Source organism: Lolium perenne, chromosome 3 (assembly GCF_019359855.2).
Source record: "Lolium perenne isolate Kyuss_39 chromosome 3, Kyuss_2.0, whole genome shotgun sequence".
NCBI classification, from domain to species: Eukaryota; Viridiplantae; Streptophyta; class Magnoliopsida; order Poales; family Poaceae; genus Lolium; species Lolium perenne.
In genome coordinates, this window is record NC_067246.2 from 269,530,674 (window position 1) to 269,602,762 (window position 72,089).

The 72,089-nt window shown below is 44.7% G+C and overlaps 1 protein-coding gene and 1 long non-coding RNA gene across 4 annotated transcripts; one reads left to right on the forward strand and one right to left on the reverse strand.

Moving 5' to 3' along the window:
- Positions 1 to 33,586: 33,586 nt before the first annotated feature.
- LOC127343997 (uncharacterized) lies at positions 33,587 to 37,211 on the forward strand. 3 transcript variants are annotated; one of them, XR_007877656.2, is made up of 4 exons: positions 33,587 to 34,081; positions 34,240 to 34,387; positions 34,904 to 35,574; positions 35,925 to 37,211. It is a non-coding gene; the product is annotated as an uncharacterized lncRNA (long non-coding RNA). The 3 variants fall into 3 exon arrangements; XR_007877655.2 differs by having other exon boundaries at positions 34,904 to 34,972; XR_007877653.2 differs by having other exon boundaries at positions 34,904 to 37,211.
- A 4,775-nt stretch (positions 37,212 to 41,986) lies between these two features.
- LOC127338618 (tyrosine N-monooxygenase-like) lies at positions 41,987 to 43,732 on the reverse strand. Its single transcript, XM_051364661.2, has 2 exons — positions 42,752 to 43,732; positions 41,987 to 42,661 (listed from the first exon to the last, which is right to left on the reverse strand). The coding sequence occupies exons 1-2, from the start codon at positions 43,730 to 43,732 to the stop codon at positions 42,029 to 42,031; spliced, it is 1,614 nt and encodes a 537-aa protein (XP_051220621.1). The 3' UTR covers positions 41,987 to 42,028.
- Between the last annotated feature and the right edge of the window lie 28,357 nt (positions 43,733 to 72,089).

A 72,089-nucleotide genomic window follows, 5' to 3' on the forward strand; every position in this document is an offset into this window, starting at 1 on the left:
TTATCAAAAATTTGGTTTTGGGAGACATAAAATTTTCTTTTTGGTACTTTGTGCCATCATAAAAAGTGTTGAGGGTTTGATTTATTTGTTGGAACCTTGCTCTCTTGGGAGTTGGTTATCTAATTCCATGTGTTTAGGTTTAATTAGCTTCTTATAATGAGATAAGTATTTGGAGTAAATCTTGTGTTGATTTGATTCCTTGATATAATTTGGACAACCATTGTCTCTTGATTTATTTTGTGTTTTGTCCAAATTGTATCTCCATTTGGTCCTTGAAAGTATTGTGCATGCATATTTAATATATGTATATCTTATGTCATGTGTCACTTTCTTTGATCCAATATATAGGGTAAACTCCATCAAATCCTAATTTGTCTAAGATGTGCATGAAATTCAATTTCATATCTATATGCACATAGAATTGTGGAGTTTGTCCTATATGTTGTAGTGTGTCTAACTACATCGGACCCAATTAGTTTGGGGACCATTTTGTACTTACCTTTGTGTTAGGTACAATGGATATGCATTGAATGCTTGTCTCACTCTTGGAAAGAAGTGGTGACTCAATGGTAACTTGAGGCAAGCTAGGATGGTCAACGAACACATATCTACTACATCCACACCAATGCTATCTTGGTAACAAGTATCTTCTCATGCATACTTTTCTTGTATCCAACCTTATGGTTGCATCTTGGCATGAATCTCTTGATTTGCAAATGTTGTGCTTCTTGCAAAAGTCTTAATGAAACCTCTTTATTGTGAATGTGAGTAATTTGAGATGAGTGCATTTATTGGGAAGTATTTTAAATCATGATCATGATTCATCCATCCCAACTATGCCTATCTAGCAATTTTATTGCATATCAATTCCTCAAGGCTCTCACATGTGCAATATAGATGAAAGTGCAAATTTAGTTACTTCTTTTGGTATCCTCGTTTGTGATACTTGTTGCCTTTCTCAAATGCATCCTAACTATCTTCTATCCCTTGTTGATATTTGTGATGTATTTTAGTTGTTTGTGGTTGAAGTTCATGAATGTACAATAAGATAAAATTGAGCCTTTGGCCATGCTATTAAGCAAAAATTCTTATTGGTATATTGCATGACATCGTCTTGGATATCATACTATTTTTCTTGCGTATCTATTTTGTGTGTGCATGTTTCTTTGTGGATAAATATCTTTGTGATATTGCCCACTTAGAGAAACTTATACACATAAGAGATGATACATCTCCTTTTGATATCTTATTTATTTATTGCATGTTGATTGGTCATGCTAAGCAATATAATTCATTGAATACTATGATGATGTTTTTTGCTCATCCTTGTAATAGTCTTATAATATGTTTTATCATGCCTTTCACATATCCTCTTGGTTGAGCCTTTTATTATGGTGCCTCTTAATTGTTGATCAACTATTTGTTTGTTGCAAGTGGTTAGCTTATTTTTCTATCTATGATCTATTACAAATGTTTGTGTTTTAAATGAGGGAGTGAGGATTCCATGTTATGCATATTGTATTCAAATGCAACATTTTATTTTATGCATGTACCTTGGGGAGCTTCCTCAATTGATTTAGAGCACTATCTTGTGGTGATCATTAGAGTTTGATTCACTTGGTATCTTTTGTTTTTGAATGATATTATGGGAGTGATGATTCCATGTTTGTGCACTTTATACTCCAATGCAAATTGTCCTGTTTTGTGCACAAACCTTGGGGAGCTTCCTCATATTATTTAGAGCAATCTTCTTGATCTTATCATAATATCTATCTTTCTTTTGGTATCTTCTTTGTGGTTCATTTGGTTGCTTGCTTCATTTGTTGAAGCTTCTTGACTTTGTTATCTTTTTGCAATATTTGATCCTTTCTATAGTGTGATTCCTTCCGAATATTCGTCATTGGATACGTGCATTTGGTTCCACTCAAATTATGAGAAATGCACACGCTATGGAGGAACTCTCACTATATTGGGCTTCTAAATTTTTCACCCATTTCGGCAATTGGTGCCAATGGGGGAGAAGTTTGTAGGGTTTAAGGGAATTTGGTTATGTGTTTGCTTTGTGCTTAAGCATGTGCCTTTATTGCATTGCATCTTGTTGCTTTGCATAGTTGAATAGTTAGAGGAAACTCCACTAGGCTTTGAATGCCAATATATGCAATGAAAGTCAAGATCATTCACACATGCATATATTATGGGGGAGTTTGCTCTATATATTCAACTTGTTTGTTACTTCAATTCCTTATATAAACCCTCTCAAAGAGATTGTCATCAATTACCAAATTGGGGGAGATTGAAAGTGCATGGAGCCCCCATGTGTGGTTTTGGTAATTAATGACAATCCCTATGGACTAATGTTTGCATTCAGTTATATTTGTAGGAGTTGTCCATAGGCAATTCTTGAACCATATGTTGGCTTCAAGGTTGCAATAAGAAGAATTTGATGAAGGATATCAAGTGTCAAGTATGTCCTGAAGATGAAGATGAAGTGAGCCATCAAGTTACTTCAGGACATCAACATGTTTGTATTAGGTTGCAATAAGAAGAAATTGATGAAGGATATCAAGTGTCAAGTATGTCTTGAAGATGAAGATGAAGTGAGCCCTCAAGTTACTTCAAGACATCAACATGATGAAGTATGAAGAAATGAAGTGCAAGTTCAAGATGAGCCATCTTGAAGAGATCCTTTGATTGACTCTTGCCATCCATATGGTGATCATGGATATGTGAAGTTGCGCCGAAGAAGAAGCTCTCCCATGGTGGTTTATGGGGGAGCAATCTACAAGACTTCGTCAAACAAGCACAAGCAAGAAAGGCGTTCCATCTTGTTGCGGTCAAGATCGTCATCATCGAGCTCAAGTGGAATGCGCAAGTATAAGGTTTGCTCTTGATAGGGTTTCTTTCTCACCGGTCTCATAGTGTAGTTGGAGACCGGTTTATAGTTTAGTTGCCGTACTATCAAGAGGGCTCTCGAGTGAGTAACTCGATCGTATCCTTCGGAGAGCTCAAACCTTTGCATCCTTGCATCATCTTTCTTGGTTGTTATTTGGATCTTATCCATGTGATGTTTTAGAGCTTGTGCTTATTCTCATGACAAGCTCTAGTTCATCGAAAATGGATTTCGCATAGATCACTTGTTGCGTTTTCGATATTGGAGTTTTTCTCGGTTTCTCGTATTGAGAGGTTTCACTCTAAAATACATAGAAAAAACTACCACACTTGTTCTTAAGCTTTTCACTCTTTTTGGGGTAGCTCTTGTCATCTTCTTTACAACAAAATTGGTTTCACCTAAATCCGAGTTTCCTAACTCAAGTTGTTGCATTTTCGAGGTTGGAGGTTTTACCGGCATGTCGTCTTTAGATAGGTCAAACCTTTCATCATTTATTTCTATCCTACCTTACTGGAATATGATGGTTCCCTGCATGATCTTGTAGAGCTTGTTACTAGCTTTAAAACGAGCCCAAGATCATCAAAATCGGAGTCCGGATGCAAAAGTTATTCAAATTTCCGTGAAGCCATTTTTTGGCCGGAAGTTGGCCGGAAGTTCCGGTGGCCGGAACTTCTGCCCTACTTCCGGTGAACTTCCGGAAATGACGAATCTGGACGCAGAAAACATACCCGGAGCATTCCGGGGGCGCCCTACTTCATCCGGAAGTTGTCCGGAACTTCCGGGGGGCGGAAGTTCCGCCCCAAATGACCGGAAGTTCCGGTTTTGACGAGTTTTGTGCATAACGGGGAGATTTCTCTTGCCCTATTTAAGGGGGTCTTCTTCCCCAAAGTTTCCCAACCGTTTGAGCTCGTTTTTGCCTCCATTGTTGACCTTCTTTGAGCTTGCTATCTCCCTCTCCCTCCCATGAATTTTGCATCTATTTGAGAGAAAGATAGAGGAGATCTAGATCTACATCTTCACCAATCAAATCCCTCTCTTTGTGAGGGGAATCCACTAGATCTAGATCTTGGAGAAATTTGGTGTTCCTCCTCCTATTTGTTCTTCCTCTCTTATTCCCCCAATAGCTTTTGTAGCTTTGTTGGAATTTGAGAGAGAAGTACTTCAGCATCTTTGTGGTGTTCTTGTCATTGCATTTGGTGCATCGGTTTGAGTTCTCCACGGTGATTCTTGGAAGTGAAAGCAAGAAAGTTGTTACTCTTGGGTTCTTGGAACCCTAGACGGATTTGAGGCCTTTGTGGCGATTTCTTGGGAGCCTCCAATTAAGTTGTGGATGCGTTCCCCAAGCTTTGTGTAAGGCCCGGTTTCCGCCTCGAAGGAAATCCCTTAGTGGAACCGTGACCTAGGCCTTTGTGGCGAGGGTCACCGGAGATTTAGGTGAGGCGCCTTCGTGGCGTTCGGTGTGTGGTGTGAGTACCGCATCTTGGGGTGAGGCCTTTGTGGCGTTGGTGTGCATCGAGCAACCACACCTCAAGGTGAGCCTCTTGTGGCGTTCGGGAGCACTAAGCCACCGCACCTCTCCAACGGAGATTAGCACTCGCAAGAGTGTGAACTTCGGGATAAATCTTCGTCTCCCGCGTGCCTCGGTTATCTCTATACCCGAGCTCTTTACTTATGCACTTTACCTTGTGATAGCCATCGTGCTTGAAGTTATATATATCTTGCTATCACATAAGTTGCTTGTATTGCTTAGCATAAGTTGTTGGTGCACATAGGTGAACCCTTGCTTAGAATAAGTTGTTGGTGCACATAGGTGAACCATAGTATATAGGCTTTGGGCTTGACAAAGTAAACGCTAGTTTTATTCCGCATTTGTTAATCCCATCTCTTAAAAGTTTTAAACCGCCTATTCACCCCCCCTCTAGGCGACATCCGTGTCCTTTCACATGTCCGTCTTGTCTGAAGTAAGGGAGATTTACCGCTAGAATGGTTAGAGCATGCATAATGTTAGAGAAGAACATTGGGCCGCTAACTAAAGCCATGATCCATGGTGGAAGTTTCAGTTTTGGACAAACATCCTCAATCTCATATGAGAAAATTAATAATTGTTGAATGCTTATGCATAAAAGAGGAGTCCATTATCTGTTGTCTATGTTGTCCCGGTATGGATGTCTAAGTTGAGAATAATCAATAGCGAGAAATCCAATGCGAGCTTTCTCCTTAGACCTTTGTACATGCGGCATAGAGGTACCCCTTTGTGACACTTGGTTAAAACATATGCATTGCGATGATAATCCAGGTAATCCGAGCTAATTAGGACAAGGTGCGGGCACTATTAATATACTATGCATGAGGCTTGCAACTTGTAGGATATAATTTACATAACACATATGCTTTATTACTACCGTTGACAAAATTGTTTCTTGTTTTCAAAATCAAAGCTCTAGCACAAATATAGCAATCAATGCTTCCCTTTGCAAAGGGCCATTCTTTTACTTTTATGTTGAGTCAGTTCACCTATTTCTCTCCACCTCAAGAAGCAAACACTTGTGTGAACTGTGCATTGATTCCTACATACTTGCATATTGCATTTGTTATATTACTCTATGTTGACAATATCCATGAGATATACATGTTACAAGTTGAAAGCAACCGCTGAAACTTAATCTTCCTTTGTGTTGCTTCGATACCTATACTATGAAATTATTGCTTTATGAGTTAACTCTTATGCAAGACTTATTGATGCTTGTCTTGAAAGTACTATTCATGAAAAGTCTTTGCTATATGATTCATTTGTTTACTCATGTCATTTACCATTGTTTTGATCGCCGCATTCATTACATGTGCTTACAATAGTATGATCAAGGTTATGATGGCATGTCACTCCAGAAATTATCTTTGTTATCGTTTACCTGCTCGGGACGAGCAGAAACTAAGCTTGGGGATGCTGATACGTCTCCGACGTATCGATAATTTCTTATGTTCCATGCCACATTATTGATGATATCTACATGTTTTGTTCACACTTTATATCGTTTTTATGCGTTTTCCAGAACTAACCTATTGACGAGATACCGAAGGGCCGATTCTGTTTTCTCATTGTTTTTGGTTTCAGAAATCCTAGTAAGGAAATATTCTCGGAATCGGACGAAATCAACACCGAAGATCTTAAAATTCCCGGAAGCTTCTAGAGCACCGGAGAAAGGCCAGAGGGGAGCCAGGGGGGCCCCACCCCACAGGGCGGTGCGGCCAAGGGGGGGGCGCCCCCCTAGTGTGTGGGTCCCCTGTGGCCCCTCCGACTCCGCCTCTTCGCCTATTTAGTCGTCCCTGACCTAAATCCTCGAGCCAGTTCGACGAAACCAGAGAAAACCTTCCAGAGCCGCCGCCATCGCGAAACTCCAATTCGGGGGACAGAAGTCTCTGTTCCGGCACCCTGCCGGGACGGGGAATTGCCCCCGGAGTCATCTCCACCGCTGTCTCCACCACCATCTTCACCGCCATCGCTGTCTCCATGATGAGGAGGGAGTAATTCACCCCCGGGGCTGAGGGCTCCGCTGTAGCTATGTGGTTCATCTCTCTTTGTGATCTAGTTAAATATCATCTATGTGCTACTCTAGTGATGTTATTAAAGTAGTCTATTCCTCCTCCACGGTGTAATGGTGATAGTGTGTGCATCGTGTAGTACTTGGCGTAGGTTATGATTGTGATCTCTTGTAGATTATGAAGTTAACTATTGCTATGATAGTATTGATGTGATCTATGCCTCCTTTCGTAGCGTGAAGGTGACAGTGTGCATGCTATGTTAGTACTTGGTTTAGTTGTGTTGATCTGTCGTGCACTCTAAGGTTATTTAAACATGAACATCGAATATTGTGGAGCTTGTTAACTCCGGCATTGAGGGTTCGTGTAATCCTACACAGTTAGTGGTGTTCATCATCCAACAAGAGAGTGTAGAGTCTAGCATCTATCTATTTATTCTGTTATGTGATCAAAGTTGAGAGTGTCCACTAGTGAAAGTATGATCCCTAGGCCTTGTTCCTAAATACTGCTATCGCTGCTTGTTTATCGTTCTCATCGCATCTGTACTGCCCGCAATATTACCACCATCAACCACACGCCAGTCCTGGACAGCAAAGCACTTTTCTGGCGCTGTTACTACTGCTCATACTTATTCATACCACCTGTATTTCACTATCTCTTCGCCGAACTAGTGCACCTATACATCTGACAAGTGTATTAGGTGTGTTGGGGACACAAGAGACTTCTTGCATTGTGATCGCAGGGTTGCTTGAGAGGGATATCTTTGACCTCTTCCTCCCTGAGTTCGATAAACCTTGGGTGATCCACTTAAGAGAAACTTGCTGCTGTTCTACAAACCTCTGCTCTTGGAGACCCAACACTGTCTACAAGAATAGAAGCACCCGTAGACATCACTAACCCGAAGGTGGAATTTTTAGGCATAGATGCATGCTGGATAGCGGTCTATGTACTTTATCGTAATGCCCTGATTAAATCTCATAGTAGTCATTGTGATATGTATGTGCATTGTTATGCCCTCTCTATTTGTCAATCGCCCAACTGTAATTTGTTCACCCAACATGCTATTTCTTATTGGAGAGACACCACTAGTGAACTGTGGACCCCGGTCCATTCTTTTACATCTGAATACAATCTACTGCAAACATTGTTCTTTTCTCTTCTTCGCAAATAAACATCATCTTCCACACTATATATTTAATCCTTTGTTTACAGCAAGCCGGTGAGATCGACAACCTCACTGTTACGTTGGGGCAAAGTATTTTGATTGTGTTGTGTAGGTTCCACGTTGGCGCCGGAATCCCTGGTGTTGCGCCGCACTGCACTCCATTGATACGTCTCCGACGTATCGATAATTTCTTATGTTCCATGCCACATTATTGATGATATCTACATGTTTTATGCATACTTTATGTCATATTTATGCGTTTTCTGGAACTAACCTATTGACGAGATGCCGAAGGGCCAGTTGCTGTTTTCTGCTGTTTTTGGTTTCAGAAATCCTAGTAAGGAAATATTCTCGGAATCGGACGAAATCAACGCCCAGCATCTTAGAATCCCCGGAAGCATCCAGAACACCCGAGAGTCGCCAGAGTGGACCCACAGGGGGCCCAGGAGGTAGGCCGGCGCGGCCCAGGCCCTGGCCGCGCCGCCTTATGGTGACACCGCCTCTTCGCCCCTCCGACTCCACCTCTTCGCCTATTTAAGGGTCCTCGGCCTAAAACTTCGAGACGAAAAAGCCACGGTACGAGAAACCTTCCAGAGCCGCCGCCATTGCGAAGCCAAGATCTGGGGGACAGGAGTCTCTGTTCCGGCACGTCGCCGGAACGGGGAAGTGCCCCCGGAAGGCTCCTCCATCGACACCACCGCCATCTTCATCAACGTTGCTGTCTCCCATGAGGAGGGAGTAGTTCTCCATCGAGGCTCGGGGCTGTACCGGTAGCTATGTGGTTAATCTCTCTCCTATGTACTTCAATACAATGATCTCATGAGCTGCCTTACATGATTGAGATTCATATGAGTTTTGTATCACAATTCATCTATGTGCTACTCTAGTGATGTTATTAAAGTACTCTATTCCTCCTGCATGATGTAATGTGGACAGTGTGTGCATCATGTAGTACTTGGCGTAGTTTATGATTGTGATCTCTTGTAGATTATGAAGTTAACTATTACTATGATGGTATTGATGTGATCTATTTGGTTATGTTGATCTATCTTGCACTCTAAGGTTATTTAAATATGAACATTGAATATTGTGGAGCTTGTTAACTCCGGCATTGAGGGTTCGTGTAATCCTACACAATTAGTGGTGTTCATCATCCAACAAGAGGGTGTAGAGTCTAGCATCTATCTATTTATTCTGTTATGTGATCAATGTTGAGAGTGTCCACTAGTGAAAGTATGATCCCTAGGCCTTGTTCCTAAATACTGCTATCGCTGCTTGTTTACTGTTTTACTGCATCTGTACTGTCCGCAATATTACCACCATCAACCACACGCTAGTCCTGGGCAAAGCACTTTTCTGGTGCCGTTGCTACTGCTCATATTTATTCATACCACTTGTATTTCACTATCTCTTCGCCGAACTAGTGCACCTATTAGGTGTGTTGGGGACACAAGAGACTTCTTGCTTTGTAGTTGCAGGGTTGCATGAGAGGGATATCTTTGACCTCTTCCTCCCTGAGATCGATAAACCTTGGGTGATCCACTTAAGGGAAACTTGCTGCTGTTCTACAAACCTCTGCTCTTGGAGGCCCAACACTGTCTACAAGAATAGAAGCTCCCGTAGACATCAAGCACTTTTCTGGCGCCGTTGCCGGGGAGGAAAGGTAAAAGGCACTCATACTCTGGTTCCGTGTAATGCATTTTCTGGCGCCATTGTGTGTGTGCTCGAAGCTATTTCCTTTAGATCCTGCAATTGCATCTTTTTGTTTCTTGTTTACACTAGTTAGGCATAATGGAAAACAACAAAAATATGAGAGATCTTTATGAACTCTATCTTGAATTAGGACATGATGTGTTTGAAGAGAGAATTAAAAAACCTATGGAACTTTATATGCATGCTAATGGGAATGTTATTAATATGAATGCTTTGAACACTATTGGTGCTAATGCTATGGAAAATTCTAAGCTTGGGGAAGCTGGCTTTGATGAGCATGATATTTTTTGTCCCCCGGGCATTGAGGAGGAAATTTACTTTGATGATACTTTACCTCCTATTTATGATGATTATAATGATAGTGATCTTTTGGTGCCGCCTACTATGGAGAGTGAATTTGATTATGATTACAACATGCCTCCTATATTTAATGATAGCTACTTTGTTGAATTTGCTCCCACTATTACTAATAAAATTGATTATGCTTATGTGGAGAGTAATAATTTTATGCATGAGACTCATGATAAGAATGTTTTATGTGATAGTTATATTGTTGAGTTTGCTCATGATGCTACTAAAAGTTATTATGAGAGAGGAAAATATGGTTGTAGAAATTTTCATGTTATTAAAATGCCTCTCTATGTGCTGAAATTTTTGAAGCTATACTTGTTCTATCTTCCTATGCTTGTTACTTTGCTCTTCATGAACTTGTTTATTTACAAGATTCCTATGCATAGGAAGCATGTTAGACTTAAATGTGTTTTTAATTTGCCTCTTGATGCTCTCTTTTGCTTCAAATACTATTTCTTGCGAGTGCATCATTAAAACTGCTGAGCCCATCTTAATGGCTATAAAGAAAGAACTTCTTGGGAGATAACCCATGTGTTTATTTTGCTACAGTACTTTGTTTTATATTTGTGTCTTGAAAGTTGTTTACTACTGTAGCAACCTCTTCTTATCTTAGTTTTGTGTTTTGTTGTGCCAAGTAAAGTCGTTGATCGTAAGGTTCATACTAGATTTGGATTACTGCGCAGAAACAGATTTCTTTGCTGTCACGAATCTGGGCAAAATTCTCTGTAGGTAACACAGAAAATTATGCCAATTTACGTGAGTTATCCTCAGATATGTACGCAACTTTCATTCAATTTGAGCATTTTCATTTGAGCAAGTCTGGTGCCCCTTTAAAATTCGTCTTTACAAACTGTTCTGTTTTGACAGATTCTGCCTTTTATTTCGCATTGCCTCTTTTGCTATGTGGGATGGATTTCTTTATTCCGTTGACTTCCAGTAGCTTTGGGCAATGTCCAGAAGTGTTAAAAATGAATGTGTCACCTCTGAACATGTGAGTTTTTGATTATGCACTAACCCTCTAATGAGTTTGTTTCGAGTTTGGTGTGAAGGAAGTTTTCAAGGGTCAAGAGAGGAGGATGATATACTATGATCAAGGAGAGTGAAAGCTCTAAGCTTGGGGATGCCCCGGTGGTTCATCCCTGCATATTTCAAGAAGACTCAAGCATCTAAGCTTGGGGATGCCCAAGGCATCCCCTTCTTCATCGACAAATTATCAGGTTCCTTCTCTTGAAACTATATTTTTATTCGGTCACATCTTATGTGCTTTACTTGGAGCGTCTGTGTGCTTTTGTTTTTGTTTTTGTTTGAATAAATACTTGTGTGGGAGAGAGACACGCTCCGCTGGTTCGTATGAACACATGTGTTCTTAGCTTTTAATGTTCATGGCGAAGGATGAAACTGCTTCGTTAATTGTTATATGGTTGGAAACGGGAAATGCTACATGTAAGTAATTGGTATAATGTCTTGAACAATGTGATACTTGGCAATTGTTGTGCTCATGTTTAAGCTCTTGCATCATATACTTTGCACCTATTAATGAAGAAGAACATAGAGCATGCTAAAATTTGGTTTGCATAATTGGTCTCTCTAAGGTCTAGATAATTTCTAGTATTGAGTTTGAACAACAAGGAAGACGATGTAGAGTCTTATAATGTTTACAATATGTCTTTTATGTGAGTTTTGCTGCACCGGTTCATCCTTGTGTTTGTTTCAAATAACCTTGCTAGCCTAAGCCTTGTATTGAGAGGGAATACTTCTCATGCATCCAAAATACTTGAGCCAACCATTATGCCATTTGTGTCCACCATACCTACCTACTACATGGTATTTCTCCGCCATTCCAAACTAAATTGCTTGAGTGCTACCTTTAAACAATTCAAAATTTATCACCTCTGATTTGTGTCAATGTTTTATAGCTCATGAGGAAGTATGCGGTGTTTATCTTTCAATCTTGTTGGTCAACTTTCACCAATGGACTAGTGGCTTCATCCGCTTATCCAATAATTTTGCAAAAAGAGCTGGCAATGGGATTCCCAGTCCCAAATTAATTAACAAAAATAGACACTCCTCCATGGTATGTGATTGTTGGACGGCACCCGAAGGATTCAGTTAGCCATGGCTTGAGAAAGCAAAGGTGGGGAGGAGTGTCATCATAATAAAACTAAAATAAAAAGGCACTCCTTCATGGTATGAGATTGTTGGCAGGCACCCGAAGGATTCGGTTAGCCATGGTTTGTGAAAGAAAGGTTGGAAGGAGTGCCACATAAAAATAAAAATAAAATGGGAGCTGCTCTTTGAAGGTTTGTCTGGCAAGGGGGTTAGAGTACCCGCTACCATTCGTTGACAACAACAAACACCTCTTAAAATTTTACTTTTATGCTCTCTATATGTTTTCAAAACCAAAGCTCTAGCACAAATATAGCAATCAATGCTTCCCTCTCTCCATCTCAAGAAGCAAACACTTGTGTGAACTGTGCATTGATTCCTACATACTTGCATATTGCACTTGTTATATTACTTTGCATTGACAACTATCCATGAGATATACATATTATAAGTTGAAAGCAACCGCTGAAACTTCATCTTCCTTTTTGTTGCTTCAATACCTCTACTAAGAATTATTGCTTTATGAGTTAACTCTTATGCAAGACTTATTGATGCTTGTCTTGAAGTACTATTCATGAAAAGTCTTTGCTATATGATTCAGTTGTTTACTCATGTCATTTACATTGTTTTGATCGCTGCATTCATTACATATGCTTACAATAGTATGATCAAGTTTATGATGGCATGTCACTCCAGAAATTATCTTTGTTATCGTTTACCTGCTCGGGACGAGCAGAAACTATCCATCACCAACGACCTTCACGTGTTCCTTGACTCCTACTGGTTCGATAAACCTTGGTTTCTTACTGAGGGAAACTTGCTGCTGTACGCATCACACCTTCCACTTGGGGTTCCCAACGAGCGTGTGCTTTACACGTCATCAGTATTCTATCAATTGCCCAGCTGTAATTTATTCACCCAGCATGTTATTTATCTTTATGGAGAGACACCTCTCGTGAACTATGTACCCCGGTCCTTTCCTTTATACTGATTAATTCATCTACTGCAATCCTGTTATGTTTACTTTCCGCAAGCACTGTTCTCTTTAATTACTACAAACATCTCTTTCCACTCGATACATGTAATCCTTTGTCTTCAGCAAAACCGGGGAGATTGATAACCTCACTGTAAATTGGGGCAAAGTATTTTGGTTGTGTTGTGTACAGGTTTCACGTTGTTGCTGATGCCGGTAGTGCGTCCTGCCAATAGTCTGCTAGCAACACCTTCAGAAGTCACGCTTTCTCCTACTGGTCGATTAAACCTTGGTTTCTTAATGAGGAAAAAACTTACTACTGTTATCATCATACCTTCCTCTTGGGTTCCCCAACGGTGTGCAATCTGCGCTCATCACGCGTCGCGCCAAGGCGGAGCAGCATGACGGGGTCGTGCCGCCGAGCGAGGTTTCGCAGGTTCTGGTGCGGGAGCAGGCCCAGCTGGTGCAGTTTCCCCGAGCATCGGCAGCCCTACAGGTCCTGGAGCAAGCTTGCCTTTCCTGCCGCTCCTTACTAGCAGAAGCAGAGAGCCCAAGATGGGCAGCAGGAGCAGGAGGAGGAGCTGCGTGGAGAAGAAGACCATCTTGTTTTCTGCTGGGCGAGGATGTCGTGACGATGTGCTCAGTGGAGGGGGACGTTCTAAAAGTTTGGTAGGGAAAAATCATAGGCATACATAATTATTTAACTTGAACCATTGGTAGTTTGAGGGAGGGGGGGGGGGCAGATGCCCCCTCCCCTATATTTGTATTGTGTAAGTCTGTTTTTCAATTTTTAAAGGATTTCAATCAAAATTTGATCGCATCACTTAACGTAAAAATTGTTTATTTGAATTGGTATACTATTTATAAACGCAAGGTAATATCAACATCTTTAAATAGAAGTAGAACCTATAAACATACCAAAAATAAAATTTTATTTCTATCCAAAAGTAGAGAGTAGAAAAGTATAACTTCTTTTTGAAAATCTTTTTTAGTTTCAGCACGATAAGAATGATACACTTACGAGAGTTTCGTACGGGATTTTTTTACGGGATCAATTGGCAACCAGCGAGCGACCACATGAGATCTTGCAACAACTAGGGAAGGACTCTCTTCCAATCACTCAAGTCCACGTCTTTCCGTAAACAAATCCCGTACACATCTTCCCGAGAGTATAGTATTTTTTGCTTTTGAATATATCTCGCTCTATGTAGCACGCTTATACGAAACATATCTACTATTTTGATATTTCTAATCTTTATCTTTACTATTAAACGTCAATGCGACCCGTACGTCGTACGTTGCTGCGCGCTAGGATCGATTCGATCGATATGTTTCCGATTACGTCGCTGTGCGGGCCAGGATCGTTTAGATCGATTTGTTTCCGGTTCATGCACGATGGTACCGTCGGCCAGACAAAACAGAATCCGTCTCTCGCTCATATATACGTCGATGTAGCCTCCGCAATCCCCATCGACATCTAGCTACCGATGGGCACTAGCCTCCTCCAGCTCAGGCCGAGCTGCCCGCCAGACGACCTCCCGAAGAGCACCGAGCTCTCTGCCTTTCTTCTCTATCCCGAGCCCACTGGATCCTCTACTCCAGCCGGACGACCGCCTACAGCACAAGCTCCCTCCGCCTCTAGCACGAGCGCGCTCCACCTCAGGCCCAAGTTTTTAACCAGCTGGAGTGACTCTTATCAAGGAAGGGATCCTCCTCCACATCTAATTTTTCGCCAGAGAGGAGAGGTCGGGACTGGACGCGTGGGTTCTCGTGGAGTTGTGGAGAAGGTCACGAGGATGGCTGATGCTCCTTGTGGTGGCGATTTGGGGAGGAGCTGAATGTAAAAGGAGGGACACTTTTTTGCTGCTGCGCTGAAGTAGTCGACCAGGAAACAGCTTTTGTTGTTGCTACAGTGTACCTAAATTTCTAGGAAGAGTACGGACAAATAAGGGAGTGTCATACTCATACCCACTTCATTTTGCTATAGGCCGATTGTTGTATTTTAATACCACATGCTTGCTGAAATGGAGTTGGACCTATCTCTGTTTGCAGGCATCGTCCAGGAAATTAAGCAACTTCTATCATCTAGATGCAATATGGAGTTAGTTTGTCTTAGCCGTGTGCAAAATAATGTAAGCCATGTGTTGGCAAATTTTGGTCGTACTCAGGCGCAATCTCAAACTTGGCCTGGGCCGGGTCCTGTTAATATTCCCGGTGTACTCATGCATGAGAGGGGAGAGGAGGTAAATTATTTTCTATTGTTTGTGGACGGCCCACAAGCTGCTTATAGGTCGTAGGCAAGCCTCTGCTCATGGTTTAGTGAGGTTGAGAAATTTTGGTACGTGCATAGCTTAACCCGATCTAGAGCCGGAGAGTGGAGACCATCGGAATGTGAGTTTTCTTTGCAGTATTATCCCTTGCAAGCTGCATCATTTATAAGGTTTCGGTAGGATCTGTCCGTTCCAATCCTCGCATAACAATGCGGCTAGGGTTGGGGAGAGAGACGCTAGGGTTTGTGTGTGAGAGGGACGATGAGAGAGCAGCCCTTTTTATAGGCCGGAGGGAGGCGGGGGAGCGGTGGCGCTCATTAACGCCGACATGCAGAGCTAGGCGCGACGAGACGCTTCGTTGCGCCTCTACGAGAACTGCACCGCCGCTGCACGCCAATAACTTTCGTCACGAGGTAGGTGACGGTTTGGTTAAACTTCAATGTGCCGCTGAGGCGTCGGTCCCGCCACTCCCCACCTCGCTTTTCGTTGTGTCCGGCATCTCCGGAGCGTCCCCTATGTAGCGGGGACGGGCTCGGGACGCCGGACACCGTACCAGGCCGCGCCGGACAAAAAGAGGCTTTGGAGCACGCGGCTGGGAACGTTTCTTTGTTCGGCGCGTCCCAAATCCCTTTGAAGGACGGTTTGGGGGACGCGGCTGGAGATGCTCTAAGGTAGACATGTCATTGAGCACGATTTTTTTTTCATAGATTTACATACTTAATTTATATTTAATCGACTTTTACCATTTTACTCTATATCTAGTTCACTTTTAAATATCTAAAATGTCATTTTAAGATAATAGAGATTTCGCAACAAAAAATTAAGAAAACAGATGGAGTATATAGATAGCTAGATAGTGAGTTCGTGTACGTTTCAAAAAGGGAACAAAATCGAGCTGATTGATTTCTAGCATGTGGCCGCTGGCTTCGTAGCTCCCCCTCGCGTGTATTATACGGTTGAAGAGGTAAAGGACAAAAAAACAATCAGGTCGCTTCCTAATTGAAGTTGGTTACGTTTCCGGGCGCGTCTAGAAATTAAAATCTGATCGAGCGTGTACTATGATCCTAACCTCGTGTATTTTCTCTTGACCTCCTATGTTTAGTACAGATATAGCGCTTGGATGAATCGGGAGTTAGGCAGCCACGTTCTATATTTGAGGCCGCGTAGGCCGCGACTTTGTAAACCGAGAAGCCATGTTGTGACACCAGCCAGTCAGCTATTGCAATTTAATAGTAAATACATTGTTGATTTTTCATGTCGTTGCTAAATCTCATCGTTCAACACATAATCCCGATTTTGCTTAGATGAAACCAAGCAATTGTAAATGACATAAATTGTTGTTACAAAGAGAGTTATAGGACATTATAAGAATAGATGAGACTAAATTTAATTTGTAAAGGACTGAATTTTTTAGGTGATCGTGTATATAGGATTACCGTCCACCATGGACATGATTAGAATTAAAAGAGGCAGCCAACCAACACTAGACATGGCTAGCAACCTAAATAGTTAGATTAGTCTGGAACCTAACTTCAAAGGTGTGCCCATCTGCGATACATGAAGAAGAGAGGACATACGGTCGACTAAGTGAAGTGTCAAGGGTGAGGTGTCGCTGAGGGCTATCCACCACATTGAAAAGTTTTGAGAGAGGGGGCCTAAATATCATCTTGAGTTGGGACACCGTCACCCGGTATGCACGATCAGCATCAACCACACCGTTCAAGTGTGCTTTCGTGCTAAACATAAGTTCATCATAATTGATGTTATCTTCGTAGCAACGCACGAGCATTCGGCTAGTGTTATTATTCATGATACTTTATAAATTTTATTATATTTATGTAAAACCCCAAATATTTAGAAAGTTAAGCACTCAGGATAAACTAGCTTAGAAAAAAAAAATGGGCCAGGAAATTTCGTTCTACTTAAGCTTGATTTACATTTTGCTAGGTTTAACCATACTACTAATGAGATCACGCGGGCTAGGAAGCAGTTTAGATCGAACCATAGTTTTGGTGATAATTATAAATGTGTGAACTACTGATGTTACGCATTGCATGCATTTCATAACTGCAAAAGAAATTTGAGCTCAAGTAATATCAGGAAAAAAGTTACAAAAAGAAACAAATAATTATGGTACAAGGGTAATAAGAAAATTCCACTAATTAATTGAAGTTGTCCTAGGACACCTCACGTACGCTGTACAAGCCCATCGGTGAAGGGATCGATTGAATCATTCCTGTACAGTAGTATCTCTGCAGACCACTTTCTTCTCACGCATACTGTAGCTGTTATCCATTGGAGCTTGATCTCACCCACCATGGCGGTGACCTAGGCGGCGAGCCGGTGAAGGACCATCGAACAAGGGGGGCAGCTGAAGCAAGGTGACCTGACCTTAGTGAGCAGTAGTTAGAGGAGACAAAGAGACTCCATGACCACCAGATTTGGCGTTTTGACATTTGAAGCCACTAGGTAATTGTTCTCAGATTAAATGGATGTCTCACTTGTGTTTGTGGTCTGATACATGGGTGAGATAGAGAAGATTTTAATTTGGGAAGGGAGTGCTAAACTACTACTTTCGTTGGGCATATCCAGGGGTCTTTAGAGCATCTTCAGTCGCGTCCCCCAAAGCGTCCCCCAAAGGGATTTGGGGCGCGCCGGACAAAAAAAGCGTTCCAGCCGCGTCCCCCAAAGCCCATTTTTGTCCGGCGCGGCCCCATACGGTGTCCGGCGCCCCGAGCCCGTCCCCGTCCCACAGGGGACGCTCCGGGGACGCCGGACACAACGAAAAGCGAGGCGGGCTCCCACATGTCGGCGACTATTTGCATAAACCGTTGTTTCGCGCCTCTTTTCTCGTCGCTCCTTCCTTCCCGCGCCTCCCACCCCACCGCCGCCGCTGGATTTCCCGGCCGTTTGGGCGTCTGATCTGTGCTGCGAGTCAGCACCGTTGTCGCGGCTGGGGCTCCCGCCGGTCGTGCCGCCGCCGCCGCGTCGCCAGCGCCTCCCATAACGCGCCGTCAAGTCCGCCCCACCTCCGCGCACACGTAAGGTGCTCGACGACTTGCTGCAGGCGCGATTGGTCGCTGTTTGTTGCGTCGTCTGCCTCGGCGCAATTTTAACCATTGATTTTGCTTTAGCCATGGACAGCGACGATGAGATGGTTGCCCTGCTGCTGGAGGACGAGCAAGCGTTCGACGACGACCTGCGGGAGCATTTGCTGATCATCGCGTCCCTCCAGGACATGCTTGACGCTGAGGCGGAGAAGAGGAAGAGGCCGCGCCGCGGAGGATCAAGGCCGGGAAGAAGGAAGTCGAAGCCCCGGCAGAGGATGGAGGGGCATGCCATGCTGCACAACGACTACTTCGCCGACGGGGCAACACATGCCGACAATTTTCGGCGCCGGTACAGGATGAGCAAGGGCCTGTTCATGAATATCCTCCACGGCGTTCGAGAGTTCGACCCCTACTTCAAGCTCAAGGTCGACGCTGTAGGCGTTCTCGGGTTCTCATCCATTCAGAAGTGCACCGCCGCCATGAGGATGTCGGCATACGGAGCACCTGCCGATACACGGTGACGACTACCTTCGCATGAGTGAGTCTACTGCCATTGAGTGCATGTACAAGTTTTGCCGAGCTGTGGTGGGAAAGTTTGGCAAATACTACTTGAGAGGGCCAACAGAGGAAGAGATCGCAAGGATCATGGCACAAAATGCTGCCATAGGATTTCCTGGAATGCTTGGAAGCATCGATTGCATGCACTGGGCATGGAAGAACTGCCCGTTTGCTTGGCAAGGTATATACAAAGGGCGTCATGGATATTGCAGTGTGGTGCTTGAAGCTGTGGCAGATTATGACCTGTGGATTTGGCATTCTTTCTTTGGCATGGCGGGATCACACAATGACATCAACGTGTTGCAGCGGTCTCCGGTGTTCAGCAGACTAGTGGAAGGGCATGCTCCACCATGCAACTATGAGATCAATGGCCACCAATATACCAAAGGCTATTATCTAGCCGATGGTATATATCCAAAATGGGCCACTTTTGTCAAAACAATCTCGAATCCATCAGGTCTGAAGAATTCTCACTTTGCTACACGACAGGAGGCTTGCAGGAAGGATGTCGAGCGGGCATTTGGTGTGCTTCAAGCACAATTTGCCATTGTCCGGTACCCTGCTCTAAGCTGGTCTCACGACCAAATGTGGGAGGTGATGCAGGCTTGTGTCATCATGCACAACATGATCATCGAGGATGACCGCAAGAATCATGTTAGGTCACATGTTGGTCCCTATGAGTGTCAAGGCCCTCTCGCGGAGGTTGATCATGAGTTGCCTGCAGATTTTGCTGATTTTCTCGCCATGCACGCAGAGATCCGTGACAGCAGTGTGCATGAGCAACTTCAAGCTGATCTCGTTGAGTATTTGTGGAGGATCAAAGGAAATACCGTGGCACCTTGATGTATCATCTAGCCCTTTTTATTATATTTGATTACTTGTTTTATTGTTTGTTGTAATTTAATTTGAAAACAATCCTCGAAAACATTTTTTTTCATATGCTACATTTGATATAGATGGTTTATGTGTTAAAAAAATTATTTTAAATGTTTGGGGGCGGCGTTTGGGGGACGCGGCTGGGGAGCGACGTCCCCCAAACGCGGCACGAACAAAACACGTCCCCCAAACGCTCAATCCGGCGCGGTTTGGGGGACGCGACTGGAGATGCTCTTATTAGTGCTATCTCCTGGCCCGGTTTGGACATGTTCACATATATGCCTTCACACATACACGGCTGTCTCAATCAGGTTCCAGTAGTGGTTACTGTCATGCTCATGTGAGTTGAGAGAGACATTAGGACTTATTTCCTAGAAATACCAGTGATAGTATCGGTATTTGTTCTCTGAAAACTGCCACTGTTATCTCTTAAAATGCATTAAACACTACTCTGAAATTTAGATCTGATGTAGCATTTTTGCTTGTTTGGGTAAAGTTCAGAGTTGATAGTAAGATCCCTATTCCTAAACCTGGGATGAAACAACCTTTGTTATAGTTTCAGCTAGCAGTAGTCGTACTTTTTTGGTCTGTCGATGAAAATACAGTAAGAATTCAGTAAGCTACAGCTGAACCATATGGCCAGTTCTTGGACATTTCATCTAGTATACTATGGAAGTTGACATCCCTGCATCAGAGAACTAAAATGTTCATACTCTAAAGCTGAAACATTTATAGTGTTGCTCTGTTTTAGGTGTTCTGATAGAATTCTTCTCTAGTAAAGTCTGACAATACATATAATCATGAGAAAGCAAACCCCTGGGAACAAAAATTAGATGTTATTATTTAGCAGGAACCAGCCATGACATCTTCAGACTACCCAAAACTTTCCATTTAGCTTCAGAGTAGTAACACCGCTACTGTAGAATATATATTCAGTTTTGTACAACAAAACTTGGTTGCCTGAAATCTTTAGACTACCCAGGTTCAGAGTAGTTCTTTAAGCAGTAACCAAGTAGCGATGCAGACCTTTAGTCGTATAAATTTAGAACCAAGATAAACCAAAGGGTTCAATTTTGATCTCTTTGACTCAGGACCTGGGTGACTAACTTCATCACGTTGTAGGAATGATCGTAACAGGAATCCTTTCAAGCATCTGATTGTTGTTGTATTTGCATGTCCGCATGTTACCAGCAGTACCACTAGGTGATTATAGGATTCTAGTGTCTAGGTTTTTACACTTGAGCGGATCGTAGCGAACAAGAGGAGGGGGGGGGGGGGGGGGGTGAATGGCGCTACGGCAAGTTTTAGTCTTTTTCAATTTTTAGTGCAACGGAAGGTAAAGGTGAGAACTTTACCGATAGCGGTGATCCTACAATGATTCTAAGATAAGTGCAACAAGTAAAGGAATCAACAAGATAGTAAGAGTAAGGAGCGAGACAACCGGGGGCGCGGAGACGAGACGAGGTTTGTTTCCCGCAGTTTCTTCCACAATAGGAAATACGTCTGCGTTGAGGAGGTGCTAGTCTCACACAAAAGACTAGACGGCCACACCACGAAGGAAGTTCTCACCTTCTTCCTCGAGAGAGCTCCACGAAGGTGCTCTCCCTCTTCCACTAAGGCACCGGTCGAGGCGGTGATTCCTTCACAAGGTTGGGGCGAGCGCCACACACAAGGATGCTCCCAACACCCTATGGAGCTAGTACATCACCAAGCTAGCCTCCATAGCTGCACATCTCCAATGTCCCACCATAGGAACCTTAACACCAAGATCCACTAAGGAATAGCTTGTATTGGTGAAATCTCTCTTGGTAGAACTATAGATCGGGGTCTCCTCCACCACTCCTCAAAGTTTGGGCAAGATTGGTTGGATGGTTGGGAAGATCCTCAAGGATTAAGCTCAGCAACAATGGAGGAGAGAGAGAGGAAAGAGATAAAAACGTGTTGGGGAAGAATGAGCCCTTAAATAGGCTCCTCCAAATCCAACCGTTATGTCCAATTTTTGCCTAAGCGGTACTACCGCTTTGGGTAAGCGGTACTACCGCTCTGAGTTCGAATTCCCCAGATCTGGTCCATGTGGACGCAGAGCGGTACTACCGCTCGCGGTACCGCTCGAGGTACCGCAACAGGGTCCAAATCTTACTGGACTCGAAGCGGTACTGGAGCGGTACTAGAGCGGTACAGCCGTAACTAGTTACGGTACCTGGGCGGTACCATGGGCGGTACTACCGCTCGTGAGCGGTACTACCGCTTCAGGTACTGCAGAGATACCGCAACTCGTATTCTGGGTCAATTTCAGCGCAGAACTCAGAGCGGTACCGTGGGCGGTACCTATAGGGGTAGCGGTACTACCGCTACAGGTACCGGTAGTACCGGCCTGGCTAAAACTGGGTTTCTCCCCTTTTTCTCTCCAGCCATGTCACCTCGCGATACACACACAAAACCAGAAAACCTATCAACTACGCTTCAGTCTTCCGATCTTGACGTGTCCAGCGAGGTCACCGTGCACTTGCAAATTTAACAATGATACTCAAGGTACACGGTGAGATTATTAAAGTGTTGTCATCAAACACACAAAACTTTGGGTTTAAACTTTGCTCTTACAATCTTCCCCTTTTTGGTGTTTGATGACAACACAAGACTTTACGATAACATATGATATTATGATGAGATACTTAGATTTGCAAAAACTCGACGGAGCTCCCTCTACACATGTTCATATCATGAATATGTATTTGAATACAAATACACATGTTCTAGAGACATCATTCCCCCTAGTTTCTACAAACCAAGCACATATGCAACATGGATAAATGACATATTCAAGTAGCATATGCACAATATGGAGGCAACATAAGATCATGCAAGGAGATTTGGGTGAAGTTATCATACCATAGCCTTGAGAATACCCAAACTCACCATAAGATGCCTCCATAGGGTTGTTGATGTAGCCATAAGAAAGGATAAGCAACTAGAACCAAAAGGCACCAAAAGGCTACAAACAACAAAGGTCCTCATCCACATAGGAATTTCCCCCCCTTTGGCATCGGAACACCAAAAAGGAGGGTAAAGAAACTAGAAGGATGGAGAAAAAGAACATACAACCAAGCTTGCAAAAACCAAAAAAAAGGAAAACAAACTTGATGAGGTTCTCCAAAAAAAAGGTAGCAAAGAAGAAGGACAAAAAGAAAGGTCACAAAGAAACACAAAGAACCGAAAAAACCCTCAAAGAGGAGGTTGGTAGCCGAAGCCACCGTGTAAGAGTGTAGTAGTGTGAGGTCGCGTAGATGTATCTAGAACTCACGGACTACAACTCAACATGAAGCTCATAAGTCACTTAATTGACAAATTGCATATGTTTTAGATTTCTTTATGCATTATGGGGGGGGGGGGATAGCTCAATAGATTTAAACCGCACTCCCCCTATGTTCATGCGTGCCTTTCATCTAGATATAAAGGTTAGGAGTGGTATGTGCGCACGACGTTCAAGCAAAGTTCGATGGATCAATGATATTTAGCTCATGCCTCAACTCAATGAAACGCTTCTCATCCAAGGGCTTCGTGAAGATGTCCGCCAATTGCTCCTTGGTGCCAATGTAGGATAGTACAATATCTCCGATGTGATCCCGGATGAAGTGGTTCCGTATCTCAATGTGCTTCGTCTTCCCATGAAGAACCGGATTGTAGGAGATCTTGATTGCGCTCTCATTGTCACACAAAAGAGGCACCTTACTATACTCGAGTCCATAATCCCGCAAGGTTTGCCTCATCCACATGATTTGAGCACAACTACTCGCCGCGGCAATATACTCGGCTTCCGCGGTGGAGACGGAGACATAATTTTGCTTCTTCGAGGACCAACACACCAAAGATCTTCCAAGAAAGTGACAAGCTCCGGATGTAGACTTCCTATCAACCTTGTCTCCCGCCCAATCGGAGTCGGTGAAACCAATCAAAGCAAAGTCCGTGTCCCTTGGGTACCATAATCCGAAATGTGGGGTATCAACTAAATATCGAAAGATCCTTTTGACCGCCACAATGTGGCTTTCCTTCGGGCTTGCTTGAAACCGTGCACACATACCAACGCTTAACATTATACCCGAGCGAGAGGCACAAAGGTAAAGAAGCGAACCTATCATCGAACGGTAGAGCTTGGGATCGACCGCCTTGCCGGTCTTGTCAAGAGAGAGTTGACACTTGAGATGCATCGGAGTTCCAATGCCTTTGGCGTCCTTCATATCAAAGCGCTTGGGCATGTCTTGGAGGTACTTTGCTTGATTGATGAAGGTGCCTTGTCGCATTTGCTTGATCTCGAACCCAAGAAAGTACTTGACTTCACCCATCATTGACATCTCAAACCTATTTGTCATCAACATAGCAAACTCATCATTGAATTTTGTGTTAGTCGAGCCAAGTATGATGTCATCTACATAGAGTTGGCATACGAAAAGCTCCCCATTGACTTTCTTAGTAAAAAGAGTGGGATCAATTTTTCCCACTTCGAAACCACGGTCTTCAAGCAACTCCTTTAGATGCTCATACCAAGCTCTAGGAGCTTGTTTGAGTCCATATAGGGTCTTTTTGAGCTTGAATACATGGTCCGGGAAATGGGGGTCCTCGAACCCCGGGGGTTGCTTCACATATACTTCCTCATGTAAAGGACCATTAAGAAAAGCATTCTTAACATCCATTTGTTGCAACTTAAAGCCATGATGTGAGGCAAATGCCAAAAGGATACGGATGGACTCAAGCCTTGCAACGGGTGCAAAGGTTTCACCAAAGTCCACGCCTTCTACTTGAGAATAGCCTTGTGCCACCAATCTTGCTTTGTTGCGGATGACCATGCCACTTTCATCTTGCTTGTTCTTGAAAACCCATTTGGTGCCGATAACATTGCGGCAATGATCGGGTCGCTTCATGAGAGTCCACACATCATTCCTTTTGAAGTTGTTGAGTTCCTCTTGCATTGCATTCAACCAATCGGGATCTTTGAGAGCTTCATTAACTTTGAGTGGTTCCGCCATAGAGACAAAGGCGTGTTGCTCTGATACGTCTTAAACGTATCTTTAATTTCTTATGTTCCATGCTAGTTTTATGACAATACCTACATGTTTTGCTCACACTTTATAATGATTTTATGCATTTTTCGGAACTAACCTATTAACAAGATGCCGAAGTGCCAGTTCCTGTTTTCTGCTGTTTTTGGTTTCAGAAAGGCTGTTCGGGCAATATTCTCGGAATTCGACGAAACAAAAGCCAAACATCTTATTTCACCGAGACGGACTAGAACACCGAAGGGGAGACGAAGAGGAGGCTCAGGGCCCCCAGACCATAGGGCCATGCAGGTGGCCCCCTGGCCGCGCCGGCCTATGGGGAGGGAGCCCCCTGGCTCCTCCGACTCCGCCTCTTCGCCTATATAATCTCTCGTGACGTGAAAACCCTATATCAATTGACGAAACTCCAGAAAGACTCTAGGGGCGCCGCCGCCATCGCGAAACTCCAATTCGGGGGACAGAAGTCTCTGTTCCGGCACGCCGCCGGGACGGGGAATTGCCCCCGGAAGTCATCTCCATCGACACCACCGCCATCTTCATCGTCGTTGCTGTCTTCCATGATGAGGAGGGAGTAGTTCTCCCCGGAGGCTGAGGGCTCTACCGGTAGCTATGTGGTTCATCTCTATCTCCCATGGTGTGATCTTTATGTGATCATGAGCTTTGTATCAGTATTAATCTATGTGCTACTCTAGTGATGTTATTAAAGTAGTCTATTCCTCCTCCATGATGTAATGTTGATAGTGTGTGCATCATGTAGTACTTGGCGTAGGTTATAATTGTAATCTCTTGTAGATTATGAAGTTAACTATTACTATGATAGTATTGATGCGATCTATTCCCCCTTTCATAGCTATTGTTGACAATGTGTATGATATGTTAGTACTCGGTCTAAATTGCAACGGTCTATTATGCACTCTAGAGGTTACTTTAATATGAACTCCGGATGTTGTGGAGCTTGTTTACTCCGGCTTGAGGTGTGATTTTGTAGTCCTACACAATGAATGGTGTTTGTTATCCAACAAGAGAGTGTAGAAAGTAGCATTTATTTATTCAGTTATGTGATCAATGTTGAGAGTGTCCACTAGTGAAAGTATGATCCCTAGGCCTTGTTTCTAAACATTGAAACACCGTTTCCAACAAGTTCTGTTACATGTTTGCTTGCTGCCATCTTTATTTCAGATTGCAATTACTACTTACAATCATCCATATTAATTGTATTTCACTATCTCTTCCCCGAACTAGTGCACCTATACATCTGACAAGTGTATTAGGTGTGTTGGGACACAAGAGACTTCTTGTATCCTAATTGCAGGGTTGCTTGAGAGGGATATCTTTGACCTCTACCTCCCTGAGTTCGATAAATCTTGGGTGATTCACTTAAGAGAAACTTGCTGCTGTTCTACAAACCTCTGCTCTTGGAGACCCAACACTGTCTACAGAACTAGAAGCGTGCGTAGACATCATGCTCACAAAAGTTCGCTAATTGCCTCCGGGTGGTTACTTTGCTCTTTATATCACCAATGATATTATGCACGGAATGAGACTTGAGACGCAAGTGTCTTGCAGTAGGGTCTTCACAGCGAGTGTCGGCTGAAGGAGAAGATTCTTGTGAGTCCTCTTGGCCTTCATCACGGTTTAGGTTCTCGCCTTGACCTCCATTGTTGTTGAAAGGGGCATCATTATCATGAGAGCCGGAGGGCTCGGGGGTATTAGGAATAGTATTGTCCATAAAGATTATCCCCGAACCACTCGGAGAAGAACTTGAAGCTTGGCCTTGGTCACTTGATGTTGGTTGTTGTGGTAGATGAGCTTGCGGTGAATGTTGTTCTTGAGCTTGTTGAGGTGAACTTGGACTTGATTGTTGTTGTAGTTGTCGAGGTTGAACTTGAGGTTGAACTAGAGGTTGTTGTAGAGGTTGACTTGCATTTGTAAGATCAACGGAAGAAGCTTGGCTTTGTGGTGTAGATGGCTCCACTTGGGTGGAACTTGGCCCTTTCCCGGTACTCATAGAAGGTAGCTCTTGAGGTCGGCGAATGCCAACACCCATCCTTCCTATGGTATCCGGGGGAATTGCATCTCCTTTCTCACAAGAAGCACTTCGCTCCTCCAAAGATGTATCATCTTCATCGAATGTCACATCACAAGATTCTACAATACGCCCATTTGACTTGTTGAAGACTCTATAGGCGTGAGAATCCGTAGCATAGCCAACGAAAATTCCTTCTTGAGCTCTTGAATCAAACTTAGATAGGCGTGTGTCTTTGACAAGCACATAGCATTTGCATCCGAAGACCTTGAAGTATGACACATTTGGCTTGTTGCCGGTGAGGATCTCATATGGTGTCTTCTCAAGACCTTTGCGAAAGTAGAGACGATTAGTAGCGTGGCATGCGGTAGAGATAGCTTCCGCCCAAAAATTGTAGTTAGATTTGTATTCCATCATCATGGTTCGAGCGGCTTCGATCAAGGTTCGATTCTTCCTTTCGGCGACCCCATTTTGTTGGGGAGTATATGGCGTGGAGTATTGGTGTTGGATTCCTTCATCGCCGAGGAAGTCATCCAAGGTGTAGTTCTTGAACTCCGTTTCATTGTCGCTCCTTATTGCGAGGATTTTGTTGTCGTACTTGCGTTGAACTTGGTTGGCAAACTCCATCATGGTCCGTTGAGTCTCACTCTTGTACTTGAAGAAGAATACCCAACAATAGCGTGAATAGTCATCAACAATGACGAGGCAATACTTCTTTCCACCAAGACTTTCATGAGACGGTGGACCGAAGAGATCAACATGTAGGAGCTCCAAGCATCTTGTGGTAGAGATGCTAGTCTTAGCCTTGTGAGGAGCTCCATGCATTTTTCCTTGTACGCAAGCCCTACAAACACGATCTTTGCAAAAAGAGACATCTTCTTTTAGTCCGAGAATGTGGCCACCCTTGGAGACTTTGCAAAGTCCTCATGTTGACATGGGCTAGTCGGCGATGCCATAACCAACCCTTGTCACCTTTGGCAAATAGGCAAAGAGCGGAAGATGTTGTCTTTCCGGAGAAATCGACAACATACAATCCGTTCTCTACATATCCAACAAAAGCTACATTGAGTGTCTTGCTCCACAAGAGGACCACCATATGTTCATCAAATAATGTGCATAGACCCATACGAGCAATTTGATGAACGGAGAGTAAATTGTAACCAAGGGTCTCGACAAGGAGGACATTCACAAGTGAGATGTCGGTGTTACCACCACCTTGCCAAGACCCAATACCTTAGAGCACGTGTTGTCGCCATATGATACGGTAGAGTGAGAAGGCTCGAGGTCGACAACAATATTCTTGCTTCCGGTCATATGACTTGTGGCTCCACTATCAACCACCCACTTAGCGCCACCAGAAGCATAGTCCTACAAGGAATCAAGTCGTAGATTTAGGTATCCATTTTTCAATGGGTCCTAGCATGTTAGTAACAAGGGGTTTGGGCTCCCGTGGTCTCTCCTCTCAGCCGCCGCCCTAACCCTAGCCGCCTCCAGTTCATCCTTCTCCATAGATTGGTTCCCCCTCCTCCGGTCGGCTTCGCCAGCGTCAGGAGGAGTGGGGAACCCGATCTATGCGTGGAGTTTTGAATAAAAGTATTGTTTTCATTAGATTATGTTAGGATTTTGGTAGCCGCCTTCTTGTTGGTTTCCCCTCAATGGAGATGGCATCGTATGCAATAAGTGTTCTTCGGACTTTCGTTCGGCGACGAGATCTTCTTCCCGGCGTCAATGGTGGTGTTGAACAATCACAATTTTTTAGGTATGGGTCTTCGGATCTTGCTTCGCCAGATCAATTTTGGATCTTTTGTCGTTGTTGCCGCGAGGAGGATTATCCTCACAGTTTTTGTCCCGGCTGCTACGTCCTCGACAATGGTGATTCGTACTCTCGGCTCTCCATCGACGACGACAAAGCTAGTTGGTTATTATTTCCTGATATACTGGTGTTGGTACTCTTGCCGATGTTGTATGACTGCTTTAATGGTTGCGTGCGTGCACGCAGTCTTGGCATTGCGGCTCAAAAAATTATGGGAGAACTTTCGTCGGTATCTACAGGTCTATGGTTCGTTATGTATCTTTGGCTGCCTTCACAAGAGTACAAGATTGTGTTCTGGAAGAAGAAAGAAATTGAAGACCTCGAAGATTTGTTACTATCTTTTAGACTATATTTTGTAATCGTTGGAGTCAGTTCATGTATCTCTACCATGTACTATTTGTTACTATGAATATATGTGGTATTGATTGTCAAAAAAAAAAACAAGGGGTTTGGGAACCCAAATAGTCCAATCAACATTGTCCTTTTGAGGACCAATAAAGCGAGCACGAATATGTCCATAGTAATCAACAAAAAGAACATGAGAAGGGTTGTTAGAGCCGGCGAAACCCTTCGAGGCGGAGTTGGGTACTCCATCCCTTCTTGAGCTAGCGTCGCTCTCCTCAAGGTTGATCTCCATGTTCTCCTTGTTCTTCTTCTTCTTGGTCCTCTTATTCCTCTTTCTCTTTGGCTTGGTAGCCACTCCTCCTTCATTGTAAGAGCCCTCTTTGGCTCCATCTTTAGCTTCAATGACTCGTTCCAAGTACTTGGCTTGAACTTGAAGTCTATCAACTTTGGCCTTCAAACGATTGACTTCATCTTCATGCTCCGGATGAGGGTGGCAAATATCAAACACTTGGACTTCATTTGCCTTGTTCACCCGGAAGTGTTCCATGAAAGCTTCTTCTTGGAGAGCGTTCATCTTCATGAGTAAGCGCTTGTCACTCTCCATCTTGGCAATGTCACTTTCATGAGTGCAATACGCACGGTCCTTGCTCAAAGGAAAGTACTCCTTCAATGCTTCCTCTTGCATGGAATTGACCTCCATGAGCTTGGCTTCCCTTTTTTTAAGGCGGCTATTTCCTCCTCATGATCACAACAAGTGTCCTTCTCCTTGCTCATGCGGAGACATTCCACCAAAGACTCTTCTTGCTTGCTACTCAAACTCAATAGCTTGGCCTTGGTGGTCTCAAGAGCGGCAATTTCTTCTTCATGGTTGCAACATGAGGTCTTCTCTTTGCACAAGCGGTAATATTCATCCAAGGCTTCTTCTTGAAGAGCATTGACTTCCAAGAGAAGAGCATTGTGCTTCCTCAAGGAAGCAACTTGATCAACAAGCTCGTCATGGCAAGAATTGAGGTCTTCATCGTCTTTCTATTTGTTGGCTTCCTCAAGAGAGAGCATCTTCTTTTTGAGCTCACCAATCAAATCAAGAGCATGGTCTCGATCCTTGGTGAGTCGAGAAACAATAGCTTCGTTGGAGTCTTCAAGGACGATGACACTAGTTTCAAGAGACATGCGCAGATTTCGTTCATCATCAAGATCCTCTTTGAGAGAGGCAATCTCATTTGCCGCTTCCCTTTCCAGCCTCTCCTTCTCCTCTATAAGGTCTTGTGCCGCACCGAGTTGGCTCAAGAGAGCCCCAACATGAGTCTTGGTATCCCCTTGCATGTTAGTGAGAAAAGAATCCAAACCCATAATCTCACGTTTAACGGTGAGACTAGTGGCATCATCAATATATAAGGAATTAGTCGAGGATGATGGTTTGCAGGGGGATTTTACCTCCGTGGATACCTTTGCCATAAGGCAACGAGCATTGTTGGTGACGAGGTTCTCATTGGGAGAGTCGAAGAGGGAGATAGAGGGAGTGGTAATGGCGACGGCAGTCACTCCCTCTCCTTCCTTGTTGGAGCTCTTGTCCCCACGTTCTTCATCTTCATCGGAGGAGTACTCTTCTCGAATGATGAAGGCTCTAGGCTTCTTGGTGTAGGAGACCTTGTCGTCATCGGACTTGGGGGAGAACTTGGAGAATCCTTTGGAGAGTGACTTGAACTTTTCCTTGCGGATAAGCCTTCCACCATGATCTTCTCTTCTCTCAAACATACAGAGCCACGCGGAGCTGAACACCTAGATGCGTCGCGCCGTCGGTGAGTTTGCTCTCGGAGGGCCCGATCTGCTCCAGAACCGGGACGCAAGTCGCTATTTATTTTCCGTGTGGGGCGGAGTAGTCCTTGCAGGACGGGAAAGATATCAAAGAGTTCGACTCTGATACGATGGAGAGGGGATCTTTCGCCGAGCAGAGGACGGAGGTAATAAAACAAACGAAGCGGTACCGATGGCACCCAGTAGTATTATGCGATTTGGTGGGAGGGCAAACGGTCCAATGAAAAGTTGGACGAAAATTTTGGCAGAAACCTTAGCTCCTTTATTATTAGGTACTAGTTGAATGCCCGTGCGTTGCTACGGTAATAGATTTTTTTCCGAGAATATAAAGAATTATTATTACTCAAAGAAAAAAATATATTTTCCTCCTTTCTTTCTTGCAATTACCGCTATCCTTTAGAAGGTCTATGTCCATAAATAACACATTTAATTATAAGGTCCGTGTCCCTTGCTACCTACCATGCGTCCCCTTTTATCTCGTCTCGACTTTTACATGATACTTTGTCATTGTCCAGTAATCAAAATAATGTGCAGCTCGCACCTTATTTGCATTTTTGTCTAACGGTTGTTATTCACATCTTTGATGGGACATGAATGGAATGATGTTCATTGTTTTGAAAACAATTTCCAAATTGTTCAGAATACTCAAGAGTTGGTTGTCTTCATCAAAATGTCCCTTCCTGCCCGCCATGCGTCCCCTTTCAAGTTTGTCACGCTCTGATATGGATCCCGATAGAATTCATCAAAATGAATCCATGTCTATTGTTTAAGATATCCAAAAAAAAAGGCATCGGGCTTTATCTGCATTGGTGGCAGCAGACCAGCTTATCATAGTCAGTGTTGTGAGCGAGCTTTTGCAAAGAGCTCTTAGTATAAGATGCACATCCTATACTAACATCCTTGCATGCATGCAACCAGATGTTCGCAAATATAATGTCATCACACAAACATCTTAAGAGTTGTCTTTCTCTACAACCAAAAGGACCCTCCGTATCAAGATGATTTACAAATTGCCAATCGAAAGAAGGATACTTCCTAGATGCAGGTGAAGTGTCTTAATTCAGAATAAATAGATGGCATACACAATACAAGAAAACACAATGTAATTCTGCGAATGATAACAAAATGAAATTCACTCAACCTAAAACTAAGGCATGCTACGTACAAAGGTAAATGAATGTATAGTTCCAGAATTATTTGATCCATTTGATGATTCAGATTTATTTTCTCGACCATCCATCCTCTGCTTTCTCTAAACCAGTTGCACAAGAGATTATTAGATCACAGGGTCCTAAAAAGGTAAAAATATAACATTAACATTTTTTTGTTCAATAGAGCACTTAATTCAGTCAGCTCACCTCTTCTAGATTTTTACTATAAATTTCTTAATGATCCAGGGATGCTTACGGCTCAAACCCCATCAAAGAAACAAAACAAATAGCAAAAAGCTCGACATCTCCTTACGCATGTCCGACGCATGCTACGCCTAATCTGATGGAGGTGCCCAGTCTGATTTCTTTGAGATGCGATGTACAGAGATAAATGAATGTATAGTTCTAGGAGAAATTATAACTTTACGAATGCTTCAGATTATTTGATATAATTCAGATTTATTTTCTCGACCATCCCTCCTCTGCTCTCTCTACAACAATTGCACAAGAGATTATTAGATCATAGGGCTACCACAACTCCAAGAAAGAAAGCGGCAACTGCTGACGCCAATTCGAAAAAACTAAATATTGCTGCAAGCGGGTAAAAGAAAATATAGAAAAACATGCACTATGCAAGCCGCTTCCCAAGAAAAAAACACTATCCTGTCATAGTGTCATATATATATGTAATCAGTTAATAGTATCTGATATCTTGCTATCTAAGCAATTTGGAACAAAATAACGCAAACGTATATGCATATATGCAGTCAGTTAGAAGCAAAGATTTAGACAGAAGTCTGATCTGATGAACCGCCCCAAAAAAACAAATTAGAGGTCACCTAATGCGAGCCACACCGCCTGGAGTTCTCCCATCCTGGACGCTCGCCCTGCACTGCATCTTATATTGCTAAGAAATCAGAGAGATGGATATAAGGAAACAGAGCAGATGGAAAAAAAGTAGAGGCACAGTTCTATCGGCCAACGTCTGCCGGCAACCTCAGACAACTGCTACCTCGCTCGTTCACGACAGTGCATCCTCACTCCTCAGATCGTTCGTCCGGCCCCTACCTCCTCGCCATTGGGTCAAGAGGCCGCGTTGCCGTCGGCCGAGATGCCCGCAGCCCCCACCTGCAAATCTGCAATGCACGTTTTGAGGAGCAGCCGCGTTTTCCGGATACATGCGTGTGCACGGCGCACCGCCCCTGCATGAGCCCAGCACCCACCACACCGTTTTGGAGTGCCCGCGGTTGTTGCCGCCGGCGCGCCGAACAAGACAGTCAGGGTGCCAGATGATGGGATGACAAGTGGTGGTAGTGGTAGGTCCGTAGGTGAGCCATGTGTAGAAGGGGGGAGACGGAAGAGAAGGCGATGCCGTGGTAGAGCTGCGACAACGCCAAGGTGAGTGGTGGCGCCGGGCCATGTGAGACACAAAGTAGGAGAGGGCGTGGAAGGGGAGATGAACGCGTGAGGTTTTCATGGATGAGGAGCTGAATTATCGGTGCCGCATGAGATGGAAGCGAAGGCGGGTGCCAAGGAGAGAGATCGAAACAAGGAAGGGCATCTCCTGAATCGAGCGGAATAGGATCTGGAGAAAAAAGAATGATATAACAAGGCAAGGACTGCTGATTGGATTCCATCTGTTGCACATGCGGGGGAACATACGGAGTCTCTATATCTCTACTACTAAAACACGAACGAGTTCCGTCGTCAGACCGTCCGTCGCTCGCTTCGTCAACCCCTCTTCGTCAATCCGTGGAACCCGCACATCAAAATCCGTCGAAACCGCACATCAAAATCGTAACTGCACAAGGTCCATGGAAACAGCCGTCGCCATCCTCGCGTGTCGCCCTTAACAAGCCAGACCCGCACGAAGGGATTCACTCCTGCAGAGTCCAGACCCCCGCCTCCGTCTTCGGTCGCCGGACCCGACCCACCCTCCCCTGTCTCGCACAGATAAGGCAGGAACTACACTCCGCGCTAGGCCCCGTTCACCGGCATGATCGCCCCTGCCGCAGCCCTGCTCAAAGCGCCCCCCATCCCGCCCGTGGTCCCTGCTCGCCGGCGCGCTCCGCCCCAGCACGTCCCAGGTCGCCGGAGAGCTCCGCCCCGATTCGTCACTCGTCGGCCTACTCCGCCCAGATCAGCCCCCTTGACACTTGTTATGCGCGAGCGGCGGCTGCAGGAGTGGACCAAGGCGTGCTTTTCGATAGGGGACTACCTCCTCAAGCCGAGCAGTGGACGTGGCAGGGGAGGTTGACAAGGCCCGACGCGCTCTCGGGCTGGACGCCGGAGCCTGGTAATTGAGCCTTAAACATGACCATACTTCATGATGTAGCAAAGTTGAGCATCATTCCACGAGCATCTGATGGTTCTCTGGTAGTACAATTCAAGGTAAAGGTCAAGTGCATTTTTAAATTGGATGGTTCTGACATTCTGTTTTAGAGGACATTTTCATATGTCGTGCTTTTAGACTTTCTGCTGTTTTTATATTTAACCTGATATTTTTCTCTTACAAAAATACACCGGCATGTTGTTTCTACTATATGCAGGTTGTGTATCAAGTTTTAAAAAGTCTGGTTCCCCTGGTTAGGAATATATTGTTCATGCTATTAATTTTACTTTGAAGGATCAGAAGATTTCACTTGATAATGATTTGTTATCTGAGCTTCCACGGGCTTAGCCAGAACATACAAAGAGGTACTAATGAAGTTCAGATGATCAGAATCGTGGATTTGATATAATGGAAGTTTACTCTCCTTTTTTCCACAACTAAGTTTGTTGTAACTCAACATCTGTGAAATACGCGCATCTAATTGACTTGCAATATCACAGTTTCGGCGGCCAATGCGCTTTTCTTGTAACCGGTACTTATCTACAGGATTAGTACAGATAATTTCCAAGTTATGCAAATATAGATGGATTTCCTAGACTCCGAATGATTTTTGTTTGCTATTGCCTAATTGAGTTATGAGCTCTAATTATTATTATTTTTTTAGCTAGGGCTTATGGATCAGCAACTTAGCTACATGAAAAAACAATCCCAGATTACTCTTTAGTAAATTTATAGAATATATTTGAAGAATTCTTTTCGCCTATTGATTACCAAGGGATGTTTTTTGACAATAGATATATTTGCATAATGTTTATACCTGCCTTTCATTGGTTTTCAGTTAACAAGTGATATTGTTTTAACTTTGTATCTCTATTTTGCAGCGCCATCATAGGACTGCTTTGATGACACTGCCACCGTCAAGGGCGACAACGACAATATTTTCCTAGCAGGTATCAACTTCGACAGGATCCAACTCTGAATGTTCAATGGCAAGCTAGATAAGATAAGTACACCTAGATGGTAGCCTCGAGCTTTATTTTACTTGAAGTAATATTTCTACGACACACAACTGGTCCATGCATTTCAATTGGTGGAAGGCATGTACAAACACATAAGGCTGTTTTTATAATAGAAATCTGAGATTATTATCTACCTTCCTGCTAACGAATGTATAATAGATCTTTTCACCGCCAAGAAATTGCAAAGCATACTAAAAGCCTAACGGTGCTTATGTATACACCAAATGCAGCAGTCTACCTCTCTGATTCTTTTTTTAATGGACAGTTGTATATGGATCTCTTTCTCGAGCTAAATCCAGAAACAATCTAAAGTAATTCACCGGTAGAATCAGTTGCTTCTCTAATAAACGAAGAGTTTTCAGCGTGTTGTGCAACTCATGGAACATACAAGTAAACATGCCATTGTAATATACAGATAGCAGACCAAGGTTTTAAGCTTGGCATCGTTTCAAACTCTAAAGCCATTATTGGTCATAGAATCTGGAAGAACTTGAGTGAGCAACAAAGTTACCATGGTCTCTCTACCTCTTGGGGTAAGTCAAGCTGCCTGATCGTGTAGTTTTCTCTTACCATGTGAAGAGAAATAGCCTGTAGCCAGATCTACATATTAGGGAGAGTATGAATTGACGACAGGATTGTCTGATCCGTATTTAAACTGGATGTTTTTGTACTCTTATATTAAAGCTGGCACAGTTTAAAAGTGAAATTCATGTCACTCTGCCCTTAACCTATGAATTATGAAGGTTTTTGAGAATAATAGAGATGGAGAGAGATATATCTTGTAAATGTGTAAATATACTGAATATTTGTGGGAGTGCATACCGCTGAAGATCTATTGCCTGCATGCATGTAATTTTTTTTTACTGAACCATTACTACTGTAGGTTGCTTCTGAGAAGGGGATGTTCAGCTTTGTCGTGAACATACAAGTAAGCTTGTTCTCTCAGCCCCTCTGCCTTTTTCTTACAGAAAGACATCCAAACACAGTACATTAAAGCATTCTATTAGCCACTTCCATTTGCACTGTTTATTTCAACTCTTGGCTCTGACTACGAAATTCTAACTCAGGAATCTGGATCTGCTCTTTTAGCAATCCTATTTTGAACTATCTCATAAAAGATTACCAATTGGAAAACTGGTATTTGTTTTTTTTCAGTGACATGAAGCCACTTCACCCTTTGCTATAAGAGAAATTATATTATTATTCAATCCTCGACCTGCTGTCAGGTCCTAAAACTTGATTATGTTTTGGTTATGGTCTGTGTTATATCCAAATAAGCAAGTAGATTTATGGTCATGGTAAAGATTGTTGTCAAGATCCTGGTCCCATGTTGCTTCTTTAAGTCTTTCAAGATGAGCTGACCGTTGCTTCTGTTTAAGTCATTCAACATGAGCTGACCGAATCTTTATTTCAGTCGCTTGTTCAAAGCAACTAATGTAATTCTTTTGCCTGCCTCTCCTGGAAAATCTGTGAGTTTATGGTTAATTCTTGTGAGTGCGTACATTTTCTTGCCATACCTTTAAGATTCAAAAGCATGCATATATAAGATCATTTCAATTTTATACCTCGATCTGTGTGAGCGCAACATTTTGTATGTACTTATTTTGAAACATAGAATCATCCATATGCGATTCTAATTTTGCAACACAATCGTATTTTGGAGACATAGAAGGTTTTCTTTTGAAATACATATTGTTTTTCTTTGACAGGACAAGACATTTCATAAACGGATAATAGCAGACTGCAGAAGAAAGGATGGTCATAGCATGATCAAACTTTTTAATATAAGGTTCGTAACACATGGCCAGTATGCATTATGAATGCATAAAGAGAATGATTTATGACAATAGGAGTTTTTATTTGTGCGAAAAGTTTTTTAATGGAAGCACAAAGACATCGAGGCACATGTTCTATTTTCTCCACTGCAAAGTCTTCATGGCACATATTTTGTTTTCTTCATCATTTCCAAATCCAAGGTCTTCATGAGGCAATGTCTTCGGAGGTATCAATGAACAATTTCTTTTGGCTAGAAGATTTATTTCCATCAGTTGCTGACCTGTAGTTTGGATGTAACTTGTGAGATTAACACCTCTAGGATGAATTTACCAGAACACTTATGTATTTGATAAACAATTTTTCTCTAAATAATATTTCTTGATTTTTTTTGCAATGCTTCGTTCCTTGGCTGGTGTCAGCTAATACTTTGAATGTTTAGTGCCAATGGCAGATTCTATCTCATTTGTTTAGGTTCCTTGGAATATTGAATATGATGCCATACATAGATATTGTACTGTTGTTTTGATTTTTTTTCCTTGGATATTGGATGCATATGATGCCACAGAAAATTACATGCTTCCCCTTGAGCTAAAGTGGCGTTGACTTTGAAATGATGATTAATAAAGTCTCTTCCTTCAAATACTATTGAAACTTTATGTGTGATATGTCTAAATGTGTGCTGTGAAAAACAATTAAGAACCCGTAGCAACGCGCGGGCATTTAACTAGTACTACTAAAAACTCCATCGAATGGTGCACGTCGGTCCAGCGTTTGAGGGGTGTTTGTAAGCCAACGGTCCATATTTCTCCAATGTTTGATATCAAAATGACACCATCCCCAACTCTGATTTAATAGTAAAGATATAGATTTTGGATAAAGTTTCAGAATGAAAATGAGGGAGGACGCGAAGTGACGCGGTCAGCCTGTCTATATAGGAACTAAGGAGGGAGAACGGAAAAGGAATGCCAATGAATGGCATTTGGAGCACAACGAACGGTTTACAAAATTAGAGAGTCTAAAAGGAGAATAAATTTCCTGAATGGAATCTACATTGAATTTGGAGCAAATTTTGTGTTGAACTTTAATGCAAACGATCGCTAGAAATTAGGAGAGATGGGAGGGAAAGTTGACTGCCATTAGGTGTGTTCTGTACGTGAGCTCAAGCAGGAAGACGACCCCCGCGCTCGCTCTCCGCGTGGGCTGGTCGGCCAAATCGGCCCAGTTGGGCTGAGTTGGGCCAGGTTGGTCCGGCTGGCCATTTTTTTTCTTTAATACAAAATTAAAAAAATAGACTTTGGGGTAAATATATATATATATCGGAAAAAAATGCGAATGAGGTATCGCTGGATTCGTTATGAAAAATTCTTTAATATGAGACTAAATTTAGGACAAAAATGTAAACTTTATAAAATCAAAATATGACATACATGTCTATGTGGCTATAGTGCCTTTTTAGGGTTTAATGTTTTCTCAAAATTATAATTTTATAAGTTTCAAAACCTCGGAACAAAATAGAGTATTGTTGGCAAGTCTTTTGAAAACCAAGATTTATGAAAACTCTATTCTTTTGGAAATACCTTCTTAATAAACATAAAAGTTTTAATTCCTTGCGAAATTTTAACTATGCGAAACAAACAAACACTCACTTTATTTTATTTTCAAATTCAAAACTTTTGGGATGTGACACCAATCCACCGTCCACTCTCTGCTTTGAGATTGGTGAGGTTTTTGACATTTGCCTAATATAAAACTAATAATTGAAACACAAGTGAAACTTTTATGAAACTAAAGTGATACATGGAAAACATTGTGAAAAACAGTCTGACAAAAAGTGAAACTAATGACATCATTGCTGATGTCACTACGGTTTGTTTCACAAAAATATTAGTGTTTCAGTTATGTTTTAATTATGTTTCAAATTTGTTTCACAATTTTGTGAAAAAATTAGTCAGCACATGGCTGACGTCATTGCTGATGTCACTCCGGTAGGTACCGGCGCCTGTAAAAACAAGTTTTCGCATGCAGGCACTCCTGCGGGTGCAAGCTCGGGCACCTGGCTATCGGCGGACGGCCGAGACTCCTACGACGCGCTCGAGGCTCGATGACCACGGTGGCCACGCGGATCCCGTCAAGGTAGCAGAGTCCGGCTGTTTCGACTGAAAAGTGAAACGTTGCCCTAGGATCCAGGGATTTTCCTAGATGCGTTATAGGATAATAAAGTCGTGTGCTATATCTTGTTTATTAAAAATTAATAAAATATGAGCTGGCAAAAATAATGTTAGAGACCATATATGGGAATATTGCATTTTCATTAATCTCATCCCATTGTACAAATATAAAGTGCATGTTTACCAAGCACTAGTTGAATGCCCGTGCGTTGCTACGATCTTTTATAGTTTTTCGTCGCTACACTCGCACATGTAAACTTAGAATTTATGTAACTATTCACGTACTTACAAAATAGTGCTACGTATTGTTCTAAAAATGTTCGCTTTCCAGTCCATACAATTCAACACCACACATATTTCTACACCATACGATATATTACGCCACAGAAAAATCGTGCTTGGTGAGCACCCGTATCCACACCATGTATACTGCATCAAGATTCGTGCTAATTCTTTTTGTTCCCATCTCAAACAATTTCTCATTTTTGTATCTCTCACACCACACATTCTTTGAAGTTAAAAACTTACAGATCACTTAAACATAACAATTGGAATGTGGGAAAAATATTTTGGATTTTTTATGTCATTATCTATATATGTATCTCAAGAATTTATTTTGAATTTTAAATATTTTAAATTTTAAATTTTCACAAAAAAAATTTGAACTATTTTTCCTCCATTCTATTTGTTGTTTTGACTGATTTGCAAAAAAATCTAATCGAAATATTGTATAAGTTGAGAGATAGAAAAAAGAAAAGACAAAAAAATGAGAAGGTGCGTGGAGCGCACCTGCTCCACCACACTTTTCCCGTGAAAATAATATAAAAGTCACATGTCACAATACAGTATGACACAAATGTCTCAGATATTTATAGTTGACTCCCTATAGGCCAATGATCATGAACGACTATAGAGCTCCAGTATGACTCACCATACTTGACTTCAAAGCTACACTTGTGTCCTCGTGATGAACTTATTATTATCAGTTGTATCTCAATACAGATAACAAAGAAGCGGGATAAACCAAACTTCCTGAAATGCATTTTTGTATATTAGAAATTGAAAATAGAGCTCATGGGTCTAAAATATCTTTACTATTGAATGAATTGTACTTTCTGTATTGGAGCTCATGCTCCCTTTGATTCTAGCCTCTGTAGCAATGAGCTGTACCTTCTGTATTGGAGCCTTGTAAATCATTCATCCTGCAAGACAGGGTAATAATAATAAACAATGTGTTGAGTTTTTTTTTGTAAAACAACATTTCTTAAGAAAAGAAGGGACATGCCTGGTCTCTACATTTATCCTGGAAGCACATTATCCTCTCCTAATCTGACTGATTACTACTTTCTGTGGATTCATCCCAAGAATAAAAATTCCAAATTATCAATATTCACACGATAAAATTCTCCAATTCGATAGATACGGTTTATCTTGAGAAAAGTGCCAAAGGACATAACCTTCACAATGTCCCAAAGATGTCAAGCATACAAGCCACTACGCCACTGGTTCCTAATAAATAAATTCCTAATATAACAAAGACATACAAACCAATCAGTCTATGCCTCAGTATCTATCCTATCGTTTACTACAAAACATACTGAAACAAGGAAATCAAATTTATTATTGGAGCCAGGAGCATGAAGCACAGGCTCAACCAAACATGAAAGAGCCATCACCTATCATAATTCCGAAAGATCAGTCAATCGATCTCTTTAAAAGGAAAAAAATAATGAATACGAGAAGGTCGGGTTACTTTGTCAGAGGATCTGGCGAAGTTGTAGGCCTTCTAGGCCTTGGAGTGGCAACGAGCGGTCCTGGGTTGTTGTCGTGGCGGTGCGACAATACTGGACGTGGCGACATGATCTTGGAAGGGAATATGGAAGCGGAAACCTAGAAGGGAGATGGTGTAATCCCAGAATGGGAAGCGCCGCTATCGTGAAGGGTGCGGCGGCGGGTGTTGTCGTAGACGGCAACGGCGTCCATAGGGGATGAGGTGATGCCGTTAGCAGGGATGGAGGACTGGGATGGAGAAAATGAGGCGGAACCTGCACCCACCGCTTGCGGCGCTGCCTCCCCAACTACCTCTGGCTTGCCATGGTCACCACCTCGTGGTCGCTCCGACGGCGACATATGTGGAGCAGACGAGCCTGGAGGTGCTGAGCGAGGGAGACGTCGGGATGAAGTCGGAGTGGAGAGAAGCCAACACCAAACAGCCTGTGGGTTGGAGGACAACGATCGCGGCGGGGCTCGTGCTCGACATCGGGAGATGTGATTTTTCGAGGGATTCAAAGCGCTAGGAGACGGGGGGGGGGGGGGGGGGGGATAGGCTTAGAGGGTTTTTTTGTGGATAGGAGTAGGTTTGGCCTCGTGAGACCGTGATTAGCTAGGAAAGTAATGATTTTTCTTGCTAGACGTGTAGTATTTTCCTAGAATGTGCTTCCTGAAATAGGAAAGTTATCTTTCTAATTAACGTGATTGCCTAAAATAGGAACACCAGGCTAGGAATGAGAAATACCGTCTCATACAATGCCCCGATCATGAGTAATGATATACCATAATTACCTTCGAGCTCTGACTTGATCCGAGGAAGCAGAGACCGAGGTTTAGATTGAACGATCAGGATGTTCCTAATCTCCTTCACCAAACGCGTTGTATGACGTACGACCAACTGAAATATAATAGTAAAGATTATATATATATCATTTTGCATGCTTCCTCGCGCTCATGAAGTATCTAACTTACAAGATTGCCTAGTTTACTAATACGCAGTGACATGTCGCGTTGAGGTGTTTGCGTGTTGGCTTTGCTCATTCGGGTGACTTGGTCGTCGACTCATATGGGCCAGGTGCAATCTCGGGGTCGGTGTTGTGTTGGTTGTTGTATCAGATTTTTGGACGTTTCACTTATAAACTATTCAAGCTATTTTTCGATTTAATAAATGAAAAAGTCATTGGCTGGGTTCAAAACAAAAAATGGAAAGAGAAGAGATGGGGTTCAGCCGTTCAGGGTGCATCATGCATGGCACGCCGTGATGGATCAAGCTTCAAGTGCTCTGACGGTAGAGGTGCACCGGCAGGCGTGGTTCCGCGTGCAGCACCAATGGCTTTGCCAAGCAGAGGTCTTGCTTGGACTCCATGAGATGGATGGCCGATACTCCAGCTGGTTTGGCCCATGTAAAGCCCTGTAGGAGCCTGCCGAAGAGCATGACGCTCATAGCTGTTCCTAGCGATGCTGCAATGCAACCACGGCGGCCGGTGCTGAAGGAGATGAACCTCAAGTCGTTCTCGATGAGCGCCACTTCGACGCCGTCTCCCATGTGGCGCTCCGGCTTGAAGCTGAGCGGGTCGTCCCAGACGGTCGGGTTTCGGCCCAGGCCGGTCCTGCTGAGGAGGAGGTGGCTTCCCTTGGGCACGCGGTAGCCGGCGACGATGGTGTCGGTGATGGCGACGTGCGGCACGTTGAAGGGAGCGATGGGATGCAGTCGAAACGCCTCGCGAATGCACGCCTTGAGGTAGTTAAGCTCGTGGATGTCGGACTCCTGCACCAGCCGCTCCCGACCGACCACTCGGTCCATCTCCTCCACCGCCTTGGCCAGCAACTCCGGGTTGTTCACCATCTCTGCCAGCACCCACTCCACGGCGTTGGATGGATTGTCTATCGCTGCTAATACCATGTCCTGCATGCATTTATGACGGCTATTATCAGCTTCCATATATGTACATGCAAATCTGTATCAATAATTAATTAACCGCGAATGATTGCTTACCTTGCACATTGCTTTGACCTCCTCGACGGTAAGCAACGGGTTGCCATCCCCATCTTTGAGCGTGATGAGAATGTCGAGGAAATCTTCCACCTCGTCCAGCCTCAGCTCGCCGCCCTTCCACTGCCTCCAACGCTCGTCAATGACCATGTCGTGCAGCCTATTCATCCTCGTGTTGGATTCCTTAACCACCTTCTCGTGGCCGTCGAGGTCAAGACCAAGCAGCCACGGGAGGTAGTCGCTGACACAGAAGGAGAAGAGGATCCCCACGACGGTGAAGGAAGCGTCCATGTGCTCCACCTCCAGCGGCCCCGGTCCACCGTCGGGCTGAGGTTCCCCGAAGTATCGCCTGCCGAACACAAGCCGGCGGATGACGTTGCCGCAGTAATGACGTGTGACGTGCCTAACATCGACATTGTTGGCGTCCGACGACCCCCTAGAGCTAGTGCCGGTGGCGAGGTTGTAGACATAGCTTGTGAAGTTGTCGGCCTCGTCGGCGCGCTTGTCGTGAAGCCACTTGTGGCGGGATGGGCAAACGATCTCGGAGGTGAACACCCGCCGCATCTTCTTCCACTGGTCCCCGAACGGCGAGAGCACCGCGTTCTTGTACCCGCAGCTGGCGGTTTCAGAGGCGAAGGTGAGCGGCCGGGACAAGAAGTTCGTGTCCTGCTTCTTGAGCACCTCCCTCGCTATCTTGGGGCAGGTGATGGTGACGACGTTGACACCGCCGAGGCGGAAGCAGGCGATGTCGGTGCCCATCTCCTTCATCAAAAGATGGATCCAACGGAACGCCGGCTTGTTGAGCATCATCTCAGGAAGGTTACCAACCACCGGCCACGGTAACGGCCCCGGTGGAAGCGGAACGGTTGCCGATGAGCATGGGCCACTGCAGATCTTTCTCTTGGGCCCTAACGACCTGTGGACAATGTATACAAGCATTATTACGGCGAGCAGCAAGGACACAGCGGAGCAAGTTCCTAGCATTGTGGAGACCGCTGATAGCTCCAGTCTAGTGTAACTTCAGTCTAGTTGGCCGGCCCGATCGATCTCAGCAGACAAGCTGTTCTCGCTCGAGGTCTCTATCTATGGATTTCGAGAGTGCCGAGGATTCGCCTTATGAATTTGGATGTGGATGACTATATAGACTATGCACCTTGTACAGATAAGAACAAAATAATGGTCCTTAAAGCTCCATGATAAACGTTGAAAATGGAAAATGGAGGCGAATCAAATGGTACTCTATGATAAACGTTGAAAATGGAGTATTAGTTAATGCTATTGATTAGCCTCTTTATTTTCACCTAATTCATTAATTAATTATAAAATGGAGTAAATCGGCGCCTGATTTTTTTCCCTGAATCCAGGGATTGATTGCATGCTTCCTTTGCAAAAACTGCTCCAAATAACTGGATGCAGCAAGATCAAGCCATATTGTCTGCGTTTCTTTCTTCATCGACACCTGAAGTCGGGGCGATGATCATGTTTGCCACAACCTCACGGGAGGCGTTGTCCACCATTGAGGGAAGCTTTGCCTCGCAGTCCACCGCCAGAGCTATGCAGATCAGGGATCAGATGAGAGATTTGGAAAAACTTGATCAACCGGTGACAATCTATTTCAACAAATTGAAGTCCCTCTCGGATACCTTAACTTCGATCGGACAGCCTCTCCGCCAGGAGGAGTTTAACTCTCTGGTTCTCGCAGGTCTTGATGAGGATTATGATGGACTGGTCGAGATTGTGCTTGATCGGACAATTCCGAAGCCATCGCATGATTTGTATTCACGTCTGCTGATGACGGAGCAGCGTATGGCGAACCGTCGTTCGTCCTCGTCAATTCACTCAGCGAACGCTGCTCGTTTTGGTGGTTCCAAGCCTTCCCGGCCCAATGGTGTTCCCAGTTCGGTCCGGCCCACTACCGCTCCTCCTTACAGGCTCTTTTGAATATGGCCGACCCAGCTCGGGTGATTTTGGGCGTGGCTCCAATGGCAATCCCTATTCCCCGCTCATAGCGGGAGCGATTCGCTCCCGCCTGAAGCGGCGGACGGCATGGGCCGGCCCATTAGCGCCTACCTTGTACAGTATTTTTCCTTTGGTTTTTTTTCGAGCTTTCCCATGTTTTTTTCGGTTCTGTTTTTTTCTTTTCGGTTTTTGCTGGTTTTGCTGATTCCAAAATTTGTTCAGATTTATTTTTTGTTATGATTTAAAAACTGTTCAAATTCGAAATTTGTTCAAATTTGAAATTTCTTCAAATCTGAAATTTGTTTCAATTCGAAATTTGTTCAAATTCGAATTTTGTTCAAATCTAAAATTTGTTCGATTTTAAAATTCTTTGTTTTCAAATTGTTCCGTTTTGAATTTGTTTGATTTTGAATTTTGTTCTGTTTAGAATTTAGTTTGAATTTTGAAATCTAAACTAAACTTATTTGGACCACGTTTGGAATGGCCTGGTAGGAAGAACCTAAGCGGAGAAAGCCTTCGCTCCCGCTAAAAGCGGTGGAAAGGCGCTCCCGGCTCCAATTCTGGTACACGGGCACCTCACATCTGTCGGCAAAACCTATACACCGACCAGGTCGATGGCTACCGGCCACCGCACACCCCTGGTCGAGTATGGGCCAGGCCCATTTATATCTGTTTAGTCTGTAGCAGTTCGTTTTTCCTTTTTTTCTGGTTTCTTTTTCTGTTTTCTTTTCTTTTTACTGTTTTCGGTTTTGTTTATATTTTTTAGATTCAAATTTCTTATTTTTAAAAATTGTTTACATTGAGAAAATGTTTAAATTCAAAAATGTTCAAATTTGAAAACCGTTCAAATCTGAAAACTCTTCAAATCTAAAAACCGTTCAAATCTGAAAACCGTTCAAATCTAAAAACCGTTCAAATCTAAAAACCCTTCAAATTTAAAAACCGTTCGAACGTGAAAAATGTTCAAATTTTGAAAAAATGTTCATATTCAAAAAATTCAAATTTTGAACAAAAAATAAAAAATGTTAAAATTCAAAAACTGTTCAATTTTCGAAAAAAATCTAAAAAATGTTTCAAATTCGAAAAATGTTCAAATTTTGAAAATATTTAAATTTCATAAAAAACTAAACTTGAAAATTCCAGATTTTAAAAATCGGTTTTATAAAGAATCAGCTTTTAAAAAACGTAAAAAGAAAAATCGAACAGAGAAAACGAAATAGCAAAAAAAAACTGGGATTGTTGGGCCAGCCCAACAACCTACGGGAGGTGTGCGGCGCCTGGTCCGCGCCGACCAGGTCGGCATACATCACCCCCACATTTGTCAACTCTGTGAAGAATCTGGACATGTTGCTTCACGCTGTTTCAAGCGTTTCAACTAAAAAATTCTTGAAGCTGGTAATGATGGACGTTTTCTAGAGGGTCAGCTTTCTATGGCCAACCATGTCTTTCACGAGCCTCAGGGCCAGAGTCCCTCATATCCTGTTGATTACAGCTGGTACGTGGACATCGGCGTCACAGATCATCTCACACATGAAATGCAAAAAATTAAACATGAAGGAGCCCTACAAGGGTAATGAGCACGTCCACACCGCCAGCGGTTCAGGTATGCGTATTCTTCATGTTGTTCAAGCAATAATTCCCACTACATCTTCTAGACAACTTCACCTTCGTAATGTTCTTCATGTTCCCACTGTCACCAAAAATCTCTTGTTTGTCCCTAGATTCACTTATGATAACAATATTCTTGTTGAGTTTCATCCTAACATTTTTTTGTTAAGGACCTGCATACGAGGGCCATACTCCTTAGAGGTTGGTGTCGTGGTGGCCTTTATGCACTTGACACCCTTAATGCTCCTTTCGCCAAGCAAGTATTCAGTGCTCTTAAAGTGTCGTCTACCCAATGGCATGCTCGGCTAGGCCACCCCTCGTTCTAAATCGTTCAACATGTTCTTAGTCGCCATAAGCTTCCCTCGGAGTCCAATAAAATTAATAGTGTGTGTGTGATGCCTGTCAACAAGGCAAGAGTTGTCAGTTACCTTTTTTCCCTTTCGAGTCATGTAACTCATGCTCCCCTTGAGCTCATTTATTCGGATGTATGGGGTCCTGCCCAAACTTCAGTTAGTGGTCATAATTATTATGTAAGTTTTGTGGATGCTTATAGTCAGCTTTACCTGGTTATACTTGATTAAGCGTAAGAGTGATGTTTTTGAAGTCTTTGTCCAATTTCAAGAACATGTTGAGCGTCTCCTAAATCATAAGATAGTGCATGTGCAATTGGACTGGGGAGGCGAGTATATCAAATTGAACTCTTTCTTTCAAAAACTAGGCATCTCACATCTTGTCTCATGTCCGCATACTCACCAACAAAACGGTAGCGTTGAACGTAAACATCGTCATATCGTTGATACAGACCTTTTGAGACAGACCTTGCTCTTCATGCACATGCATCACTTTCTTTTCGTTTTTGGAGTGATGCCTTTACCACTGTATGTTTTCTCATCAATCGTATGCCCACCCGAGTTATCAATATGCAGACTCCTCTTGAGCGACTTCTACACGAGACTCCTGACTGTACATTTTTTAAGAATTTTGGTTGTGCATGTTGGCCGAATCTACGTCCCTACAGTAAACACAAACTCCAGTTTCGCTCTCAAAAATGTGTTTCTTGGTTATAGTCCACTTCACAAAGGCTACAAATTTCTCCATATCCCCACTAATCGTGTCTATATTAGTCGAGACGTTGTTTTCGATGAGAATGTTTTTCCATTCTCTAATCTTCCTTCATCACAGTCTTCCTCCTCTACGTCTTTACCTGTTGCTATTGACCAATTTGAAGATTGTACGCATGCTCCGTTGTTGCTTCCTAATCATGGTGCAGATACTGGCCGTGGCGCGCGCTTGGAAATTCATGAGGAGTCGTCCAGTCCTCCTCCGTCGCCACGTTCTCCTGTTCAAGATGATCGAATGGATGAAGCTCCTTCCATGCAGCCGCATGGGACTCCTGCTTCTGCCCGTGAGCCAGGTCCAGAGGATGGGAGTGGTCCGTCCGTTCGTATCTCACCTAGGCGTGTGTCACCTGGTGTGAGCACTGGCGCCCCGTCGGCCCGTGCTACTGACGCTTTGGCTGGGAGTGCATCGCATGCACATGAGCCTGGGAGTGCATCGCCTGTACATGCACGTGGTGAGCAGCCTTCCCATGTCCGGTCTGATTCCACACGATTGACATCTCCTGTCAGGCCTGATCCAACCTCTCCAATGATGGATATCACGTCTCCAAGTACTGCTTCCGGCAAACCAGGAACCATTACTCAGAGCCCCCGCGTGGAGCGGCTCGGGCGGAGCCCCAAACCAGCACCACCTAGCCGCCCCCTCCCCCTGGGTCCTCCCCCGCCGCCGCTGGTGGATGCCACCGGGCAAAGCCCGTGCGGTGGCCGGTGGCGGCGGGTCTTCTTCCCGTAGCGATGACGCCGGCCGAGCCCAAGCGGGCGTTCGTTGGTGCGGGTGTTGCCGGCCGCGCCCAAGCGGGCGTCGGTGCGGCGAGGCCGACCGCGGCCAAGCGGCCGTTGGTGCGGTGAGGCCGGCCGCGCTCACGCAGCGGCGGTGCGGTTGGCGCCGGGCGGCGACCTCGCGCTCCGGTGGCGGTGGCCGGCGAAGTTAGGATGGCGTCTGCGCCGGTGTGAACGGCCTCGCCCAAGCGGGCGTCGGTGGCGGAAGTGGGACGGGACGCGGCGGCTCGGGCCGATGGTAGTCGGCAGCTGCGGCGATCTTGCGTGCTGCTTTGCGCCCAGCCACGCCTGCCCGATTGGGCCGGATCTGGGCAGCCCGGGCCGCGGCCTTTGCGTAGTGGTGCGATGCTATGCTCCGGCTGCTTCCAGTCATGGTGGAGCGGATGGCCAAGCGGTCGTTGCTCTAGATCCGGGGACTGGCGGCTTAGGCAGTTTGCAGGCTGCCTTGCTGACGGCTGGAAGTTGGTGCGGTGCACATAGGCTCCTGGTTGCCGGTGGTGGTGCTGGTCATCAAGGCGTCTTTTTGATGGTGCTCCGGCGAGGTATGTGGAGCAGTTGGGTGTGACTGCAGGAACTCAGGTTCCGGCGAGATGCGCGATTCTCCGGATGAAAATCTTGCTCGACTTCCGTCGGTGCTGGTGACGACGTCACTGTTGGGTGTCGTTCGCCTTGTTGAAGGCGTCCCTGAGGAGATCGTGCACCTCTCCCACTCTTGGTTCTTGTCTTTGGGTGAAAACCTAAATTCACTTGTCGGATTGGCGATGGTGGCATCCTCGATGTCGCGACTTCGTTGGAAGCATCGTTTGGGAGACTTAGTACTGATGGGAGCACCTGGACTGCGGTCAAGCGGTTGGCCGGGCACTATCAATGGGGGTCGTTCTTGGAGTCTGTGGTGATCGTGGGGTTGCCTCCTGGTGGCGATAGCAAAAGCACTCTCGACATGCAGACGGCGTCTGACGAGTCCTGTTTTCCGCCCTCTCAAGACCGGAGCGACACATGCCGCCTCCCTTCGGTTATGTCTTCTCTCTCTGGTGTTGTTGAAGCCGACGAACAAGCTTGTGGCAATTGTGATCGATGCGACATGATGGGAGTGACCTTGGTGTTGTTGCAATGAAGTCGAAGTCGTCGCATCGTAAGCACGATAGATGATGTTCGGTGACGCTGCTTGCCCCGGTGGTGTGTTTTTCTGTTTGTTTTGCTCCTAGCCTTCCTGGCATCCTTTATGTCTAGCGGTCCTTTTGTTGATGTAAAGGTTTTCGCTCGGTTTTCCTTAAATAAACTGAGCAGTTTTTGATCTCTGTACCTTTTTCTTCTAATGCAATGAACACAGCAGCTCTCCTGCTGTTATTTAAAAAAAAGTACTGCTTCCGGTCAAGGCATTATTTCTCCGCTCATTTTAGATCCTCTTGCACCGCTTCCTTCCGGTTACTCGTGGTGTTCGTGGTATATGGTGTCCTGCGTCTCCTCTCTGTTGCGACACGGCCAGGGTACAAAATTTACTCTGCCGAACTTCATGTAAATTTCTCTCGAACTAAAATGACATGTATCTCGTACCGACCCGTAGAGAAAAAGAAACACATTGTGTTCGAACTCGTACGGCCCACATATATCCCAGCCTAAGAAGCCTACTGATGGCACAATGGCTTGGTTGACTGCGTGTGTTGCTCAAGCCGCTTCGGATCCGACTGCTGAGCCTCAACATTTTCGTGCAGCACTTGGTGTTCCTCGCTAGGCGCGCTGCGATGGAACAAGAGTATGATGGACGGATAAAAAATGATACCTGGCGTCTTGTCGCTCCTCGTTCTGATATTAATGTTATTGACTTCAAGTGGGTGTTTAAAGTTAAACGACATGCAAACGGTAATATTGAAAGATTCAAGGCCCGTCTTGTTGCTAAGGGGTTCAAACAACGCTACAGACTGGACTATGAGGATAGTTTTAGTCCGGTTGTCAAGCCAACGACTCGTCTTCTTCTTTCTCTGGCAGTTACTCGCGGATGGTCACTGCGCCAACTTAATATTTAGAATGCTTTTCTTAATGCCATTCTAGAGGAAGAAGTGTTTATGCGTCAACCACCTGGTTTTGAGGATCATGATCGTCATCATCATTTGTGTCGTCTGGTTAAAGCTATTTATGGTCTCAAACAGGCCCCTCGGGCTTGGCATGCTCGATTAGCCTCAGTTCTTCGACAACATGGTTTTGTGGCTTCCACGGCTCACACATCATTATTCATACTCCAAAGTTCTGATGTTACTATCTATCTACTAGTTTATGTGGATGATATTGTTGTCCTGACCTCTTCTTCTCCTGCTATTGATCTTCTCATTCGTGGTCTTCACAAGGAGTTTGCTGTCAAGGATTTGGGTACTCTCCATTATTTCCTTGGCTTGGAGGTTGTTCGCCGCTCTCATGGACTGTGTATAACATAGCATAAGTATGTTGTTGATCTGTTACGTCGAGCTGGTATGCTTAAGTGCAGCCCTGCTCATACTCCGATGGCTTCTACGACTAGACTGTTTACTGCGGACAGTGCATTCCTTGGTACGGATGAGGCGACTACTTATCGTAGTATTGTGGGTGGTTTACAGTATCTTACACTCACTCGACTTGACATTTGCTTTGCGGTGAATCGTGTGTGTCAGTTTCTTCATTCTCCTACTGAAGATCATTGGGCTGCTGTTAAGCGTATCCTACGCTACATTCAGTTCACTCGTGGTCATGGCTTGTGTCTACGCCCTTCCTCCTCTGTTGTACTTTCTGCCTATTCTGATGCTGATTGGGCTAGTGATGTGGAGGGCTGGCGATCCACGGGATATGCTATATTTCATGGAGGTAATTTGATTGCTTGGAGTGCTCGTAAGAAGGCCACTGTATCCCGTTCGAGTACAGAAGCTGAGTACAAGGCTGTTACTAATGTTACTGCTGAGATTATCTGGGTAGAGGCTTTGTTGAAGGAACTTGGTATTCGACAAGATTCTCTACCGGTCTTGTGGTATGATAATATTGGAGCAACTTATCTCTCGTCAAATCCTGTTTTTCATGCTCCGATTAAACATATTGAAGTTGATTTTCACTTTGTTCGAGAACAAGTTGCTCGGAAGTTGCTCCAAGTTTGGTTTGTGCCATCCAAGGATCAGTTAGCTGATGTTTTCACTAAGCCTATATCCCTTCCGTTGTTTGAGGAGTGTAAGCGCAATCTCAATATGTTGTCTATTGTTGAGATTGAGGAAGGCTGATAGAATACGTACACATTACGTATTAATTAGTTAGTTTCGAGTAGATATGGAACAGTTAGATCTAATCACATCTGTTGTAAACGTGTTTGTATTGGTCTCTTGTAACTCACGTAATATATAAAGGATACCACGCGTTGTGCGTTGGGTATCGCTTGTTCCCTCAACACATCTATCGTATAGTTGTTTTACAATCCTAACCTCATGTAATCCGTGAGGTGTATTGGATGATTGAATTTTCATACTATGTTTATTTAATAAAAGGCTCAGTCGATGCAGAGGCTTGGGATTACAACCAGTGAGTTGGATGCAGCGCAGAAGCGCCAGCTATCGACACGCAGCGACAGGATCGGTAGCAGCTAATAAAAATGAAAACTTTTTCCCAGCCTTGTTCATCATCGGGTGCAGAAAAAGGAGGATCTTAAGCTTGGGATTTGTCCTGAGCGAGGGTGAATGGACGAGGACCCCAGGGGTCGTACGTATAGGACTTTGGAGAAAGAGAGACAGCATCGATGCTATGTCAAATCGCTGCTCCGCACATGTCGATAAAAGCATCTCCACTTGTCCTCTTTGAGCCCCCATAAAACGAAAATAGGGCGCCGGCGCCAAAATGCTCCTCAGCTGCATGTCTTAAAAATGTTTTCCCGCCGGCGGCCCCTTTTTTTTATCTGGCACCCCCAAGGCCGAACCCAATCCGACGGGAGGCTAACGGGGACGCGGATGGCGCTAAAAAAGCGCAGGCCAGCTCTATCGGCGAGACAAGGCGAGTTTCCCCAAAATCATTAGCATTTCCCGCCATTATTGGCGTCATACTACCCCGTTCTCCTTCTCCCTCGGCCAACTCCGGCCATTTCACCCGCCCAAGCCGCGCAAGCCATCGCCTTTCTCCGCTGCCCAACCATGAAGACGAGGCAGTATGTCGCTGCACGCACGTCCTCGCCGAACGCCCTCGCCGCCAAGCCTCCTCCCGCGAAGAAGAAGGCGGTGCAGCACCCGTCGTCAAGGAGCGGACGCCGGGGATGACCAACGCCGAGTGGGCATTCAACATCCAGCAGCGGGCGATGGAGAACGTCAGCCGCCGCTCGAGGGAGGCGAAGCTGAAGGCGAAGAGGGCTGCGGCAGTGGTGGAGAAGGAGGCGAAGCTGGTGGAACGTGGCGCGGCTAGGCTACTGCTACTGCGCCTCCACCTCCGACTCCACCTCTCTCGTTCGAGAGCTCCGACGAGGAGTTGGAGGACGACAAAAGCCCTCGACGCGGCCATGGACGCGAAGTTCATGGGTGATGCAGAGCAGGAAGCAGAGGAGGAGTGGGCGGCCCACGCGGCGTTCGACGCTGAGATGGAACGCCGCAGGGAGGCGGCCGCCGCAGAGGACGACTCTTCCGACTTCGATTGGTCCTCTTATGACCCTAATGAGCCTACCCCGACGGAGAGGGTGGCGTAACAAAGGACTTTAGTCGTCTTCTTCGAGACGCTCAAAAAGGCCGAGGGTGCCGCCAACGAGGCGCTGCGGCAGCGCCTGCTAGATGACGCGGCGGCTCACTGAGCTCTAGCGGCCCCACGGCACGCGGCGGAGAAGCAAAGGAGAGAGAGAGACGAAACGACGGGGCCGGGCCGTCGAGCAGCAAGTAGCTTAGGGCTTGTTTCTCCTTTAGTTTGTAGTACATTATGTTTTTTACTTGGTGAATGAAAAATATTGTTGGAAAAAACTGAGTCGCATCGCTAGGAACACACTTAGACACAACCGAACACGCGGTAAAAAAACGATCATTTTTATGTGCCCTACCACATTTCGACGTCTAATATGTGTCGCGTAGTTGGAGATGCCTTGAGTGGATTCATTTTCTCAGAAGCCTAAAAAATTCATATTGAAATGGCTTGAATATATGTCCGCAAGTCACCAGTCAGAGCAAAAAGTCAGGACATCTCCAGCGGCGCAACGCAAACGAACGCTAAGCGATCGTTTGTGTCCGACAGAAAATGCGTCTGGTATTACCTCCAGCGGGGTGACGCAAAATGACCGTGCCGTCCGCGGCGATGCAAATCTGGCCCAAATATGCGCCTCGGATGCGTCTCCGCGGACGCGCAAAGTGTCCGCTCGCGTCTGGCGGATGTTTCGTCGGGCCAGCCTGGCAGCGACCCTGCGTCGATGCGTCTTCTCAAGCGCGCCAGCGACTGGCGCCGCTGTGTCGCTTTGGCAGTCTGCGCCACGTTAATGGCGATGCCTCGGCTACCGAGCGGCCATCGCCTACCTCCGCCAACCATGTTAATGGCGACGCCACACGTCCCGCGACCATCGCCTGCCTCCGGCCTATATAAAGAGGGTGCACGTTCTTCTTCCTCATCCACTCCTCCAAACGAACCCTAGCCGCCACAAGCTCCACCGTAGCACCGCCTTGCTCTTCCTGCGATGCAGCCAGGACCGCGAGGAAGTCCATGGCGGGTCCTGGTGGCCGGCGAAGCGGTCGAGGCCGCGGCCCTGGGCGCCCCCGGGCCTGGGAAGGGGCCGCCGTGGTGGAGCAGCTATGGCCCCACGCTCGCCGTCGCCTGCGCCCTTCTCGTCTTCGCAGGATGACCGCTGCTTCGAGTTCCTCCTCCGCATCGACGACGGCCCACTCGGCATCAAGCGGCTCCCGGACAAGTTCGCTGAGTTTGTCGATGGTGTCGAGCCTGCGCACTTGCAGCTACGGGAGACAAGCTGCAACTTCTGTCGGTGGACTGTGGAGGTCTTGTTCGACGGACATGGCAAGATGTATCTGCACACGGGGTGGATAAGTTCGCCCGCGACCTCGCGCTCGAGCCTGGCTGCCAGCTCACCTGCCTCTACGAGGGGGACGGCGAGATGATCGTCAAGGTGTTCGACGACACAGCCTGCCGCAGGCACTACCACACCGGCGAATCCGGCTCGGACACCGATAGTTAGAACTTAGAGTGTTCTTTCTTTGCAGCGAATATGGCTACGGGCCAGACGAAGCCAGTAGTGAAGGTTTCTGGTTGTTCTTCCTCGGAAGAACCAACAAGGACACCGTCGCAAGTTGGATTTTTCAGTTTGGGTGACTGGATGTGCCCTCGAATGTTCTTTCTTGGCAGCGAACAAACGGAAATCAACACAACTGGTTTCTTTTTTAAAAATGTTTTTATTTGTGTCAACCATGGTTAAAACTATGTATTAGTTTGTGTAAACCATTTTCCGAATTATGTATTAGTTTGAGTAAAATCATGTTCTAATATGAAATATTTAGAACTATGTTTAAATGGAGAAGAGAAAAAAATAAGTAAAAAAATGCGTCCCCGTTGAAGCCACTCCAGACATAAACGGACACGCAAACAGACGCTCACGCATTATAAAATATGGCGCCCCGCTCGAGATGCCCTCAAGTCCTCTCCGTGAAGGCTCATGTCTGTTCGAAAGGATAAGGGCAACTTCGGGTCACGGGCCAGGGTTTTGAGTGGAGTCAATTCAGCGGTCATGTCCGTCAAATCGGTGAGACTCATCGTCGTGTTGGTTTTCCACTCGCTGGTTCTTTTCAGGAGCTGCCAACCACAGGGCCGTCCACGAGGGCGTGCGAGCTGGGCGACCGCACGGGCCCTCACAAAATTAGCGTTCCCTCGTCACTCTAGCCTGCTTGGAGCAGCTTTTGCTTCCTGGACGTGAATGGCGCATGTGGTGGCGATGATGGATATGAGGTGTACCTGGCTAGAGTGCCAAAGACGTGAATGTTTTTGCGTACCTTGCATGTTGGATGGAAAAACAGTAGACAAATAGCATCCGGGCCATCGTAATTCAAGTTCTCTCTGAATAATATAATTTTTTCAAAATATATAGAAAAAACAAAAGTACATTACTATATAAAACCTGATCGATCAGCTTTTTTTACTCTGTCGACAAATCCTAATTTCTGGAGACGGTCCGGCCAACCGGTTCATTTTAAGTACACGGCTACACCCATCGCTAGTAGAAAAAAGCTCGCCTCAATAGGTTTTTTTTCGATAAAGCGAATATATTAATATCAAAAGATACCAATTACATCCAGCCTCTGCAACAACGCACCACCCTAATGGCACTACGGATGCACACAGCCAAAAAACGAAAATAAAACTAAGAAACAAAAGTACCGCTACAGTATCTTGGGCCTAACAACAGCAATACATCCACCGCCAAGACAACACCTGAAAAACATACTCTCCAAAAACGACGCCTCCAAGAAGGGAATAATGCTCTAACACCGTCGTCGCCCGATCAAAAATCTTAGGTTTTCACCCTGAAGATAGTCCCTGCTCTCAAAACAATGCCTCCAACATGTCATTGCCAGGCATAACCAGTTAAGGTCAGACCTTGAGTTTTCACCCTGAAAGGTAGGACTCTGAACTTCACCTGTGTTGTCGCTCCCACTTTCATACCGCTGCTGTGAACCCTGGAACACCAAGCAAGTCCCTCAACAGCGCGGGGACTTGAACCTCCCTTAGCTAGTCCTCCCCTCCGGCCTTCATAAAATTCTCTTCTTCCGACTTTCATCATGGATCCATAGTCACTTGATGTCAACACAGAAAAAGAGCTTCGCACCGCTCCCTCCAGAACCAATCGGTCGGAATAAAAGCATGGGTGCGCACGACCGAACACCACCGATCCAGCAAACTCCAGGCAAAAGCACTGTTACATTCGCCGGCGGAGCCTTCCGGAACTCAACACTCCGACCAGATCACGAGTCCATGCCTCCGGTAGGTCCTTCTCTTCATGCAAGAGAGGCCCTAGGACTGCCGCCTTTATTCAGGTCGGACCCCCACGTCGGTGACCACCCTGGGCTGGCCACTCCAACCCTCCACCGGCGACACCATCCCCGGATTCCAAGCCCCTCCTTCTCGCCGCCGGAACGCGGTGATAGATCAAAAGATCCACCACCACCAACCGCAGGACGATCCTCTCCGGCGAAGAAGAGGATCACCTCCACCGTCGAACCCAAGGCTGCTGCCCCGGGCGTCCTCGTACCGCGGGAAAAGCCCAAGATCATCACCCCTCACCGGTGAGAGGCGGAGGGAAAGGCGCCCGCCTCCACCAGCCACCACCGCCGGCATGACGTCGATGGGAGGCGGGGAGGCCGCAGCCCACAGCTGGATCGACCCCAGGAGGGCCGCCGCCGCCCCTACATCCTCATCCGGTCGCCGCCATTCCCGACGCGCTACGAGGTGAGGCCGCCGCCGCCACGCCCGAGATCTTTGCCCCGGCGGCGCTGCCGGCGGCGGCGGGAGGGTTGGGAGGAGGGGTACGGGAGGGTTTCCTCTAGGGTTGTATAGTAGAGTTACAAGGTTAGAGCATATCCAGGCGCCCCCTAAAGCGTCCTCCAATGTGGTGACCCTGCATACCACTGCATGTTGTAGTATGCCAGTCGTTGATATAACATTCACGAAGTACCATTCCGCAAATATTACATCCCTCAGAGTAGTACAACAGAACATAGCAGGTCCATAACTCATTCATTTATTATTACAAACATAATACACATATCGTCTCGGAGCTCCTCTTGGGTCCTAAGAGGGATACTCCTGGGTTCGAGGCGAACCCAACTTAGCTTACAATATAGAAGTTTCATTAAGTTATACATTTATTCTCTCGAGCAGCTAAGTATTAAGAGTTCGTGCTTCCCGGCTACTACTACTACTTGATGCTTCTAGGCTTGATCTCCTCCGGAAGCCTCCCCGGTTCCGTAGACTATAAGGTAGTCTACGCCTTCAATACCTCCAGAGAGGTCTGGTTCTTCATAGCCGATGATCTCGGCTCCTTCAGGGTTGTCGTAGTCCTCCTCCAGACAATTCAGACAATCTAAGCAAGAGATTTAAGAGTGGGATGAGTACGAGCGTACTCAACAAGTTCATTATAGATAAGAGGTGTTTAATGCACTAGCTACGATATTAGACCAGAAAGTCTAATATCAATGCAGGTTTGATAAACATTTCTTCAAGAGATTGCTTTTATTTCAAAGAGCTATGTCCGTCAGCCTTCACCGGTTTACTAGAACTTCATGGAGCTCCTTTCCGGCCGTGTTCGCAGTTCCATATCCCGGAACAGGGAGTGACAGGTCACGGTTCTTTACACTCTGCAGAGGTGTGTTGCTTTACCCATAAGAGATCTTAACCTTGGTGCCAACCGGGCAGCTTTCCCGTCCACACTTCCTTCGGTGTGAGGCCCGGTATAAGGTCTAGCCAATCATGTTCCTCCGCTACCTCGAACACCCACCCTTTGTTGCATGCCCCGACCCTGGGTCCTCGCCGGTCCCATTATTCCCATAGATTTCAGGGTGGACCCCGACCACGACGACAGTCTGGGATCGAACCAAACTCCTTCGTCGGTAGCTGCAACCCATCCTAGACCGCAATACCGTGGGGACTTAGGACTCCCCAGCCTCACCATCTTGCTCCTTCGGGCGACAAGTGTACTACGGACAATGCCGTGGGGACTTAGGACTCCCCAGCCTCACCAGCTTGCCCCCTTGGATTACAAGTGTACTACGGTAAAGCGCGTCCGTTGATGAACGAGAGGTGGAAACACTTTTGACTACTCCGTCCCACTCCGGATCTTATGGTTAACACGGGTATTACGGCACAAGAATCACTGGCGACATTTGTTGTTTAATCCTAAATGGATATAAACCCTTGCAATGGAACCTCCACCATATCCACACAATCCATGGTTCCATTGCCCACCACATAGTCATATTCATAGTTATGAAAGTAGTGGTTTTAGTTTTTATGCAATAGTGATAATCATAGTACTTTGCAAGTAATTTGATAAAGATACTCAAATGGTATGAGCAAGCGATGAACTTGCCTGAACACTGCAAAGTTTTGCAGTTGGATGGTGTGGACTGACCCTTGTCCTCTGTTTCTGAAAAATAGCATCATTGTCCGATAAGGGCAATGGTTAAAGAAGCAATTATGCATGATTCCAGTTTTAGGGTTTGTTCCCCCCTTCCGATGACATTATTATTTCATGTAAGAGGTTAATATTAAGATTGATTTGGAGATACTCTATTTAAAGTAAAATACAACCTTGAAATGTTGTCAAGGTGTTTTTTTTAAGTCCAAAGATATTTATGGACTTATTTTCATTATTGAAAATAATATGTGTGATTTAAATGATTATTTAAGTCATCAAATTAAGACTTATTCTTATTTGTCTTCAAAAATTCTCTTTGATAATTTATTCAGGTAGAGAATTTTATGCTGATCAATTTTTATATTTTTAATTATTTTTTAGAGCTTTGAATCATTTTCTATTCATTTTCAAAGTTTTATGTTTATTTTAAAATGTGAAATGACACATTTACCCCTGGGCCCACCTGTCAGGGTGGCCCAGTGGGTTAATCCTAACCCGAGCCACACTTGGGCTCGGTCGGCTCACTCGCCCCTTCTCTCTTCCTCGCGCAGAACCCTAATCCCCTTTCTCTCTCGCGATGCCGCGGTCGCCGCCGCCTTCGCCGAATTATTCCGGCCGCCACCGGCCATCCCCGCCGGCGAGGTTGGTATCAATCGAACCGCCGTTCGACGGCACTTCGATTGATCCGCGTCGATTCGCTTTTCCTCGCCGCTACCGTTCCTCCCCAACGTCTCTGCGGCCTGGTCGGTTGATCCACGGCGACCTCGTCGCCGCCGTTGTTCCTGGTGGCGTGGCGTGGCCGTGTGCCACGCAGTGGTGATGCTGGGCTCCTGCGCCTGGCGACGAACTGGCTTGGCTTGGCCATGGCTTGGCGCCGCCATTTGCCCGGCGTGTGCCGCCATGCCGCCATGGCCGTGCCCTTCTCCGTCTAACTGGTAAGCTCTCACCGCCTCCCTACTGCTCTACTGCTTGTTCTTCCTCTTCTCCTTTCCTTCTAAGCTAGCTCTGGCCACTGCCTGCTGTTCCTTGTGCCTAAGCTGTGCCGAGCTCTACTGCCATGCGTGTGCTGCTTGCTGTGCTGCTACTTGTAGGATAACGTTGCATAGAAAACAAAAAATTTCCTACCGCGAACACGCAATCCAAGCCAAGATGCAATCTAGAAGACGGTAGCAACGAGGGGGTATCGAGTCTCACCCTTGAAGAGATTCCAAAGCCTACAAGATGAGGCTCTTGTTGCTGCGGTAGACGATCACTTGCCGCTTGCAAAAGCGCGTAGAAGATCTTGATCACGATCGGTTCCGGCGCCACGAACGGGCAGCACCTCCGTACTCGGTCACACGTTCGGTTGTTGATGAAGACGACGTCCACCTCCCCGTTCCAGCGGGCAGCGGAAGTAGTAGCTCCTCTTGAATCCGACAGCACGACGGCGTGGTGTCGGTGGCGGTGAAGAAGTCCGGCGGAGCTTCGCTAAGCTACGCGGGCTATATGGAGGAGAGGGGGCGGCTAGGGTTTGGGAGGGGGTGGCCGGCCACTCAAGGGGGGCGGCCAGCTTGTGGTCTTGGGGTGGCCGGCCCCCTCCCTTGGCCCCTCATTATATAGGTGGATCCCCAAGTGTTGGTGTCCAAGTCTTCGAATAAGACCCGAACCAAAAACCTTCCATAAGAGGGGAAACCTAGCCCAACTAGGACTCCCACCAAAGGGTGGGATTTCCACCTCCCATGTGGGGGGTGGCCGGCCCCCTATGGTGGAGTCCACTTGGGACTCCACCCCATCTAGGGCTGGCCAGCCATGGTGGTGGAGTCCCATGTGGACTCCACCTTCCTTGGTGGTTTCTTCCGGACTTTTCTAGAACCTTCTAGAACTTTCCATAGAACCTTCCGCGACATTTTATTTCACATAAAATGACATCCTATATATGAATCTTATTCTCCGGACCATTCCGGAACTCCTCGTGATGTCCGGGATCTCATCCGGGACTCCGAACAAATATTCGAACTCCATTCCATATTCAAGTACTACCATTTCAACATCCAACTTTAAGTGTGTCACCCTACGGTTCGAGAACTATGCGGACATGGTTGAGTACTCACTCCGACCAATAACCAATAGCGGGATCTGGAGATCCATAATGGCTCCCACATATTCAACGATGACTTTAGTGATCGAATGAACCATTCACATACATTACCAATTCCCTTTGTCTCGCGATATTTTACTTGTCCGAGGTTAGATCTTCGCTAACACTCTATACCTTGTTCAACCACGTCTCCCGACAAGTACACATTACACGTACCGTGGTATGTGGTCTCTAATGAACACATTCATATGCTTGCAAGACATTAGACGACATTCCACCGAGAGGGCCCAGAGTATATCTATCCGTCATCGGGATGGACAAATCCCACTGTTGATCCATATGCCTCAACTCATACTTTCCGGATACTTAATCCCACCTTTATAGCCACCCATTTACGCAGTGGTGTTTGGTGTAATCAAAGTACCTTTCCGGTATAAGTGATTTACATGATCTCATGGTCATAAGGACTAGGTAACTATGTATCGAAAGCTTATAGCAAATAACTTAATGACGAGATATTATGCTACGCTTAATTGGGTGTGTCCATTATATCATTCATACAATGACATAACCTTGTTATTAATAACATCCAATGTTCATGATTATGAAACTAATCATCCATTAATCAACAAGCTAGTTTAAGAGGCATACTAGGGACTTCTTGTTTGTCTACATATCACACATGTACTAATGTTTCTGTTAATACAATTCTAGCATGATATATAAACATTTATCATAAACATAAAGATATAAATAATAACCACTTTATTATTGCCTCTAGGGCATATCTCCTTCAGTCTCCCACTTGCACTAGAGTCAATAATCTAGATTACATTGTAATATACCTAACACCCATGGCATTCTGGTGTTGGTCATGCTTTGCCCTAGGGAGAGCTTTAGTCAACGGATCTGCTACATTCAGATCAGTGTGTACTTTGCAAATCTTTACTTCTCCATCTTCGATGTACTCGCGAATCGAGTGGTAACGCAGCTTGATATGCTTCAGCCTCTTGTGTGACCTTGGCTCTTGTGCATTGGCGATGGCATCCATGTTATCACAAAGAATGATTAATGGGTCCAATGCACTAGGAACCACACCGAGCTCTACAATGAACCTCTTCATCCATACCGCTTCGATGAAGCCTCCGAAGCCGCTATGTACTCTGATTCTGTTGAAGACTTCGCCACCGTGCACCGCTTCGAGCTTGCCCACCATCGCAGCACCATTCAATATAAACACGTACCAGCATTGTGACTTAGAGTCATCGGGATCAGTGTTCCAACTTGCATCGGTGTAACCGTTTACAACGAGCTCTTGGTCACCTCCATAACAAAGAAACATATCCTTAGTTCTTTTCAAGTACTTCAGGATATTCTTGACCGTCTGTCCAGTTGTTCCATTCCTGGATCACTTTGATATCTGCTAGTCAAACTAACAACATGTGCTATATCCGGTCTAGTACATAGCATGGCATACATGATAGATCCTACTGCCGAGGCATAGGGGATATTACTCATCCTTTCTCTTTCTTCTGCCGTAGCCGGTCCTTGAGTCTTACTCAATACCTTGCCTGGTAACATAGGTAAGAACCCTTTCTTACTTTCGTCCATTCTAAACTTCTTTAGAATCTTGTCCAGATATGTACTCTGTGATAGCCCTATTAGGCGTCTTGATCTATCTCTATAAATCTTGATGCCTAATATATATGATGCTTCACCAAGGTCTTTCATTGAAAAACTATTATTCAAATATCCCTTAACATCGCTTAATAGTTCTATATCATTCCCGATCAATAATATGTCATCTACATATAATATCGGGAATGCTACGTAGCTCCCACTCACTTTCTTGTAAATACAGGCCTCTCCATGACACTGTATAAACCCGAAGTCTTTGATCACCTTATCAAAGCATCGGTTCCAACTTCTTGATGCTTGCTTCAGTCCATAGATTGAACGCTGAAGTTTGCATACTTTGTCAGCATTTTTAGGATCGACAAAACCTTTGGGTTGTACCATATACAACTCTTCCTCAATGTCTCCATTAAGGAACGCCGTTTTGACATCCATCTGCCAAATCTCATAATCGAAAAATGCAGCTATTGCTAACAAAATCCTCACAGATTTTAGCTTCGCTACAGGTGAGAAAGTCTCATCGTAGTCAACTCCTTGAATTTGTCGGAAACCCTTTGCGACAAGTCGAGTTTTATAGACGAATATTACCATCAACATCTGTTTTTCTCTTGAAGATCCATTTATTCTCGACAGCCTTTCGGCTATCGTGTAAGTCTACCAAAGTCCATACTTTGTTATCATACATGGATCCCATTTCGGATTTCATGGCTTCTTGCCATTTGTTGGAATACGGGCTCATCATCGCTTCTTCATACGTCGCAGGTCCTCATCATTGTTATCCACAATCATGACATTTAGACAAGGATCATACCAATCAGGAGTGGCACGTTCCCTTGTCGATCTCGCGAGGTTCGTAGTTTCCTCGTTCGAAGTTTCATGATCATTATCATTAGCTTCCTCTCGTTGCCGGTGTAGGCGGTGCAGTGCACAACTTCCGATCGCGCTACTCGATCAACGAGTATAGATTCATCAATCTCATCGAGTTCTACTTTTCTTCCAAATACTTCTTTAGTGAGAAATTCTTTCTCAAGAAAGGTTCCGTTCTTAGCAACAAAGATTTTGCCTTCGGATCTGTGATAGAAAGTGTACCCTATAGTTTCCTTAGGGTATCCTATGAAGACGCATTTCTCCGCTTTGGGTTCTAGCTTGTCCGGTTGTAACTTCTTTACATAGGCTTCGCAACCCCAAACTTTCAGAACGATGACTTAGGTTTCTTATTAAACCATAATTCATACGGTGTCGTTTCTACGGATTTTGATGGTGCTCTATTTAAAGTGAATGCGGCTGTCTCTAATGCATAACTCCAAAAAGATAACGGCAAATCAGTAAGAGACATCATACTACGAACCATATCTAAGAGAGTTCGATTACGACGTTGGGACACACCGTTTCGTTGAGGTGTTCCCGGCGGTGTCAATTGTGAAAGTATTCCGCATTTCTTTAAATGCATGCCAAACTCATAACTCAGATATTCACCTCCACGATCAGATCGTAAAAATTTAATCTTCTTGTTACGTTGATTTTCTACTTCACTTTGAAATTCCTTAAACTTCTCGAAAGTTTCGGATTTATGTTTCATGAAATAGATATACCCATATCTACTCAGATCATCTGTGAAGGTTAGAACATAACGATAACCACCGCGCGATGCTACGCTCATTGGTCCACACACATTGGTATGTATGATTTCCAATAAGTCAGTAGCTCGCTCCATCATACCAGAAAATGGAGTCTTTGTCATTTTTCCCATTAGACATGCTTCGCATCTATCAAGTGACTCAAAGTCAAGTGATTCAAGTAATCCATCAGTATGGAGTTTCTTTATGCGTTTCACTCCAATATGACCAAGGCAGCGATTGCCACATATAAGTAGAATTATCATTAAGTTTAATTCGCTTAGCATCAATGTTATGTATATGCGTATCACTACTATCGAGATCTAACAGAAATAAGCCATTCTTTTGTGGTGCTCGACCATAAAAGATATTATTCATAAAAATAGAACAACCATTATTCTCAGACTTGAATGAATAACCGTCTTGCATTAAACAAGATCGAGATATAATGTTCATGCTCAACGCAGGTACATAATAGCAATTATTTAGGCTTAAAACTAATCCCGAAGGTAGATGTAGAGGAAGTGTGCCGACTGCGATCACATTGACCTTGGATCCGTTTCCAACGCGCATCGTCACTTCATCTTTCAGCAGCTTGTCGTTTATTCTTTAGTTCTGTTTCGAGTTACAAATATGAGCAACCGAACCAAGATCAAATACCCAGGTACTAGAACGAGAACCAGTGAAATGAACATCTATAACATGTATATCAGATATACCTTCTTTCTTCTTCTTGACAAGGCCGCTCTTTAGATCAGCCAGATACTTGGAGCAATTACGCTTCCAGTGTCCCTTCTCCTTGCAAAGAATAGCACTCAGCATCAGGCTTAGGGCCGTTCTTAGGTTTCATAGGAGGCGTGGCAGCTTTCTTGCCACCCTTCTTGAATTTTCCCTTAGACTTGCCTGTTTCTTGAAAGCGGTGGTCTTGTTGACCATCAACACTTGGTGCTCTTTCTTGATCTCAATCTCAGCAGCTTTTAGCATGCCAAAGAGTTCAGGTAACTCCTTGTTCATGTTCTCGCATATTGTAGTTCATCACAAAGTTCTTGTAACTTGGTGGCGGTGATTGAAGGACACGATTAATCCCCGATCTGTTAGGAATCACTATTCCCAAGTCATCGAGTTTCTTCGCATGCCCGGTCATGGCGAGCATGTGCTCACTAACGGAGCTGCCTTCTTCCATCATACAGCTGAAGAAATGTTTCGATGCTTCATAGCATTCCACGGCCGCATGAGTCTCGAATATAGCTTTCAGCTCATTCATCAACTCATGAGGATCATGGTGCTCAAAACGTTTTTGAAGATCGGATTCCAGGCTGCACAGGATGGCACACTGAACTTGAGAGTACCGAGTTTTCCGAGTCGCGTAAACAGCTTTTACTTCATCGGATTCATCTTCTGCAGGAGGGTCACCTAGCGGTGCATCAAGCACAAATTGCAGATTTCCGCGAGAGGAAGATCCTCACATGACGGAACCAGTCGGTGAAGTTGCTACCGTTGCTCTTAAGTTTCTCTTTCTCTAGGAACTGATTAAAATTGATTGGGGATGCCATCTCTACAACATATATTTGCAATAGTTTAGACTAAGTTTATGACAAATTGAGTTCAAATTTTAATTCAACATAATTAAAAACCTAAGTGAACTCCCACTCAAAACAATATCCCTCGCATTGTCTTAGTGATCACACGAACCAAATCCACCGCACCTAAACCCGATCATCACGAGAAAAGGTGTGATTTCAATGGCGAACACTCAAAGTGTTCATCATATCAACCATATGATTCATGCTCTACCTTTCGGTATCACGTGTTCCGAGACCATGTCTGTACATGCTAGGCTCGTCAAGGCCACCTTAGTATCCGCATGTGCAAAACTGTCTTGCACCCGTCATATGTACTTATTGAATCTATCACACCCGATCATCACGAGATGCTTCGAAACGACAAGACTTGGCAACGGTGCTACTAAGGATGAACAGTTTATTATCTTGAGATTTTAGTGAGGGATCATCTTATAATGCTACCGTCGCGATCTAAGCAAAATAAGATGCATAAAAAGGATTAACATCACATGCAGTTCATATGTGATATGATATGGCCCTTTTGTCTTTGCGCCTTTGATCTTCATCTCCAAAGCACGGACATGATCTCCATCATCTTCGGGCATGATCTCCATCATCGTCGGCGAAGCGTCAAGGTCAATGGCGCCGTCTTCATGATTGTCCTCCATGTAGCAACTATTACAACTACTTTGAAATACTACTCAACATGAAATTTAAAGACAACCATAAGGCTCCTGCCGGTTGCCACAATACAATAATGATCATCTCATACATATTCATCATCACATTATGGCCATATCACATCACCAAACCCTGCAAAAACAAGTTAGACGTCTCTAATTTGGTTTGCATATTTTACGTGGTTTAGGGTTTTCGAGAGAGATCTAATCTACCTACGAACATGAACCACAACGTTGATACTAATGTTTTCAATAGAAGAGTAAATTGAATCTTTACTATAGTAGGAGAGACAGACACCCGCAAAGCCTCTTATGCAATACAAGTTGCATGTCGAACGAGGAACAAGTCTCATGAACGCGGTCATGTAAAGTTAGTCCGAGCCGCTTCATCCCACTATGCCACAAAGATGCAAAGTACTCAAACTAAAGATAACAAGAGCATCAATGCCCACAAACCATTGTGTTCTACTCGTGCAACCATCTATGCATAGACACGGCTCTGATACCACTGTAGGATAACGTTGCATAGAAAACAAAAAATTTCCTACCGCGAACACGCAATCCAAGCCAAGATGCAATCTAGAAGACGGTAGCAACGAGGGGGTATCGAGTCTCACCCTTGAAGAGATTCCAAAGCCTACAAGATGAGGCTCTTGTTGCTGCGGTAGACGATCACTTGCCGCTTGCAAAAGCGCGTAGAAGATCTTGATCACGATCGGTTCCGGCGCCACGAACGGGCAGCACCTCCGTGCTCGGTCACACGTTCGGTTGTTGATGAAGACGACGTCCACCTCCCGTTCCAGCGGGCAGCGGAAGTAGTAGCTCCTTCTTGAATCCGACAGCACGACGGCGTGGTGCTCGGTGGCGGTGAAGAAGTCCGGCGGAGCTTCGCTAAGCTACGCGGGCTATATGGAGGAGAGGGGCGGCTAGGGTTTGGGAGGGGGTGGCCGGCCACTCAAGGGGGCGGCCAGCTTGTGGTCTTGGGGTGGCCGGCCCCCTCCCTTGGCCCCTCATTATATAGGTGGATCCCCAAGTGTTGGTGTCCAAGTCTTCGAATAAGACCCGAACCAAAAACCTTCCATAAGAGGGGAAACCTAGCCCAACTAGGACTCCCACCAAAGGGTGGGATTTCCACCTCCCATGTGGGGGGTGGCCGGCCCCCTATGGTGGAGTCCACTTGGGACTCCACCCCATCTAGGGCTGGCCAGCCATGGTGGTGGAGTCCCATGTGGACTCCACCTTCCTTGGTGGTTTCTTCCGGACTTTTCTAGAACCTTCTAGAACTTTCCATAGAACCTTCCGCGACATTTTATTTCACATAAAATGACATCCTATATATGAATCTTATTCTCCGGACCATTCCGGAACTCCTCGTGATGTCCGGGATCTCATCCGGGACTCCGAACAAATATTCGAACTCCATTCCATATTCAAGTACTACCATTTCAACATCCAACTTTAAGTGTGTCACCCTACGGTTCGAGAACTATGCGGACATGGTTGAGTACTCACTCCGACCAATAACCAATAGCGGGATCTGGAGATCCATAATGGCTCCCACATATTCAACGATGACTTTAGTGATCGAATGAACCATTCACATACATTACCAATTCCCTTTGTCTCGCGATATTTTACTTGTCCGAGGTTTGATCTTCGGTATCACTCTATACCTTGTTCAACCTCGTCTCCTGACAAGTACTCTTTACTCGTACCGTGGTATGTGGTCTCTTATGAACTCATTCATATGCTTGCAAGACATTAGACGACATTCCACCGAGAGGGCCCAGAGTATATCTATCCGTCATCGGGATGGACAAATCCCACTGTTGATCCATATGCCTCAACTCATACTTTCCGGATACTTAATCCCACCTTTATAGCCACCCATTTACGCAGTGGTGTTTGGTGTAATCAAAGTACCTTTCCGGTATAAGTGATTTACATGATCTCATGGTCATAAGGACTAGGTAACTATGTATCGAAAGCTTATAGCAAATAACTTAATGACGAGATATTATGCTACGCTTAATTGGGTGTGTCCATTATATCATTCATACAATGACATAACCTTGTTATTAATAACATCCAATGTTCATGATTATGAAACTAATCATCCATTAATCAACAAGCTAGTTTAAGAGGCATACTAGGGACTTCTTGTTTGTCTACATATCACACATGTACTAATGTTTCGGTTAATACAATTCTAGCATGATATATAAACATTTATCATAAACATAAAGATATAAATAATAACCACTTTATTATTGCCTCTAGGGCATATCTCCTTCACTACTGCCATGCTTGCTTGCTGTGCTGCTACTGCCATGCTTGCTGGCTGTGCTGCTACTGCCATGCTTGTACTTGCTATTCCTTCTGAATTCCTATTATGTACCTCTATTCTAATTGCTACACTTGCCAGAGTTCAAGTGTATTCATGTGTGATGTCCTAGCTTGATTGCAGTGTGCAATTTCTTGCAAATTTGCAAGTGCCAGAGCCATTGTGGCTTACTCTGGTGCTCAGATGTATGATTGTGCTCAATTTGAGCATTACTGTGGCTTAACAGTGTGATTAAATAAGGATTAGATATGTGCCTTGCTTGTGCATCTTGATCCAGTGGCTCATCATGCCTTTGATGTGCTCTGGATGCAATCATGGATTATTATTTACTTATCTGTGAAGCATCTAGTGATTATCTATGACTTTGTATTCATATAATTCCAGTGTGATGCCTGTGAGTAATTCTAGCATGCCTTGGCATTCTTTAGCAGGCTCTGGTGATCAATTGATCACCACTTGCTTGTGGCTTACATGCTTTCTCATTGCCTGTGCCTATCTGGTGCTCATCCTGGTGTCTGTGTGACACATGCACTTGTGCTAGTGAGTGTTAATGCTTGCTCAAGCATCATCTGATGCTTGCAGTGAGCCATTGGGTCACTGGCAAGATGTTAGTGCTTGGTTACTTGTCTGTTTCATTTATCTATAATTCCTTGCTTGGCTAAATAGATAAATGATGTGAACTATTTATCAGTAATGATCATCTTACAATTAATAAGATTGAGCTAGAGGGATGCCAATCATTTATTGGGAACCCTAGCTCCATTTGAACCCTTCTGGGTAATGATATAATGCTTTGGTGACTTTCTTGTGTGGCTAGGTAGCTGTTGTGACCCTAGCAGGCTTTGTCTGCTAGAAATGGTTGCTCCTACCCCTGTTGGATGCTTCTATGCTCTAATCCTGGTAGTCTTTCATAGGCTGCTAGGTTATTTGATGTTGAAATCATACTGGACAGATAACTGTCCAATAATCTGATGGCTTTGCTAGCTGTGTGTTGCTAGGTGAATCTGGGTAGCTAGATAGGAATTAGTTCCTTGCTGGATTTCCCTGGTTAAGTCACTTTTAATTCTATTGGCTTGATCAGTGTTCCCTTGGATCCATTCCTGATGGTTGTACCCTTATTTTTCTTGCATCATATGGCTGGTAGCCAAATGATGATACAAACAGGGTACTCACACCCTTTTTCTTGTGTGTGATTGATGCATATGCTTATTTATGAGCAAGACAGATGCTTGCTCATGATTCTTGTGTATACCTCACTCCAGCTCCTAGAAATGGGGTTGGTGTAGAGGATTGCTTCAGTGATGAACTGGTGCTTGTCCTTCTCCTCCTTGTGAGCTTGTGATCTTGGTTTATTTCTGGTAATTGGGAATAGATGAAACAGCTCTAGCTGTTCACCTGTTCTTGGTGTTCTTGACTGTTCTTGGTTCCTGGTGACTTACCCTGCTGTTTGGTCGATGACTGAGCTAGGGTTTACTGTGGAAAAGGTTTTATATGGTTGGCCCTTGCTTCTCTGGTCGACAGCTCCACCTTTCCCTTTGGTGACTCACTGTGTGTGTGTGCTGCATGCACACAGCCATGTGAGCAGGCTGTGTGTGTGTAGCCTGGTGCTGTGCACTTGGACTTGGAGAGGATCAGCTCGGCAGATCTTTGTTCATATCCTCTCTGTTTCATTTCTTTGCTAACCTGCCAAGTGGCAATGCCACTTGGCATAACTATTTTCTTTGCTTTGTTGTGTGCAGGTTTCAAGCAATTGATCAAGATGATCCAGAAGATCACCAAGTCCAAGATCAAATGAAGACTATTATGTAGAATTTAGAATAGATTCATTCCTTTGTAATCTTTCTTTTTATTTTCTTTTCTATTTCTTTCCAATTTGTGTAATGTGTTGTAATTATTCATATTACTATTCTGGATATTGTAAATGACATTGTATTGTATGTGATTATCAATAAAGCTCCCATTTTCCTTAATGAGCTTTACATAATTGTTGTATTATTTATAATCTTGATTAATGATAATTGTTTATTAAATTATCTCAAGTTTGAATTATGTGATATCCATTTTATGTTTGAATTTGAAATTCAAATTCAAATTTGGTTTGAATTCAATCATGCAACTTAACTTTTAATTCAATCATGCAACTTAAGATTGCAATGCAATATCTCTTCTCTCTTCTCAAAACCCTAATCTAGTTAAGTAAGAACAAGTTCATCGTACTCTCGAAACCCTAACCCTGTAGGATGTCGAGAGAGAAACCTGTTCCCCTTCGATGCAGTTTTGTTTTAAAAGCGCGAAATTTCCCCGTAATTTACAATGCAATGCACATCCCTTTCTAAAATATACCCCTCAATCGTCTCTGAACCTCGGACATTACAGCCTTTCCCCCTTAAAGAAAACTTCGTCCCGAAGTTGTGGTTGTAATACCTAAAGAGTTCGGGGTATGTTTTCCTCAGGTATTCCTCCTTTTCCCAGGTGGCTTCCCTCTCGGGATGATGCTTCCATTGTATCTTGCAGTATTTTATGGCTCGATTCCTGAGTTGTTTCCAGTTCTCCTCGAGAATCTTTGCTGGCTTCTCGATGTAGGTCAAGTCTGGTTGTAACTCGAGCTCTTCATGTGATACTGGTTCATCTGGGGTCTTTAAACACTTTCTGAGTTGCGACACATGGAATACGTTGTGAACTTGGGATAACCTTCCCGGTAGTTCCAATTCAAAGGCTAACCCTCGGTTTTGACTCAGAATCTTGAAAGGTCCGATGTACCTAGGGCTTAACTTTCCCTTTACTCCAAATCTCTGAAGTCCTTTCATTGGGCTCACCTTGAGATATACCATGTCTCCAACTTGTGGCTCCCACGTTCTTCTCTTCTGATCGGCATAACTCTTCTGTCGGCTTTGGGCTATCTTCAACCTATCTCTTATGATGTCAATGATTTGTTGCTTTTCCTTGACATAATCAGGATTAAACTCCTTGCTTGCTCCAGCTTCATACCAACATATAGGTGATCTACACTTCCTTCCATACAGAGCTTCGAACGGTGCCATCTTGATGCTGCTTTGATAGCTATTATTGTATGAAAACTCTGCTAGTGGCAAGTGCTCCTCCCATGATCCTCCGAAGTCTAGAGCACAAGCCCTAAGCATATCCTCTAGGATCTGGTTAGTTCTCTCCGTTTGTCCACCTGTCTGAGGATGATAGGCGGTACTATAGTCCAACTTGGATCCTAAAGCTTCGTGTAGTTGCTTCAAAAATGCTAACGTGAACACGGATCCTCGATCCGACACGATCTTCTTGGGCACTCCATGTTTACTCACGATCTCTTTGATGTAAAGATCGATGAGTTTCTCTCCTTTATCTTGCTGGTTTACCGCTAAGAAGTGTGCACTTTTCGTCAAACGGTCCACGATTACCCATATCATGTCCTTCTTTTTATTGGTCATGGGTAGTCTGGTGATGAAATCCATTCCTATCTCCTCCCATTTCCATTCTGGAATGGGTAAAGGTTGTAACTTTCCTGCCGGACTCTGGTGTTCAGCCTTCACCCTTTGGCAGGTATGGCATTCCGCCACATATTGTGCTATCTCTCTCTTCATGTTGTTCCACCAGAATAGCTCCTTTAGATCCATGTACATCTTTGTACTTCCTGGATGTATGGAGGATGGTGTTTGATGGGCTTCCCGGAGTATTACTTCCTTGATTTCAGCAATATCCGGAACACAAATCCTCTTTTGGAACCATAATGATCCCGATTCTCCTCGATGAAATTCTGATGGTCTTCCTTCATCTATCCTTCTCATCTCCTCCACGATGAATGGATCGTCCAACTGACCCATCATTATCTCATTCTTCAAGTTAACATTTAA

Bases quoted from the DNA above. Each gene is read 5' to 3' on its own strand.
- LOC127338618 (XM_051364661.2), bottom strand. From the start codon at position 43,732: ATGCTAGGAACTTGCTCCGCTGTGTCCTTGCTGCTCGCCGTAATAATG. The intron at 42,662-42,751 runs GTAAGCAATCAT...AAATGCATGCAG, and splicing joins AGGTCAAAGCAATGTGCAAG to GACATGGTATTAGCAGCGAT.